Source organism: Nymphaea colorata, chromosome 6, assembly GCF_008831285.2.
Source record: "Nymphaea colorata isolate Beijing-Zhang1983 chromosome 6, ASM883128v2, whole genome shotgun sequence".
Taxonomy (NCBI): domain Eukaryota; kingdom Viridiplantae; phylum Streptophyta; class Magnoliopsida; order Nymphaeales; family Nymphaeaceae; genus Nymphaea; species Nymphaea colorata.
The window spans coordinates 21981358-22053446 of NC_045143.1; the positions used below are offsets into that span (position 1 = coordinate 21981358).

At 37.8% G+C, this 72089-nt stretch overlaps 2 protein-coding genes across 2 annotated transcripts; one reads left to right on the forward strand and one right to left on the reverse strand.

Annotated features, from left to right (window-relative positions):
- Nucleotides 1–5994: 5994 nt before the first annotated feature.
- Nucleotides 5995–25881, forward strand: LOC116255693 (L-type lectin-domain containing receptor kinase SIT2-like). Its single transcript, XM_031631600.2, has 2 exons — nucleotides 5995–8075; nucleotides 25440–25881. Exons 1-2 carry the CDS (start codon nucleotides 6222–6224, stop codon nucleotides 25569–25571), a joined length of 1986 nt encoding a protein of 661 aa, XP_031487460.2. The 5' UTR covers nucleotides 5995–6221; the 3' UTR covers nucleotides 25572–25881.
- A 32015-nt stretch (nucleotides 25882–57896) lies between these two features.
- On the reverse strand, nucleotides 57897–61967 carry LOC116255641 (exopolygalacturonase-like). Its single transcript, XM_031631515.2, has 5 exons — nucleotides 61767–61967; nucleotides 61169–61483; nucleotides 60631–60920; nucleotides 58480–58711; nucleotides 57897–58298 (listed from the first exon to the last, which is right to left on the reverse strand). The coding sequence occupies exons 1-5, from the start codon at nucleotides 61911–61913 to the stop codon at nucleotides 58062–58064; spliced, it is 1221 nt and encodes a 406-aa protein (XP_031487375.1). The 5' UTR covers nucleotides 61914–61967; the 3' UTR covers nucleotides 57897–58061.
- Nucleotides 61968–72089: the final 10122 nt, after the last annotated feature.

Sequence of the window (72089 nt, forward strand, 5' to 3'; positions counted from 1 at the left end):
GGATCGGGTGAGGCTTGATCTCAAAAGTAGGTGCTTGGATCTGGGGTCTCCTAATAGTTGAGGTCTGGTTATATTGTGTGGGCATGAAGTACTCTTTTAGGGGTATGGTTTGGGGTTGTGTGTAGGAGTCTCAACTCCATTATTTCCTTTGTTCTCAACAGCTCCACCATTTTGTCTTTGCTCTGCCATAGTATTTTGATTTCTTCTTTTTCTCAATATCCTTTCTAGCTCTGGTTCAAACAGGTGGAGATGCGGTTGTAACTATCTCCGACCTTGCATCCACAAAGTAAGACCTAGTGTATGACCCACAATTGTTGTGTGAGTCTTCAACAACCCACAAGTCAACCCACTTACAAGGACAAAATGAGAAAAGAAAGTGTCATTTTCCCATTTTGTCCTCAATAAGGGGCAATGTCATTAATTTATAGGGAACTGACCTCCAAATTGAATTGTTGTTATCAATTTAGCCACTTGGGGGTAGCTAATATTACTTAAACTCATTGGTGGGAGGCAGTGGTCCTGAGGGGGTAGGCGCAATGGTTTGGGGTGGGGCTGGTAGGTGGTCAGCCTTCATTTCAAGTGTTAGGGTCGTCAACCTCCTACTGCAAAAGAGGGCTTATCGATGCACAAGTTAAAGCACAATGGCGTAGCACCCCGAAGCACAAAAACATTCCTTGTATCCTTAGGGGACAAGGGAGTGGATGGAATATTCGGCTCTTTGCTGGATTGTGCCCCTTCCACCCCCTTCTCCTCTCACCTGAAAAAGCTTGGAAGGCAGTGTGGCTAGTAAACTGTTCATGCAGCTGGCAACTTGCCTTGTATGGGGATATCGATATGCTTCTAATTTGGAATGTTCTTTCTACATTTGCAAAATATAATTTTCACATGTAGCTGCCAACTAACTCGAAGGCTTTGTGATTGTGGAATCATTTGCGGACATTCAAAACAACATTCATGTCATCAAAAGTGAGGCGGGATTGTGTTATCTTCTATAAGTAAATTTACCAAAGCACTGCACCTAAAGATTTGGCAATGATAAAATTAACGACACCTAATTAACTTTTTGGTATTGTTAAAAAATCGTGCCTATATTTTTCACCCTTAATCAAAAATAGTTTTCCATGGAAAATTATTTCTGATGGACATCAATTAAACCTTTACAGTTTGTGAGGTATCAGGTTTATTAGATAAAATGACTAAATGCCCTCAATGTGAACAAAATTTCAATTGACGTTGACCTCCTTGGTTTTACATATTAGCGTTAATACATGATTAATTATGCCAAATTAGTTAGTTTTTTATTAGTATCAGAATCGGTTAGCTGAATGCCTTTTTTCATTTATGAAAGGAAATTATCCAGGTGGAACCTTAGTCTATTGATCTCAAAGATAATTATAAATCATGTGTTATTTTCAGAGGGCATAATCATAAGTTTGCAGTAATAGGTTTATTAGTAGACTTTAGAAAATTAAACTTACACTTGAGCTTCTTTATTACCACAGAAAACTTAGGTGTGCCTCGATATTGCTAAATCTTAATTTAGGTGTTTTTTAATTCATATAATTCCTTTTATTTTTGTACTATCTCTCTTTTTGTGGGATGAACAGGAAGAATATTTCATTTTACTGAGAGCTGAAGCCTCCACCCTTACCCCCATCTATCCAGCGTCCAGGCATACTTTCGCTGCCTATTAGTATCCCCTCTTTTTCTTTTTACAGCACATTAAGTTGATGTCTCGAGACCTGCCTACCAACTCCACCCATCGACAGCACCAGCCCCATCCGAGATCAAAGTATGCCTCTCCTAAATGCTGCTCATCTTGCACCAGTGGTTGCCTTAATTGCTAACGACAGGATCTGTGAGAAGGACAAGGAGGCCGATGTGAGGATCGTGACAGTTTAATGAATCACCGCATTTCGAGTGCGTTGTCTGCTTTCGGTGGCGATCTATGCCATTGTGATCTCCATGACCTGTTGCTCTAATAGCTGCTTCAATTTCTAGCTTCTTCAGCTTCTAGATAATTAATTACCATCTTACCCGATACCACCATTTCGTATTTTGGGCTCAAATCATGGCATTTGGCAGTGTTGCATTACTCATTCTTGCTCCCAATTGGGCTTGTCGTAATCTAGAAAATCAAAATAGATCAGCAAACGGGATCCTGAAAATTCTCTTGAAAATCTGTATATGCAAGCTGCTCATGAAGTTTTTGCTGGTTTTACTTTAATGGGATTCTTTCCACACGAGCCCAACGTGTTTGTCTTTGAAATAAGAAGTTAAGGGGCTACTAATTACAATTTAATTAAGCAGGGTTGTAAACTTTGTATTATTTGTGAAAATGATGTAAAATATTTTATGGTTATTTGAAGGAAAAATTAGAGCAAATCACCGGTGAGTAGCGCCAGTAATTTTTGTAGGCACTGGAGTGATGAAACGGAAAGATGAATAGTGAGCCAAAGCCAAAAAAAAGAAAAAGAAAAGGGGCCGCTGACAACGTTGAGCCTTGTGTCATCAGTCAGTGTAGTACTAGGAAACTGCGGTTAAAGAATACAGGCACACCAATGGCCCGGCCGGGTATCCGGTTCGGAAATTTGGGTTTCATGCCCAAGTTTAGGCACAATGCAGTTTTTTGGTAAGTAAAAGGAGTATTTCATATTAATATTAATATGCATGTTCAGTTAAGAATATAGGCGCATCAGGAGACCCCACTTTTTTTTTTTGGGTAAGTTATACATCTATCTTACCCTATGTCCAAGAAAAAAAGCCAAAACTTTCACCCAACTCCTCATCCTCTTTACATGCCAAAGCCGAAGAGAATGGTAGTAGTGAATTAGTGTTTCATTGTTTCCACATATTCTTTCTTGTAAACATTGTGTATTGCTTTGAAATATGTTCCGACATTTGTTCTTCAGTTAACACAATTAATTATTAAAAGACTGGATGTTAAGTTAATTCCCTATAGACGTCTAGATTCAGTCTGAATGTGTGGGAAACCTTACGGTTGTAAAGGATCAATATTTCAATAATTTGACATTAATGTTTACCTACCCCTAGCTTTGAATTGAATTAAAAAAATAAGAAAGTAAAAGACAAAGAAAGTAAGGGGAAGAAACAACGAAGCAGTTCATCACCCCAGTTTTCACATGGTCTTTGAAATTTTCAACACGATTTCCAGCAACTTGGTAAAAAATTAATAGATGGGTCCTTTGGGCCGGTATCTCAAATCATAACAATTGGTTACCTTTTGACACTAGCAATGTCATATATTCAAGCTCCCCACCATCCCGAGCTTTTAAATTTCCTTCTTGTTGAAAATTTCGTACTTGAACGCTCATAATAATCATGGTTCATCAAGGAGATGAATCCGGACGGCATGGTTGGCTTAAAAGGTCAAGCTGGTTATGTGCAGGTCCTGTACATAAAAAATTGTGTATGAAAATATATATACAAAGGAAAGCAACCGCACAAAGACAACAAAACAAGATTAAAAGCCTAAAAAAGACAAATTTTTTTAGAAATTCTCAAAATGCACCAGCTCTTCCATGTCGGTCTAAAAATTTTTTTGCTACGCTATGCCGAAGTTTCACCACCTTAGAATTGGGATCAGTTTCAGCCGTCGGCTCACACATGGTTTAGAAATTACTCAAAGAACTAATCAACTGTCATATGGAATCCAAAGCTTTACAAAAATGTTATTTTAAATGTACGAGAAAACATGATCTGAGTGTCTTTTCTGATCAATAACCTACAGAATGAATCACGTTTATGTGATCAAATGTTTAACAAAGCAACTAAAAGATTGACGTTAATCAGTCTCATGCATTATATATCTATTATCGAAGACTAGCCGGCCGATTTATTAATGTTCAATCCTACCTACAAGAAAATTCATATAAGCAGTTAGAAAGATAAGAAATATGCAGTTTGGTCTTTAATTTAATCAAATCTCAACTGATTAGATTCCCGATCGAGCAGGGAACTACATATATCTTTTAACTAGCATAATTTTTTATGTTTTAAATGTACCAAATTTGACCACAAATTGCATAGTTAGGTTTGAGATTTACTTAATTTTATAACACTTGATTTAAATTAGGCATGCAGATCGGACTTATCTTCCTTTTTATATGAGTAGATATAAAAATTTAACAACTTGATGTAACACAAGAGCCGATCAATAGTGACTGTCATAATTGTAAGAGGAGACACAACCTAAAAGAGTGCCAACTCAAGCTGTCGGATGTAATGTTCTTTTATATGTGGCTTGACTATAAACTACCCATTTGTCCACAGAGGGAAATGGCGCAATTGATGTGTAAGGACAAAAGCTACGCAGGATATGTGATAATCATATTCACATAGTGAAGGTGGTAATGTATATACATCTTTCATCGTAGTTTTTGGGAACTAAAGAACATCCAACAATATTACACTCGCTTCGATGTGCGACATTAATTAATATTACATAAAAGATGAAGGGGGTGTTTGGATGATATCCCAAAAAATCAGGTTTTGATCCTGCTTTTGCCTTCAAAACTGGGTTTTTAGATTGTTTGGGTGTTATCAAAACTGGGATTGAATAAAACCCAAGTTTGACAAAACTTAAAAAACTTAATTTTTATAAAACCAAGTTTTTACAAACAAAACTAGGTTAGATGACGGTGTCAAGGTGTCAAAATAAGATTTCAAAAAAAGAGAAACTAAAAGTTATAAAAGCCATTCAAGCCCAAACAACTTAAACAGTCCCAACTTCTTTAGAAGAAAACCCCAACTGAGTCTCGACCAACTTTACCAGAACAGCGCTATGGGGAAAGCTCAGTTTGTGGGGCGTGGAATTGGAAATTAACTTGGTAGGAGTCTTATAACGCCGCTTCTTATCACCTACACATTCATCTTAAAACTATTCGTAGACCTGGTTTTTTGGTCATTCAAGTATATTTTTAATTGCTAACGATAATGTCATCATCTTGATTTATTGCCTACCTGCTCCTTGCCTTTAGAATAGTTACGTACGACCAATAAAGTGGGGATGTGTTAGCATTTAATTAATACAACTTGACTGATCACCTCGTTTCCATTAATAGTGACGTAGTTTTTCTTTTGGCAGCAAGCCTTGATCGTTCATTACCGAGAAGACGGTCGTGATGAAGAATAGATCATGGGACATTAATTGAACTAGTTAAGAAAATCATTTGATTAAAGAGAATAACTTTTCTTAGTTTTTTTATCTTAAAGTGCATATTTTCTTACGGCTCGCCGACACCAGCCCACCAAAAGTGTTTTATGAGAGAAATTCAAAAGTACATTGCTATAACTTCAAAATTATATAGAGCTCCCACATCAGAGTTGGGAAATCCTAGCTCCTCCACTAATTTACTAGTTAATGATTCTTCTATTTTGGATGTGAAGTCATTTTTTTTTTTCCAAAACCAGAAAAAAAAAAAATTAGTTCCCCATGACTGACTTCATTGATTATAAGGCACGTAGGTCATACCAGTAGCGAAGCTAACATGGGACTGGTGTGGGCAGCTGCCCACCCCAGTTTGTGTAAACCTTTATAAAAATTTTATTGTATCTAAGCACCCAATTCATTGCAATAATAACATGAATTAGTGCCTCTTAGCTAAAATTTTCCGACTATTTCCACTTATTCATGCCCTGTACACTCCCTCCCCCGGCCAACTAATTCTGGCACAAGCTTCACTGAATTTTTAGAAACAAATGTAAAGTGTCAAGTTCTTGACCAAGAATAAGCATCAACTTTACATTTCTTTTATTATTCATATCTCTTTTTGTTTGCTGTCCAACTTATATATCTTCTACAAAATGATGAAAACCATGTTTTTACGTGGACATGAAGGTTAACATTACTAACTCTTTAAACCTTGATAGAGGGCATTATTAATGTCCAATGCCACAGCATTATTTCTTAAATATGCGAATTAAAGAAGGACCAAAGTTAAAAAAAGAAGCCCACAAAAAAGGCATGGCGATTAACCCGTTGAGAAAGTTGAATTGCTGGGGTCTTCCATTTCCCCCCACTTGCAGAGGAAGCAACAGTATTGTTTCTTCGTCCACTTGACTTCTCCTCCGCCACCGAACCTTACCGAGTTCCATGGCCGAAGGCCGAAGCCCTTCTTTAATACTTTTTCCTCATTCCCAACGTTGTTCGCAGGTCGACATTAAAGAAGAGAGAGACAAAGAGATAGTCGTCTGCCTCGATGAACCTTCTCCACCTCCTGCTGCTGATTCTGGTCCTTGCCGAAAATGCAGTTTCAGCCTCTGACAGATTCATTTTCAATGGCTTCCAGCTAAAGGAACTCACCATGGATGGATCTGCAACTGTTACCTCCGAGGGCTCACTGTGCCTAAACGTCGACACCAACAGTTCGATGCCAAGTCATGCCTTCTACCCTTCACGGTTCCAAGTCAGAAACGAATCGTTTTCTTCTGCTTCTGCTGCTGATGACGATGCTAGTGGCGAGGTTCTTTCGTTCAGCACCCTTTTTGCCTTCGTCATCAATTCGACGGGCTCAACAGCAGGGGACGGGGGATTCGCCTTCGCCCTCTCTCCTACCCCCGCCATACTCGGCAGCACGGATTACCTTGGCCTCTTCAACAGCTCGAACGTCGACATTAGTTCCACCAACCACATCTTTGCCGTTCATTTTGGAGCAGCGGCTGTAAATTCATCCTCCGTTGCCACCGCCGGAAACCTCGTCCGAATCCACATAAACAGCTCGTCTTTCCTTTCGTCTACTTCTCCTGGTTCTTACTTTGCTGTCGCTTGGATAGACTACCGAAGCGATCTCCAGCAACTGAACGTCAGCGTATCCCCCCTTGCATATCATAACAAACCCGAGAAACCCCTTCTCTCTACCACCTTGAATCTCTCCTCTGTATTCAAGGATTTCATGTACGTCGGTTTCTCTTCTGGAGGGGCCGGAAACGCTTATGGTCGCCAATGCATCCTTGGCTGGAGCTTCAGGATCAATGGAGAAGCCCAATCCCTTGAAATATTCCAACGCCAGCGGTCATCGAAGCGGCATATAAAAATCATGGCCTGCTCCATCGCCACTGCAGCAGTCCTAGTGTCCGTGGTGTCCGCTGCCTGTTACATGTTTTGCAAGAGGAGGAAGAAGAACGAATCAAACGAAATGGAAGGTTGGGAATTGGAGCAACCGCGGAACTTCCCTTACAAGCTACTCTCTAAAGCCACCCATAGATTCAGCAAGTCGGAGCTGCTGGGCAAAGGTGGTTTCGGCAAGGTGTACAAAGGCGTTCTGCCGGGAACTTCCATGGAGATTGCAGTGAAGAGAGTTTCCGACGACGGAAAGCAGGGGCTGAGGGAGTTCATGGCGGAGGTGTCGAGCTTGGGGAGATTGAGACACAGGAACCTTGTCCAGTTGCAGGGGTGGTGCAGGAGAAAAGACGAGCTGCTTCTCGTGTATGATTACATGCCCAACGGGAGTCTCGATAGCTTCCTGTTCAATGATCGCAAGGCCAAGGACTTGGGGTGGGAAGAGAGGTTCAAGATCCTCAAGGGGATCGCCAATGGGCTGCTGTATCTTCACGAGGGGTGGGAGCAGGTGGTGGTGCACAGGGACGTCAAGGCCAGCAACGTCCTTCTGGACGCTGAGATGAACGGCAGGTTGGGTGATTTCGGGCTTGCGAGGTTCTACGAGCACGGCGACAACCCGCAGACGACGCGCGTGGTCGGCACGCTCGGCTACATCGCTCCGGAGATGTCCCGGTCGGGGAAGGCAACGGCCAGCGCCGATGTGTACTCTTACGGCGCGCTGCTTCTGGAGGTGGCCTCAGGGAAGAAGCCCTACGAGATGCTGGCGGCAGATCGGGAAGGAGAGATGTTGCTGGTAGAGTGGGTGCTCAAGAATTGGCAGAGAGGCCAGATCTTGAGCGCCATGGACGCGAGGCTCGAGGGCGGCTTTGTGAGGGAAGAAGCCGAGTTGGTGCTCAAGCTCGGAGTGTTGTGCTCACAGGCGGTGGCTGAAAGGAGACCCACCATGCGTCAAGTGGTTCAGTACCTTGATGGGGATGCGTCCCTCCCCAAGGAGGTCAGCCTAAACGCCATGGCCTTGCATGATGATCTTGGATTCGATCAACTCGTGCTGTCTTATCCTGAATCGGGGGTACTCTCCTATGACTCGAATAATACTTCCGAGCATTGGGTACCTATGTATGAGATCTGATGGGGATCGACCGTCATTTTAACTTGTGCTCATATTACAGTCCAGATTAAATTGCTGCATGCCGTGTTATCACATATAATTTTGTTTATTTTTTTGATGTATACAGGATTAAAGGTAGTCAGCAGATTCACTTTTGTTAATTTGAGTATATGGATTTAGATTCTTTCAATTCGACGCTTTGCCTGGAGGCTTATTGATGGGTTTGGAAGTTGTGTAGTGCTGCAGCCTCGCAGCTAGTTTGGATGTAAAGGAATGGCACAAGATGGAGGGACTGAGGGACTGATTCATTACTTGTGCAATTTTAAATCCTTCCACAATGTGATTACAGGTTGTAAGCTCATGACATGGGTTATTTTTGAAGGAAAGAAATGACATTTTTTATTTATTGAAATGTTTTTTTATTGTGCACTGACTCTCTCTCTCTCAACCTAGTTGATTATGAGGTCCTATGGGTAGAAATGTATAATAAGAAACCTGATCTCAGCCAGCTAGAGTTCAGTGCGAGTCACATATTGCTCGGCTCAACTTGAGTCAAGCTTTATGAGGCGAGCTTGATTCTGTTTTTCTTTATTCAAAATGAAGACCACAAGAAAGGTATTAGAATTAGTCAAGAGTTATCAACATACTATTGAAGATTAAGGAACACATGAGTTGAGATGAGTTTTTAAATGAGTCCAGCATGTGTAACTTAGGTTTTAAGCGGAAGTCGAGCTTAGTTTGAGTCGAGCATGAGTTGGTTCGGACTTGTTATACATCGGTGTTGCCCCATGGGTTCTCAAGGAGGTTTCACTGGTGTCCCGATGATGTGTTATTATTTTGAGGCGTCCCTTAAAAAACTCTGCAATTAATGCAGTGCAGGAGAGTCCAACTAGAATCAATTCTCAAAAGAGTTATAAGATAGAAAGTGAACACGGGATAATGGGCCATACGTATGACAGCATAGATTCGGAAAAATTACATTGAGATTTAAGGACTTCTGCTCCTGAATTTTGAAAATATAATGTTCATTTAAATTCTTGAACTGGAGTTGGGCTTCCACTTTCAATCTGCGTGGACAACACCAACAAAGTTCAGACAACAGAAAACTTGATGAAGAGCATCCATAGACGTTCCTCCTGCGAACTATGTGACAAAGAACAAACAACATTTGATGTCTCTATCGGCAAAAACAAGCGCGGAGCATCATAAATTACGGAGACAGTACAGTACACCCAACATATGTTTACCCTTTAGAAAAAATTACAACATGACACCTAACATTTAATCAAATTACAAATCTCTGCTCAATTTTAAAAAAACTTAATCAATAGGCATTCAAACTGTTTATAGAGATTCCAAAATAACTGCATGCTGCTGAAAAAAACTATTAATTTGTCATGCGAAATTATCAAAATAATATATGTCCAAAGCTGAAACGTACATATATGTATTTATTGGGCATTAAATGTTGAATGTTCACTTGTGATAAATTTGCCCAAAAAAAATTAAACGTTTCCGTATATTGTTTCCTTTTCCTTAACTAGTATATCTTAAGGGCTCGTTTGCTGGTCCTTGATTTTATGTAGATGAACAATCCAAATTATTCAAAAATTTGAATTTGGTTCCGGATCCATCAAACAAAGGATGGATTTTTTGTTCATTGCATCTCATTCTGGCAATATGTTTCCAGAATGCCCGTCCGAAGGGTGGGACGAAAATCTCAGCATTGAAAATTGGCCGTTAAGAGCATCGAGAAGGAGATCCATTGGTTGTTTCCGTCAACAGATTCTCATTCCATCAAATAGGAGAAAGGATTACCTGGAATGAAAATCCCATTCCATATTACACGATGGGAAAATGGAATGTGGGAGAAAAGTTCCCATCAAGCCACCGATTCCTATAATCCGAAGTTTATGGGAACTTCATTCCAGTTCCAAAATTCCAAGGACTAAACTATACCCAAAAGAATTTCCTTCACCTGCTTGCTAGCAATTAAAATTACAATGCTAAACCACTTTGAAAAATTATATAAGTAGCAATTAAATCTGTCATTTGACGACTAGTAGGTAGCCGTTTATGCTTTACGTCGTAATGCTTTTGTCATCGATGTGAGGTAATGCTAGCTCAATTAGAACAAGCGGCTGGGATTCGATATAAAATAATGGCATCAACTACTGAACATATGGGCACACATCTGAGCAGAACAACACATCAAAATTTCTTTATCTTTTTTTATCAAATCCCGTTCTTCCTGATCAGGGAGGGCCAGCAGGGGCATTGGCCCCACCTTCAGTTTTTTATAAAAATCAAAAGTTTATATATATATATATATATATATATATGTATGTATGTATGTATTAAAATTTTTAGTTTCACCTATATACAAAATTTGAAAATTTATATTTTGGTTCTTGTTAAAATTTTAAAACTAAAGTTCGACCCCCTGCAACGAAAAATTCAATACTCCACTCTTGTTCCCTATATATGCCTGCAACACCTTTAGGGCCCTTCTCTTTTTATAACCAGATTTCGCAGCTGATCACCCACCACCGGAACAATAACTACTCCCAATTCCTAGTATCCTAATGGGTAGTGCTTAATAGCTAGCGCAAGTTGACTGACCAGTTGAAATTAATGTTTACTAAATCTTGAATCAGACTTTCTCTTTGAATTGTTCAATAGGCCTCTTCTTCTAGAATCCCCAAAAGCAATGCTCCAGCTTGCAATGTGCCCCACTGAACATTTCTGTGACATTGTCAGAATCCACTAGGCTGCTGTCACACACTGTTGGCTGTTAGTGGAGATGTCAATGGATCATAGATATGATTTTGTTTACTTTTTTGGATATTCGCATGTTTGTATTTGAATTTGGATTTAAATACAAATGGAAAAAAAAAAAAAGTCATAATCTGAATTAGAATACGAAATCGGATTTCATGATCTGAAATCCACTTAGCAGCTACCGGCTACTTTTATGGAGTCTTTGACATGCTGGCCCCTTACACCCTCGGACTTTATTTTCCCTTCATCCAGTTCAAATGTATGCTAATTAAGTGCTTCCATCCAATCCAATGTTTTATTTATAATCGTTGCTACAAATATTGGATTCTAATACGCATATGATCAGGTCTCATATCAATGTAAAAATTATATGGTTGTTCACATCGTTTTACATGTGATGTAAACCATTATGTTTCCGTTTTGAAACTTTATTATTTAAGAATTTACTTATAGATAAATTAAAATTAGTGCTCTGTTGAAATTGATCCATGAATCGAATCGGTGAAGCTGCCAATTTTCTGGATTCAGTCAAATGGATTGTTAATAGCCTAAAATTAGTTGTTATTATTATTATTATTAGAGAAAAAATGAAAAACTATACTAAAACATATGAAAAACGTATCCGCATATGATCAGGAATGGGCCTTCTCATGACATATCATCGCAAGTATATGAACCGATCAAACACCGGTAAGTAGGAAACTATTGCGATGCTTCCTCTACAAGTGGAGAAGTCAACGTTGGTATTGTTATGAGAGAAAAAATGAAAAACCATATTAAAACAAAAAGTATTTTAAATATTGGGAAAATAGTTACTTTTAAGTCGGGCGATCGATTTTATTCGAATCATCCGATTGAAGTCAATTTTGATAACACTAATATAATATCCATTCATCCGTTCTGATTGAAGTAGAAACATGAGTTTCAGAAGAACATGAAATGAAGGTGTATGGCACAAGGGTGTCTTAGAATCGTCGGCGATGTCTCAAGACTCAAATGGTAATTAACTGTTTGGGACATCTTATCTCAATCGCTCACCCCGATTCACCTTATATGGTAATTACTATGGTGTTAGTTTCCTATCTGAACTTCCCTTTTCTCCACATGTATAATGTTTAATGAAAACAAGGGTTGATTTGTGATCAACAAGTTGAAATTTTACACCTGAGGTACACATCTCTCTTTGCCTAATCTGTGGTACAGAACCTGTTATAGAACTAAGAGTCATGCGTACTCAACTAACACTTTTTATCTCCAGAATCTTCAATATTTTTTACATTAATGCTCATTGCCGTTCTAGAATGTTTTCACATATTGAGCCTCCTGTTCATTCAATACATTACCAGCACTTCGATTTATTCACATGCTTAAAAACTTTAATTTGTTCAATTCTTCTCTATGCTACTCCATTAGTAAAGGATTTCCAAGTCATTTGCTGGAAAAGCTGGAAAGCTCATGCTTTTGACAGAGGGGTTGTGCTTTGGGCATGACCTTTACTTCTCAATTACAAGACGTATTGTTATGGATCAAATCAATAGTTGAACAATATGGAGAAAATATATCAAAAGAGCAATTGACATAGCACGTGTGGAAAATTAAATAGTGGCAAGGCTAATGTTCTTCACTCTGTAGTTCTGCTATTGGGATTAGCTACATTGTCGTTATCTTAAGGGCCCGTTTGATTGCCCAGAAAAATTTGGTGGAGGGGTTGAAATATGTACGGGCGGGTGAAATTTCACCTGCCCGACGCAAAAACCATCAAACGGGGTGAAATTTCACCCCGTTTACGATAAAGTGAGTAGGTGAAATTTCACCCGCTCAAAAGTCTGAGCTCACAGCTCGGACTTTCGAGCGGGTGAAATTTCACCCGCTCGACATTTTCCTTCTGAAGGCATTTCACCCGCGCGTCTTCCTCCGCAGTCGACGATCTCCCTCACATTGGAGAATAGCTGCCTGCTCACCGTCACCGCTCTGCCATCGCCGCTCTCACCGCCGCCGCTCCGCCGTCGCCACCCTCACCGTCGCCGCTCTGCCGTCGCTGCTCAACCCTCGCCGCTCCCCTCGGGTTTCGTCTACTTCCCCTCCTTCATCGCTGCCGCTTCCCTCATGTTCCGTTTTAACACTGACTGGTTTTGTCAATGGATCAATTCATGGGTTCGTCTTCTCTCTTGGAGATGTGAGTGTCAAGACTCTTGAGTAGTTAATGGATGTTCAGTCCAACTCGGAAACTTCCCCAGAATCTGCTTCGTTTTGGACAGAGGCTGATGGCGATGAGTTTTTGTTTTTGGGGATCTTCGTTTTCTGGATCAATTAGCAGGAATTTTGTGTAATTCAGTAACTTAATTATTTTGGAAGAAATATGGCGATTGGAGATGAATTGGGTGCTTCCAAGAAGAAATTGAAGAATGGTAACATTGATGTGCCTATCTTCAATGCTGAGAATTTGCAGAACAATATGAAAACTATCTATTACAGGTTCTTTTTTGAATCCCTGCGATTCTGGATGTCCTGTTTTTTTCCTTGAAGCGTGCATATTTGTTTAGATCAATTCATCAATTAGTTTCATAATATGTAGTCAGATCTGGTGTTTTCACGACGTCGTTCACAGATTTGGAGCTGAAAAATGAGAGTCAAGTTGAATGCATTTCGACCCAGGCTAATTCGGTTTTTCCCTTCTTGGCACAGAGGATCTCCTCCGAATGCAATGTCTGCACTTTGTGAAGCCACAGGAGCAGATAAAGCAGGTCATCAAGATCAATGACTACCAGAAGAGTCGGTTCGTTAACTGGTAGTTTCGTCCATGTTCAACACTGCTGCTGGTAAAAAAATTGCGGTTCTCGGCTTTGCATTCAAGAAAGACACAGAGAGACATCAGTTCCTGGGTTAGTGACAGTGCACTGGACGAAAAGCTTGTTGGTGAATTACTTAATTTCCTTAATTTCCTGGGTTAGTGACAGTGCACTGGACGAAAAGCTTGTTGGTTTGTTGGGACCAGAGAGACATCAGTTCTTCGGCGTCCTGAAAAATTGCCTTTTGCTTCTAGAGAGTGGACAATCTTCTGCTGATTCTGATGTTCTTTAGCACTTGAATGTATACAGTGAAGTAAAGGCAATTTTTTCTCTCTGATGTTCAACAGGTTTCAAGTAAACTGCAATTTGATTGACCTTCGTAAACAGAAATTTGATTGACCTTCCTGTAAACTGCAGTACCAATTTCATATTATGTTAGTGTTTGCTGTATTCTCTGCTTTCATGTTGTTGCACCTTAGGTAGCCAACTAGTAACGGTTGCCTGTTAGCAAATAGCTGCGTTTTGAGTAATGGTGTGCTTTGGTTTAATACATTTTTGTCACGTGAAAATCTTCACATCAGAAACAAAAAACTTTGTCATGGCAGTGCCTCTCTTCATATGATTCATTGGCATATAGATATGGTAAAATGCTTTATGGATCACATTTAGCTGTTACTTTTGCAATTATATTTGGTTTGGCTAATGTTATATCATGTGAAGGATTTTGCAAGTTACTGCTTGTTGAACTGAATTAAAGCGCTGGAAGTTGAAAGTCACTTTTTTGCACTCAACTGGGTTTTCATGCTTGATTGCAACCTCAATTCGTTGGTAAATAAATAGGCCATTCCATTGGTTGTGTGTCTAGAATTTGGTTTTAGATGACCAAAAAAATAGACCATGCTTGTCTGCACGGGTTATATAAACAAAGAGGAAATTGAGGAGGAGAAGGAAAAGAAAAACAACTACTACTAACAGTTTTAAAAAAAAATCTCTCAAATTTTGTACCTTGTGCATCAAACAGGGTTAATTTTACCACGTTAAATTCTACCCTGTCATCAAACAGGGCCTCAGATTGGAAGAGGGAGAAATTTCATCATGTAAATTTTTTCAGAAAAATTTACCATGATAAATTTACCACGTTAAATTCTTCCTGTGCATCAAACGGGCCCTAAGGTATTTTTAGAGTTTTTGCTTTTATTTAGTTTTCATTCATTTTTGAAAGAAACATAGCACTATATATATATATATATATATATATATATATATTGCTGATAAACTTATGTCGAGACTCAATGGGGCAGACTCCTTGGATTGGCAGCATGACCCATGTGACCTTTTTTTTTTTGAAATGTTCATTACTGCTACCAATCAGTAACTCTCAATGTTCATGCCTCAAGTGGCGTTATCTGCACCAAAGATTATGTGTTCGTGGGCTTCAAAATTTCTATTATCTACAAGCCTTATGTTACTGCCAACAAAGTTTCTGCTCTCTAGGGAACTATATGAATTCCAGAATCATGATTTTTTCAGATGAAAGAGGTTCCCAATAGGATTATTTTTGCTATCATGCTGGTTTTATCTTAGGGAAAAGCATTCATCAGTATTTCCCATTAGTTCATGAAGTGGTTCATTCAACAACTTTGAGGAGAGAAACTAGTGTTACATGAAGTTTGACAAGATTTCAATAGTATTTCTAATGATTACTATGGAATGCTACTGTTGGTCGGCAAGGAGATCCTTTCAGCAATGGGCATGGTCCTTGTCAGGACGATCCTTTTTGTTTTAGTTGTTACCGAAGTTTTTAAAAGATGATTTCAAGCAGCTATTAAGAAATATTAAATTGAATTTTCAAGCTTAGACGAAAGAGTTGTATACCTGATTCTTTGTAGGTATTGAAAAATTGGTCCATGTAAGTACCAGATAGAGTGCTTGGCTATCAAAAGGCTTACCTGCTGATAAGCATGGAAACAAATGCGTGCCAATTGGGACCCTTAATCAAGTCATAGCGCCTCCATCTATTGTTTGGGCAATCCTATATTGTGAAGGTATGCAGGGATAAACTTGATGCATTCATTAAAAAACTTTACTGTGGAAAAAACCAAATACTCTTTCTCTCTCTCCCTCTCCCTCCTCTTTTGATATCTTTAATGTAAGCATTTCTCTTATGACCCAAAGTCCACTTCTGTTACAGGTCGTCTGCTGATAGAGACCAGACTTACTCTCTCTCTCTCTCTCTCTCCCTCTTCTTTTAATATCTTTAATGTAAGCATTTCTATTATAGCCCAAAGCCCACTTCTGTTACAGGTCGTCTGCTGATAGAGACTAGACTCTACAAGGACGAAGCTTGAAAAAGTTCATTCTGTTATAAGTGGACCTTCTCTCTAGATTCGTCTCTTCCTTGGAAGTTATTGCCCTTGACAAATCTTGTTGTTTCTGATAAGATCTTTGACATTCACACTTTTGTTTCTTTGATGATTATTTTCTTGTTCGGTTGCTTTTCAGTTATTTTCTTTTGTTTAGTTAGTATTGAAGTCTCTCAGTTTGCTACCAATTTGTATACATGCATGTGTGCTATCTCCTTGTCATACACAAGTTCTTTGTTATTCTGACCATGCGTACTCCTCGTGCATGTCTTCTTTTTGTACTATTACTGGTCTTGTGTTTTCATCTTTGTTACATATTTTTAGGTAAAAATCACCAAAAGTTTAGTTAATATCTTTTATGGTTCATTCTGTAATTAAAATTTCTTTTTAAAAATTCACATGAGATGTTACAAGAAAATTTCTCTTTTCCCTTCTTTTGTAATCCCTTGAGGTGATACTTTACATAAAGGGAAATAGTTCATATCCGAAGCTATGGTACCCAAAATCTGGTCTTAAAAGCAGTAAAAGGAATTTAAATTAAAATTCCTTTCATGGGCCCATTTGCAATGGTTTTACTTATTTGGTAAAGTGACAGTTTTCTTAAATAAATGCTTTTTCCTTTCTGACTTCTGTTTCCTGCATTCAATGCAGGGAATGGCCAATGGAAATAGTGGGTGATTGATTACTTGTCCACTAATCAGACCTTTATATTAAATCTACCAACTAGAGCTCTCTCCATAAGTTCATTTGTAGGCCAATGCCAGTGCCCTAAGTGTATCAATTATGAGATTAACCCATTGAAGTAAATGCCAAATTCATTTCATAAAACAAAAAAAAAAATTTGTTTGATCATAAGGAATGACTTGTGAAAAGATGGAGGCATGTCCTCAAAATTGTATGTCATTTTGGAAAAATCTAGTGTTAAATATCAAAGTGACGCATGTGGTGCCTCTAGATGGAGAGAAGATACAAAACAAGAAAATCAAAACAGAGCTCGGCTGTCAAGAATGTGTGCCACCTTTCATTAATACCAAGGCTACAGATAATGTATTTTTCTTCAACAATCGCTTTAGAAATAAGATGACATGAAGGATGAATTAAAGATGGTCTACTAAGACATTATGCTGATTCGTTTGAATGGAGATCTTTTGATGAATTGCATCCATTTTTTGTATTAGATAGTCGCAATATCAGACTGAATTTGGCAAGTGATGGTTTCAACTCATTTTGTATTTGAATACATCATACAATATATGACCTGTCATCAATATTATATATAGTTTCTACCATGGATTTGTATGAAGCAACCATACATGAATTTGTTTTTGTTAATTTCTAAGCCAATTTCTCTAGGAGTAAAGATTGACATTTATTTCCAGCCGTTATTTGATGAACTAAAATTGTTGTGAGAATTTGGTGTAGATACTTATGATGCAAGCAAAAACTAGTTTTTCCAGCTGCATGCATCTTTATTATGAACAACAAATGATTTTCTTACTTATGAAGAATTTTCCTATTGCCAAAGTAGATTATTTTCTTAATTGTGGATTATCACATGTCCTTGTCATGTCTGGACTTGTCTCTGTAAAATTCAAGTTCTCTGCAACAGAAATAAATGTTGTAAGACATAGCACAATAAGAAGCCTAGCCAAGCTAGGGATCTATATATTAACGTACCTAATACCATATAATTTCAATTAACCCTAAAATATTACGAATTATATTATACATTATCAAGTAAAGATCACCTGATTCTAATTGGCCTTTTCTTTCAGTCACTGTGACATTCTTGACTGCCCTTAGTTCCTCTGCAAAAGAACAACTATTGTGAGATCAAAGTCACAATGCAGAGATATAAATAGTTTTATAACTGTGGTCTATGTCTAAACGAGGAGAGATTTTAAACATTCGATTGACATAATTAGGTAAAACATAAGAAGACTAAAATAAAAGTGACAAAATGTAAAAAGGATGAAGAACCTATTTCTGCGAGAAATGGAGAAGTCGCACTAACATAAATAGCTAGAAATGTCAAAGCATAACAAGGAAATGTTTTACCTAGAATGTCCAATTGAAAAGGCCTTCCCTGATGAGCAAGTATAACACCCACCATCAAAATCAATATAAGGAGAGCAATATAAGGCCCCTAGAATTCCAAAAGCACCAGTCACAATAGATAGCCTGAAACCGAGAAGGAGAAATTGAAAAATATTAAAGTATGTTTTCCGCCATTTAAAATGAATGATAAAGAATGTTTTACCATGTTAAAAACTACATAAAGACTTACAGACATAAAAAAAATATGTATTTGTTGATTTATCAGTTTTTGGAATGTAGATCACATGTCTATGCAAAGCAGTAAAAAGACACTCTTGAATGGAGGTCATAATTCAGGCATCATCGGGTTAGATGTTCGAACTGCATGCAGGATAGGCCATCAATGACAGGAAAGTATATTCTAATTGCGAAGGCAAATGTGTAGCATATTGAGCAATATATTCCAAAACAATTGTGGGAAGATGAATAGAACCCAATGTAGCAAAAAGTTGAATTTTAGACAGAATGAAATGTATATTATCAAGTACTGCCAAGAAAACAAAAAACAGATTCAAGTGATAGCAAAACTCTCTCTCTCTCTCTCTCTCTCTCTCTCTCTCTCTATATATATATATATATATATATATATATATATATATATATATGAAGAGAAAGAGATAAAGAGAGAGAGAACCAAGTACCTTCAAACCTCAGAGGTCCAAATCCCACCATCAGATAATATGTGATTTACTTACGTGATGAATCAGAGAGTCGAAGGTCCTGCTCTGCTGGATTGTGGGCCAGGGGAGGGAGGGAGCCAGCGAGAGAGAGGGTTGTGGCTTGTGGGCCAGAGAGGAAGGGAGCAAAAGAAATGGTTGTGGCTTGTGGGCCAGGCCGCCGGAGAGAGGGGAGGGTAGGGCAGAGAGGGAGTGAGCGAGAGAGAAAGGGGCGAAACACTTGTGGGCCAAAGAGGAGGGGGGCCAGCGAGAGAGAAAGGGGAGGGTAGGGTAGTGCAGAGAGGGAATAAGCGAGAGTGAGTGGTCCAGAGAGGAGGGGAGCGAGAGAGAGAGGGGAGGGTAGGGCAAAGAGGGAGTGAGCGAGAGAGAAAGGGACGAAAGAGGGAAAAAGGGTCGGGCGGGCCCAGAGAAGGAGGGAGCGAGCGACAGAGTGTTGTGAAAGCGGGTCGGGCCAAGATGATCCGTGGGTGGAATCAAACTAAAAAAAATTGAGTTTATCAATATAAATTTTTTTTTTTTTTTTTTTTTTTTGGCACCCACCCCCTCCCTCCGCCCCTGACGTAGAATATGAGGACGAGGAGTGTTGAAGGAGCTAGAACCTGTCACACGAATAGTCTTTTTATTTCTAAGACCGTAATTACCACTTTTTTTTGTTGTCTTATTAGTTTAAAACTCAAAAACATAAAAGATTAAATGTTAATTGACTGACTGAAATAAGATTTTTCTTGATCTTGGAAATGATTAAAAGATTCTCAAGAATAAGTTTTTATCGTTCATTTGCTATAATAGTCTTTCCAATGAGTAATATATAATTTTTCTCCATTTCCAACCATTATTTTATTTGTCCCCTAATATTTTGATAGAGAATTTATATTACTTGTGTTAGATGTTACATGAGTAGAAGCACTAGTGTTGGGAAACCATTGTTGATCCTAACTACCAGTTGTTTTCTGACAGCTAATGCTTGTGGGACATGTTGCGACTGAAATGCTTGATTAAACCTGTGCCGGCAATTGAGAGCATTATGGTTCTTGTTGTTGTATATTTGGCATATAGTGCCCTTTTCCTGAGCTGATGGTTCTGATTACCATCTTTATTTTTGTTGTCTAGTTTCATGAACCATCTTAACTAGCTTGCACAAAGCCACATCCTTTGGAATTAAAGTTTTGATTTTTGTCTTCTTTGTTCCTTTGATTTATTTGGTGGTGACTAATAAAAGCAAATTGGGTTCTAAGGGAATTTCCTTCTTTTGGAGAACTGATGCTGGGGTTAGCCCCTGAATTTATTAACAAACAATGAGGAGAGTATATACAACAAAAAATGGGATCAGAGCGATCTTAAACTTTACAAAATATCCTCATACGGCCTCTAATGAGGAGGAGGCTGATGTCAAACTTTGCTGGCAATGGTTTGTCCACCCTCTTAAGCAAATGAAGCACCTCAGGTGCTGGGTCATCTCTAATAAAAACCAGCTCGTTTTGCACTCGACTAACGGAGTCACCCAAAATCTGCTGTACAGAATCGTTTCTCAAGCACTTGCAGCAGCGGCTAATGAAACTTCCGTTGTTACAAATTACTTTAATGATGCCTCCAAGCCTATCGATATCTTGCATTGCTCGTAGGCAATGCAAGAGGAGGCTTCCTTCATCAGTAGCTCTACTTCCATCACTCCAGCAAGAGATGCCAAAAATAAATATGTCCTCATAGTTTCATGATTTTGAAGAAGTGCGACTACCTCAAGATATGAGGGTGTTATTGGTTTCAACATGGTTGTCAGTATGGTTGTTCGGAAGGATTCATAATCTCTTTCGAGACCAGTGAGAAGCCAAAAAACTTTAGTCTCGTCTGCAACAGACTTTCCAATGGCAGCGAGCCCATCAATTTTTTTTTTTTCAATTTTTTTTTAAAACAATGAATGAGTTTTCTTTCTTATGCATTTGAAATTTTTGCATAAGAAACATTTCTCGTTCCTTAGACTTATCAGCAAAATGCAGAGTTAATGTGGTCCACACCTCCATGGTGGTCTTTTGTCCAATGACAATACCCAAGATCTCCTCAACAAGAGTTCTAGTGATCCATCTTCTATGTAGTCGATCTGACTTCCGCCAGGCGAGATAGTCAGGATTAAGTTGTGTGACTGCATAGGTGATGACTGATATTCTCCATCTAGAAAACCAGTCATGGCTCTCAATTAGCCCCTTCATCTGCATTTGCCATAGCAGAAAATTATTTTGATTGAGCTTGATTGGCACGAAGTTAGCTACATTCATTCAGATTATACAGGTAAGGATATTTGTTTGGAGCAGATGCTGAGCTTTGAGAAGGATTGTTCTGCGCCATGTGGTTATCCGGCTGTGATCCCATGAACAAAAAAGAGATTCAAGAAAATGAACACATGGTATAACGTGGTTCGGTGTAAACTCACACCTAAGTCCACGGAAAGGACAACTACTGTTCTTGATTACGATAGGCCTGGACCTCCCTTTTATTTGTAATAGAATTACAAGCACCATCAAAATCATTTCCTGAATTACAGAGATTGTTTTGATCTTTATAAGAGGAAACAATATTTAATTTACAATTATTATTTCCTTAATTGATGTGCCTCCCTGTTTGACAACTGCATCTTTATTTGTTGTGTTGTCGATAATCTTAGTAACTGCTTGGCCGGCTGTTGTTTGTTTATTACTACCGCCATTATCTTGGCCAGATGGTGCTTCCTTATGAATACCACCATTATCGCATTTACCATCATTACCACCGGTATTGTCTTTAGGGTCGGAGGATCTCCACGATGAGTAGGGTTGACCAAGGTAATGGAGGAGTGCTAGGGAGATCAGGCGTGTAAAAAGTGTGTGCTTTTTAAGGGTTTGGCTAGACTTAGGAACGGTTCCCTAATTGGTCCTATATTACACTTTTGTCCTAGTGAAATAACACTTTGAGAAGCAAGCCAAGACGTCTCTTTTTTTCTGTAATGCTTTAGTGATCCACAAGTTGAAAAAAAACTTGCCACGTCTTATATTTTGTTTTTTTTTTTTGAACACTTCTTACAGAAGGAAGCAGCATTGAAAAGTTTGCAAACAGAAAAGAGGGATTCGCTCTCAAAAGAAAAAAACAAGGAACAAAATTCAAGGCTGGCGGAATAGGGTTGAATGTTTGTGTTGCTCAACTGACCCGAGACTTGCTTTTAGACTACCGGTTGTGCCAAACCAATCAATTGCAATGATGTCAATATGTGCTGGCGAACATTCACTTTGACGGTAGCCAGGTTAAAAGAAGTCGCTGAGGCCTCCTTTTTCTTTTTCCATGTGTACAGGGCGCTAGTGAGTGGAACCGTTCCTCCCGGGCCGGGCTCAGGCCCGATAGGGCGGCCCGGCCCGACTCCCGCCCTCGGGTGGTCGGGTGGCCTCCGGCGCTCGCTCCCCTCCCTCTATCTTCCCGTCTCTCTCTCCCCCTTCTCCATCTCCCTCTCTGCTCCCTCTCCCTCTCTGCCTCCGTCCCCCCGCTCGCTCCCCTCCCTCTCCGCTCCCCCTCTCCCTCTCTGCTCCCTCTCCCTCTCCGCCTCCGTCCCCGGCTCGCTCCCCTCCCTCTCCGCTCCCCCTCTCCCTCTCCCTTCCTATCTCCATCTCTGCTCCCTCTCCCTCTCCGCCTCCGTCCCCTGCTCGCTCCCCCTCCCTTCCATCTCCCTATCCCTCTCCTCTCTGGTTCCCTCTCCCTGTCTGCTCCTCCCTGTCCACTCCCCCTCTCTTGCTCTCCCTTCCTGTCTCGTCTCCCTCTTCGCGGCGGGCCGGGCCTGAGGGCTGGGGCCGGGCCCGGGCTTCAGGCCCGATGAGCCGACCCGGCCCGACCCGGCCAGATGCCCACCCGCCATGGTGGATCGTTATTTTTTTTTTCCTAATGGGGGACTCTTTCCCCAAAATACTGAAATGAAAAACAGGCATCTATTTGGGAAGCTGTAATAAAAAAATAAATTAAATAATTACTAACGTATTCTTGAGTTGGTAAAAGGCACTAGTGGAGTTAAAAATTTTTTTGACAGGAGCACTTATTCAAAATATTTAATTTTTTCTCACACCAGCCACCATGTGGCTAAGACAGAGTTGGTAATGATCTTTTTCTAAGGATTTTGTAAAGAGGCCTTTAGTAACACTTTTTTATAATGCACCAGATGAGTTACTGAAAACCTTTACAAAAACAAACAATGCATTAACAATTATTTTATTTTTTTGTATTGCGATGAAGTGTGATTGCATGACTGACCATGCTTTGGTGTGCACACTCTCAAGTCAGCTGACGGAGAGACTCCAATTTTTTGTTGGAATGTCAATCGCATACCTTTAGTTGTCGGTCGAAACACGTCGTTCAGCATAGGTGAAGTGTGATTTTGTGCATCATTGAGGCCAATGAAGTGTGATCCCGAATGCAACACTGTTTTCCGATGCTTTTTCCTTTGAGATGCAACAGACTATCATTTTTTGGTATAAAAGTGTTAGTTTTTTTTCAGGTATAATACGGGGAAGTTGTTTTTTTTTTTTTCTAAAAAACTATCAACAAATTTTAACAAAGTTAAAAAAAAACTGTAAATAAGATGTAAAAACAAAATTCTTAAAAGCATGAAAGAAGAGAAAAAAGTACAAAAAAGGAAAAACATGAAACAAATAAAAAATGCAAAAGAAAGGGGGAATAAAACTTGAATAGAATGTGTGTTGTTTATTTTGACGTTTTTGCTTGAAACGTGTTTTGTCATGTCTTAGATGCTAACTCGTTTTTAACATTTTTTCACATTCTTTTCAAATATCATGGTGAATGGTTCCTTGTAGGTGCAATATACAACTCAAACAGTGTACATGACGCTTAAACAGGTGGCCTTATTTGTGCTCATGAGTCGAAAAAAGTGTGAAAGAAAGCAACTGACAGCACAGCCTCGCACACCAAAACCTTACTGTTGGATGTTTTGGAAAAATGTTAAAAGAGGGATTGCATGCCCAAGTCCAACTGAAGCTGATGAAGTGTGGTTGTAGTTTCTCAAGACGGCAGATGGAATGGAGGAACTCTAATTGTTTGCTCCAATGTAAAAGAAGAGGTGTCTATAACAAGTAGGAAATTGAAGTCGTCCCCTTTTAGTGCAGACACAGAAAACATGTAGTTTTGGATAATGGAAGACGGCTTCAGAATTTTTGTAATGGGATATCATTTTCCTGTGTGACAGATACCTCTTTTAAGTTTGAAGCTGATTTGGTACCTGGGTCAACATTAGTGCATAACGTCTTAGGTAGAACCTGATTGGAAAGGTAGTGGACAGTATTTTAAGGCATAAGTAAATTGGTTAAGGCATAAGTCAATTGGTTGGCCGCGAATCTAGATTCCATTATCTAATTCCGAAAATTAAGTCACCATGTGCTTTGCATATAACCAGGCTTTAATACTTTTGCTTCCTTCCCATTGTTCCCAATTCGACATTAAACAAGAGAGAGACACCAGAGAAGCCGAATCCCTTAAAACTCTCACGTCTGCGGCCGCCCAAAGGCCTCCTCCATCACCACTGCAATGGCCGCAGCCCTATTATCGACGTTGGCCGCTACTTATTACAAGTTTTGCAAGAGGAGGAAGAAGAACGATACGAACGAAATAGAAAGTTGGGAGTTGGAGCAACCACAGAAATTCCCTTACAAGGTGCTCTCTAAAGCCACTCATGGATTCCAGTCGGAGCTGGTGGGTAAAGGTGGTTTCGGCAAGGTGTACAAAGGCGTCCTGCCAGGAACTTCCATGGAAGTCGCAGTGAAGAGAGTCTCCGACAACGGAAAGCAGGGGCTGAGGGAGTTCATGGCGGAGGTGTCGAGCTTGGGGAGATTGAGACACAGGAACCTTGTCCAATTGCTGGGGTGGTGCAGGAGAAAAGACGAGCTGCTTCTCGTGTATGATTACATGCCCAACGGGAGTCTCGATAGTTACCTGTTCAATGACCGGAAGGCCAAGGAGTTGGGTTGGCCAGAGAGGTTCAAGATCCTCAAGGGGATCGCCAACGGGCTGCTGTATCTTCACGAGGGGTGGGAGCAGGTGGTGGTGCACAGGGACGTCAAGGCCAGCAACGTCCTCCTGGACGCCGAGATGAATGGCAGGTTGGGCGATTTCGGGCTTGCGAGATTCTACGAGCACGGCGACGACCCGCAAACGACGCACGTGGTCGGCACGATCGGCTACATCGCTCCGGAGATGTACCGGGCGGGGAAGGCGTCGGCCAGCGGCGACGTGTACTCTTACGGCGCGCTGCTGCTGGAGGTGGCTTCGGGGCATAAGCCTCACAAGATTCTGGCCTCCGAGAGGGATGGAGAGATGTTGCTGTTCGAGTGGGTGCTCAAGAATTGGCAGAGCGGCCATATCTTGGCGGCCATGGACGCTAGGCTCGATGGCGGCTTTGTGAGGGAAGAAGCGGAGTTGGTGCTCAAGCTCGGAGTGTTGTGCTCACAGGCGGTGGCTGATAGGAGACCCACCATGCGTAAAGTGGTTCAGTACCTTGATAGGGATGCGTCCATCCCCAAGGAGGTGAGCCTGACCACCATGGCCTTGCAAGATTATCTTGGATTCGATCAGCTCGAGCTGTCTTACCCTGAATCGGGAATACGGTCCTACGATTCGAATACTTCCGAGTGTGTGGTGCCAATGTATGAGATCTGATGGGGATCGATCATCGCATTAATTTGCCTGATAACATGGTCCAGGTTACATTGCTGCATGCCGTATTATGGTATATAGTTTTTTGTTCTTCTTCTTTTTTTTATGCATACTGGATTGGAGGTAGAAGGCAGACTCACTTCTGTTAGTTTGAGTATGTGGATTTCGCTTCTTTCAAGTTGACACTTGGCTGGAGGCTTATTGCTCGGTTTCGTAGCTGTGTAGCGCTGCGGCCTTGCTGGAGGGTTGGATGTAAAGGAATGGCACAAGATGGAAGGACTGATACATAGCTTGTGACTACAGGTTGTGATCTCATGACGAAGGGTAATGCTTGAAGGAAAAGAATGAACTTTTTCTATTGAAAAGATTTCTTGGTTGTGTTCTCTCTCTCTCAATCTAGTTGATCATGAGGTCATATTGAGTTATACCAGCTTGAGCTTGTTTGAGTAACGTATTGCTGGGCTCGAACTCGACTCTAGTTTTATGAGGTGAGTTCGAGCTCTACTCACTAAACCAAGTCCATACTCGACCTTGACACATTAAATAGGGATGCCAATATATCCAATTTCAATCTGATATCCAATCGATCCAAATCCAAAAAAATCGAATATGGACAAAAAATTAATATCCAATTACGAAATCGGATCAGATTCTGATTTAATAAATGGCATCCAATCGGATTCGAATCGGTTCATCTTTAGACAAATATTCAATATCTTATGCTATTAAATTTTGAAAATTGGCAAAATTTGGGTCAAAATTCGGATTCAGATTCAAATATAAATATAAAAATCAGATTCGGATTGTAAAATCAAATTTCATATTCAGAATATGACTTTTCTTTATTTGAATTTAAATATGAATATGTGAATATCTGAAAAGGTGGATATGTTGACATCCCAAACAGTAAAGCTTACATCAATTGTTTTATATATTTTTTTCTTTAAAAGAAAATGAAAACCACCAAAAAGGCATTAGAATTCGTAAAAAAAAGTTTCCAACAAATCTGGAAGCTAGTTGATTTTAAACGAGTTGAGTTCATGTAATCATAACTCGAGTTTTAATTCAATCTCCAGCTCAGCTCGTTTATTAAACAAGTCTAGCTCAAGACGAACTTACACAAGGAAGTTCAAATTAAGGTTTAGTTGGTTTGACTCATTGTAATTGTGAGTACCTAGCTACTTATGAGTGTGCACGTTCCATGGATTCTCAATAAGTCTTCACCGGTGTGCCGATGATGTGTAGTTATTTTATGAGGCGTCTCCTAAAATATGCAACTAATGCACTGCGCAGCAAAGTCCTACTAGAATCAATTCACAAATGGCTATAAGATAGAAGTGAACATACATAATAATGGGCCATACATAAGATAGCACAGATACGGAAAAAGCACGTTGAGATAAGAAAATTGGGACTCACGCTCGTGAATTTTGAAAATAACATGTTCATACTATTTGTGCTTTATGTCGTAATGCTTTCGTAATCAATGCGAGGTAATGCTAGTTTAATTAAAACAAGCGGCTGTGATGTGTTATAAAATAATGACATCAACTATCGAATCTCTGACTATCCCTCCGTATTTTTCAGAAATGGAACAGAACTGATCACTAACGAACCTCTGCACATCAAAACTACTTCCAATTCCTAATGGGTAGTGCATTATAGCTAGCCAAGTTGACTGACCAAGTTGAAATTAATGTCTACTAAATTCATGAATGAGAGGCTTTTTTTTTTTTAATTGATCAATGGGCCTCTTCTTCTAGAATCCCCAAAATCAATGCTCCAGGATGCAATGTGCCAAATTGAAAATTTCTGTCAGAACCCACTTAGCAGCTCTTGCAACAGCTGGCTGCTGGTAGGCATGCCAAACGGATTGAATCAAATTTTAATCGAATATACTGTCAGCTACATCCTTTTTTTTTTTTTTGGATATTCAAATGTTGGGGTTTGAATTCAAATACAAATGTGAAAGAAGAAAAGTAATGTCTAAATCCAAGGATGAAATCTGATTTCACAATCCAAATTTGATGTCTCAGATTTTTATATTCACATCTGAATCCCAATTTTGAACTAAATCTGGACAATTTTCAAAATTTAAGGCATTGGGTATAGGATATTTGTTTAAAACTTAATACAATACAAATCGAATCTATATATGACTGGATATTTATGGATATCTGCATCCAAATTCATTATTATTATTATTATTAGAGAAAAAATGAAAAACTATATAAAAAAAAAAGTAAAAGCGCTAGTGAATGGTGAATGGAGCCATCTATTCGAATCAGCCGATTCAATTTCGACAACACTCATTTAACATCAATCCATTCTGATTGCTCGAAGCAACGCAAGAACATGAGTTTCAAATGAATGTGAAATAAAGGTGTATGGCACATGGGCGTGCTTGAATGGTCGGGCACGATGTCTCAAATCGTAATTAATTTTTGGGACGTCACACAATTCGCTTTAAGTGGAGTGTGACAGGACAGAGTGTCTCGAACAACCTCCCTCATGCCTTTCTTGCCTTGGCCTTTCTCATGACATATCATCGCATGGATATGAACCGATCAAACACCAGTAGGTAGGGCTTGCGTATAAACGCGGTTCACCTTCTAAACAATTACTATAAAGTGAACCCCTTCCTGAAAATGAGTTTATTCAAAAAAAAAAAAAAAAAAAAAAAACTAAATTTGCTCGTGCATTTGACAGTTTAGAGGGCAAGGGAAGAGTCTTTTCTTAATAAAATTGCAAGCTTGGATGGTCAAGGAAGCATCTTCATATGACTTGATTAGCCGTGAAATGTACGCGTGGTTCTGTCTCTCCACAAGAATATGCATATAATAATGAATTCATGTGACTACTTAATTAGAGTACTAAATCAATAACATTCTTTAAACCCAACTTGAATATTTAATTTGAAACAAAGCCATAAGCCCTAGCCTTTGATACCCAGCTGCCAAGTTTCTTCAGGCAAAGCCATTAATGTGAACGAGGGTGGAGGTAGGTGTGGACAACCTTTGAGCAATTGCCTATACTGAGCCACAAAAAATTGTTATTTTTATATTGATGTTTCGATACAATTTCTCTCATTTACATATTGATGCATTTTAAACATTTAAAATTTATTACTCGTGCCCCTTCAAAAATTTCTGGCTCGACCCCTGAATGTGAGTGCAATTCTTTTGAGGCCAATGCTATTAGAATTATTGACTGATTACTTATAACTGTTAAAGATAATTAGAGATAGCCTATTCTTGGAATGGAAAAAATTGAGTGGAAAAATGCCACATGCTGAATCGAAGAAAACGTAATCAAAGGATCTTTGATTATTTTAGATACCAAATCCATGGATCTGATATACCATGCTTTTGTTAATGTGACAAAAGATCCATAGAAAAATCCATGATTTATCAAACTAAGAATCTAACATCTGACCTAATATCTACACTTAAGATCCTTATTTTAAGTACTTCTTCGCATTGAAAAAAAAAAGTCAGATTTAAGATCAGAGAAGGGAAGGTCTGATCTTGAATCTACTGTCTTTTAAATCCCGAGGATCTCAAAAATGAGGCAGTCAAACTGTCCCTCAACGAATTTGGAAGGGAGAAGAAATTCTCAATAGATATATCCATAAAATTAGTCAATCAACCTGCATTTTCTTCAACAAATACACAATCATCAATAATCCGCCTTGATCACTACATGTTCTTCAATTGACGGTGAAGCTATGAAGCTGGTAATTATACGCACCAACCCCTCACACAAGCAAAATGACCAGACTGCTCCTAGTCTGCCAAGACATTCATTTCTTAAATGAAAATGGCAAAAACCCAAAATCCCTTGGATACACATGCGTTGCGCGTAGTGCATGGGCTGGTACACATGCAACGCTAATCCAGTGAAGCTGACAGTTTGATATTGGTAAACTTTTCAGATCCAGACTAATTTATAGAGAATTAAGTAAACTAACTTTGGCCTATTTACAGCAAAATGCCTAGCAAAGTTCAAACATTCCATTCAACTGTTTAGCTAGCTGGATAGCTAGGTTATGAAGAAAAACCAGAAACAGTCTTTTAACTTTGTTCCGTTTTTCTTTGTTTTTTTTGTCCGTACAAAAAGTTTTCCTCTCCTATTAACTAGGGACATTTTTATCGTTACTTGTATTGACGTAGGAAAATTTCGTGCACTGTGGGGGCGTACATAACCCACTTGAGTGGCTTTAGTGCTCTGCCCTTCACCACTCATTCATGCCAGCTACTCTCGGACCTTTGCTAACGCGCGACTAGCAATAAAGTTGCAGGAGACTTTTTAAGATGATTGTCTAATCAAAATACTATTCATGGAGAAGGCCCAAGGTTTTCTAAATGCTTTTCTTTATAAATCTTCCGTATTGAAACAAGCCACTAATAATCTGATGTTGTCCATTACAGATTAGATCAGGGTAGAACTGCTGCCACCGGATATCAGAAGGAGATATTTTCATGCCAAGCCGTAAACAAGGAAAACAAAAGATAATTAGATGGAAACTTAAGAACCAAACTAATGGGAAAAGAAAAAGAAGACTTGGAAATTAAGGGGGAAAAACGTGGAACTCATATTGATTCAGATCGGGACCGACTATTGCAATTCATAATCTGCCTGTTTATATGTGAGAAAAATAAAAATGTGAACACAGTTTTTTTTTCCAAAATTCTAAAATTAGTTTTTCTTTAACACATATATGTAAATTTGTCTAATGTAAAAAAAAAAATTAATATTCTTCTTAATCAAGTAAATTAACTAAGAAAGAAAAATTCTTCCTCATATGGATCTTGTGGATCCATATTGTGGGTGCTCATTCAGCTCCTACGTCATTCTTTCCAAGTTAGAAAAAGGACTTGTCTAGCACAAGTTTAGGACTTTTTATTTGTTCAAATTGCACTCAACTAAAGATTCAATTTACTTAAGAGATTCAAACATTCCATGTGAAAGATTGAATCTGAAAAGGATTTGTACGGGTGAAATTGTGTGCCACTAGAGGTAACGGTCACATTCTCCACCTATATAAGCATCACTGCAAATAGCATAAAAAAAATGAGCTATCATGGTGCTTTTGTCATCAATGGTATGAAGTTCTAAGTAAGTGGTAATTGTCACCAATTAATATAAAGCTATGTTATAGAGTCTATGATAGCCGTAGCTTTCTATAAAGGGTGTTTGATAGCTTCATATTTGAAATCCTTATAATTTGAGAAACGTGGATTTGTGGTCAAACCCCCCTTGTAACAACCCAAAAATCTAGTCCAGTATTGAAGATTATGAGAGATCTTGAAGGGCTTATAAGAAAATTGTTAAGAAGTTAATTGTCCTAGTTCTTAGCTTTTGTCGAGCTAAAACTGAAACTGCTAGGAGGAAGATTGGGATCTGTCGGACCAGCAGTCTGAGCCCAAGCGTGGATTAGATTGTTATAGTGGTACCAAAGCACCATTCAACACTCAGACTAGGCTACCACACGTGCGGACGGGTGTGCATTAAGGAGGTAGACTGTGACACCCCAAAAGTTTAGTCTCGTATTAGATATTGTAAGAGATCTTCAAGGGCTTATAAAAGAGGTTATTAAAGTAGTTGGTTGTTATTGTCTTTAGTCTTTTTGTGGTTGAAACCAAAACTATTAGGGGGTAGGTTGGCATCCACCTGATGCCTAAGCTTGGAAGAGGGTTGGGTCATTACAGTGGTATCAAAGCACGGTTCAACACTCAGACCTCTAGCAGGTTTGGCTCTAGCCTAAAAAAAACTAGGAATCATGACAACTAACTACTTAACAACCTCTCCTATAAACTGTTGAAGAACTCTCATAATTTCAATATGGGACTAGTTACAATCTACCCCCTTAAGGCACATGTGTTAATGTATGTGGGACCCAGGACTGAATGTTGAACCATGCTCTGATACCACTATAATGATCTGACCCACTCTCAGGCTTAGGCCTTTGGTTTGGTGGATCTCAACCTGCCCCCTAGCAGTTTTGGTTCTAGCCTTAAAAATGCTACAAACAAGGACAACCAACTACTTTAACAATCCCTTTTATAAGTCCTTAAAGATCTCTCATAATTTTCAATACGAGACTAAACTTTTGGTGTCTTACACCCCCCACCTTTGTGAACTTAAATCCGACCTTTTCTCAATGCAAAGAAATGAAATAAGGATCTTAAGTGTGAAACAATCACCCCCTAATGGTTATCATATTTAAGCTGGATATTAAAATGTATAGATATTAAAAATGTTCAAGAAGATGCAGATTAGTTTATACTATTTGGATGCCATTAAGGAGGATAATTAAACAGAAATTTAAGAACCAAACTAATGGGAAAAAAAAAAGAAGACTTGGAAATTAAGGGGAAAAAGTGTGGAACTCATATTGATTCAGATCGGGACTGACTATTGCAATTCATAATAGGCATGTTTATATATCAAAAAAATAAAAATGTGAACATATTTTTTTTTTCAAAATTCTAAAAATAGTTTTTTTTAAACACATATATGTAAATTTGTCTAATGTAAAAAATTTAACTTAATAATCTTCACAATCAAATGAATTAACAAAAGATGGAAACATCTTCCTAATATGTATCTTGTGGATCCATATTGTGGGGGCTCATTCAGCTCGTACGTCAGTCTTTCCAAGTTGCAAAAAGGAGCGGCCTAGCACAAGTATAGCACCTTTTCTTTTGTTCAAATTTCACTTAACTAAAGATGCCATTTACTTGAGGGATTAAAACATTCCTTGTGGACGATTGAATCTGAAAAGGACTTGTACAGGTGAAAGTGTTCGCCACTGGAGGTAACAGTCACATTCTCCACATATATAAGCACCATTGCAAATAGCACCAAAAAATGAGCTGTGATGGTGCTTTTGTCATTGGTATGAAGTTCTAAGTAAGTGGTAATTGTCACCAATTAATGTAAACCTATGTTATAGAGTTTATGATAGCCGTAGCTTTCTATACGGGGTTGTTTGATAACCTCATATTTGGAATCCTTTGGAGTTGAGAACGGTTGATTTAATTTCAAACCCCCTTGTAACGACCCAAAAATCTAGGCCAATATTGAAGACTATGAGAGATTTTCAATGGCTTATAAGACAGTTGTTAAGTAGTTAATTGTCCTAGTTTTTAGCCTTTGTCAAGCTAGAACCGAAACTGCTAGGAGGAAGATTAGGATCCGTCAGACCTAGGGTTTGAGCCCCAGAGTGGGTAAGATTGTTATAGTGGTATCAAACAAACAGCCCCTAATGGTGATCATACTTAAGCTGGATATTAAGATGTAGAGATATTAGAAATATTCAAGAAGATGTAGAGATATTAGAAATATTCAAGAAGATGTAGATTAATTTACCCTGTTTGGATGCCATTAAAGAAGTCCCATTAAATCAAAATTCCTCAAGAAACTATGTAAAAAGAAAAGGTTGCTACCAAGGTCTTTGTTATTCAGTAAGTTAGTGAGATGCTCTAACACTACAGTTTGACTAAATCTCAAGGGCTATGGGCTTTGATCATTCCTTGTATCATGCAAAACATTAAGATTGATCATGCAATGTTAAATCTTTCTACCAGTGCCAACATTCTTCTAGGTGTTTCACTAAGACACAGTTAGTCTAATAGAACTTAGCAGGCCCTATGACACTTCAACTGGTTGATTGTTTGTTCAATAAAAACACAATAGAGTAGTCATGAAGATATGATAGTAAAGGTGGATGAGTTTTATTTTCCAACCCAATCTCTAATCCAAGATATGGATGGGTGGATGTGCAATGATAGACCATGACCATCGTAGGCAAACCATTCTTAGCAACGACAAATGTGTGCATTCACAGCTAGATCAGAGCCATAGATCTATCATTTGACAACAAAAATGTACGATTGAATGTTTTAAATGCAGTAATGGGCCTAATAGGTGATCAGGCATGTTTCAAGATGTTTTTGATCAAGGATATCCTTGAGAAGACATTGATAGAGTTCATGACATCCGATGCAGCATCAATATGTAGATGAAATGAAGATATCTTACCCTAGTTGGTGGATAGACCTACACCTTTCCCCATGAATTGGCACTGGAGCTTGAGCTTAAACCTTTTCTTAGTGCATTGACATGTGCATTGAGAAGACATTGATAGAGTTCATGACATCCGATGCAGCATCAATATGTAGATGAAATGAAGATATCTTACCCTAGTTGGTGGATAGACATACACCTTTCCCCATGAATTGGCACTGGAGCTTGAGCTTAAACCTTTTCTTAGTGCATTGAAATGTGCATTCAGGAAGCTTGCTTCTCATTATATCATCAAATCTCTTTACGGAGCAAGAGACAGACTTTTGGAGATGCGTAGAGGATCTCAGCTGGATTCATCCCTCTTTGTATGCACCAGATTCACAAAGAAGGATCATAAGTTTGTGAGTGACATGCAGTGAAGGATGAAGTGCAACATCGAGAAAGTTAAAGAAGGAGGCCATCACATATATTGGATTGTGATAATCTATCTTGTATGTTTCAGATAGCTAGTAGTTAAGACTTGTTCAAGTCCTTAATAAAGTCAAGGCATGTTTTTGTTTATGAACAAGCAAGGAGTTGAGATTCTGATGTGTACCACCACAGGTTAGAGGGGTTTACATCAATTATAGGATGTTGAATTTAGTAATAAAAATTGATTACTTTCCACCTTTTTTATTGATAAGATCCCTAAGAAAGTAGCTGAATTGAGTTATTTTTATTGCTTAAATAGTTATTCTGGCTTATCTAAGTGGCAATTCATCCTTATGACAAAGAAAAGACTATATTTACTTGTCCTTTTGTCACCTTTTGGTATTCAAGTGTATGATATTTGGCTTTTGTATTACTCTAATAACCTTTGTGTGATCTATGATGTCAGTCTTCACTAGCATGTTAGCTGATGTCATGTATGCATTTATGAATGATTCTTCAGTTTATGGATTTTGATTTGTTCGATTATCTTTGGAACCTATCATGTACTGCTTTCTATAGGTGTAAAGAGACATCTTGTGCATAAAAAATAATGTTTGTCCACATTGCATCTAAGTGTTTCATAGAAGCTGATTGTGAGAAAGTGGAAACAATTTTGCAATTGTCTCTACCACCTATTATTAAGCAAGTGTGGTTATTTCTAGGTCATGTAGGCTTTTATTAATAGTTCATTTAGCATTTTAGCAAGATTATGAAGGAAGCCCTTCATTTTTTTATGAATCCAATCTCCAAAGTGACTGAATCATTGAAGAGTGCCCTCACTTCTGCTTCCATATTTCATTCACCATGCTGGTCACTATCATTTTAAATCTTGTGTGACACATCCAATTATCCAATATGTGCCATTCTGGTGTAACATGTGGATACAAAGCTATATATGATACGTTTTGTGAGTTATCCGTTATTTGTAATGCACAATTGAACTATGCACCAATAGAGGAGGAGTTGCTTGCCGTAGTATTTGGCTTAGAAAGTTTTCACTTCTGCTCATGGGATTCTCAAGGATCTAAATCATACAAACATTGGGTTACCTTTCGAGTAAAAAGCATGCTAAACCCGACTCATTAGTTGATTATGTTGCTACTTTATTTTGATCTCAAGAGTGAAAGTAAAGTATAGTGGCAAACCATCTTTCCATACTAGTCACAAAGCCATCAATTGTCGATTAGCAACTCATTCCATAATAAACAAATTATGCAATGGAAATATCCACTAGTTTTTACGTACCAATATAGTGATTTTTTAGTGATGAAAACCTTCTTGCATATTGGTTTAACAACGATAGACAAATCATGCTGCTAGAACGTTGTACTTGCAATAGAGAAGATGGTAGAGCCATTCATCATGAAAGACTACAAGGTTGTAAGTCATCCATTATCAGATCACTAAAATCGCCACAAGAAATTCACCAAAGTGGATCAAAACAATGATTTGTAACATGAAAATTGTATGCTGTAAGCTTATCTCCATCATTAAATCAAATGAAATGGTTAGGACACCATTGTATGTACGTCATATTCATTGTTCATGCGTCCAATTTAACTAGTTGGTTATCCTTTTATTTTTCCAAATGGTACTAGACTGTGATGCTTTGTCCTATATTATGTGATTTTCGAGGGGATAACAAGATGAATATATAATAGCAAAAGGCAGTTTGAGTGACACATTTATAAAGACTTAGTATTAGAGAGTTGTCATAAATGTTTGTGTGCATGTAGCTTTAGTCTTGTTGTTTTCAGGCTGGTGAACTTTTATGTCTCATTTTATACCAACGTGTGCTAATGTATAGCCTCGAACAATTGAACAATTTAAATTGTTTCTATTTTGATGTTTTGTAGTTTGATTTGATACTGTTGACTTTAACATACTGACATTTAACACTGATGGTGTTTTTGTTAGATGAATCAATTCAATGGATGTTTTGCGCATTTGTCTTGCTTTAACATGATATTGTTATCAAATGTATTGATTTTGAAGTAACATGTCCTGTTATAAATTCGCAATGGTATTGATATAACAGTTTTCTTATATTATGAAATAAATTAAACAATATAATATGTTCTTAGCATGTGTTTTATATAATATAACTAGACGCAAGTTTACATTTTTTGCAACATTTTAAAACAAACAACATTACCTTGTTATCAAACAATTGATAGAACAAAGAAGACAGATAGAATGAACCACACAAACACTAGATGAAACAAATAAAATAGCTAGAACAAAAAAAAAGTTAGATAAAATGAATCAAATGACCAAAATAAGCAATAGAAGAGAAACCTTGTATAAGCAATAACAAATATAGGTCTTTAATGCAGATAGCATTTACATGGGTTCTTAAGGAAGTTTTGATGCTCCATATTCATCAGCTGAGAGACTAGCCATAATACTTATGACTAAGTTATCACCATCTACAAGCTTGCTGGGCAACATAAGTTGGTGAGCTATGCCTTTTGCTTTTATGTAAGTAAATAGTAATGGAATTGCTCCCCTTCTTTATGGTTTTGAGTTGAAATTTTAACTATTGTATCCTGGCCCTAGTGTCATGACCCAAGTTTTGGACGCCATTTTTTTTGTATATAATAGCAAAAGAAAACATTGAGTCTTACTATAAACAAACTTGAGTAATAACCAAAACACAAACAATTCAAACACCAACAAAACATCTAACACTATTTTAGGAGACCCTTTTTAATCCTACACACAGACACTTAGACTACAACTGGAATATCTACAAAGCCTAGACTCAACACAGTATCTAGATTGCCAATGCCGGTCCATCACAAAGACTGAGGATGTCAATCCTGTAGCCCATGATATCTCAAGAACTACCTACAGAGATAGAAAGAAGGGTCATATTTTCTCTGAGTATGGTAATATCCAGCCATGAATGAAATATGGTATGACAAAATAAATATGTAAGTATGTTAAACAAATTCATATGAGGACTTTATGGTCAATATCCATAAATTATCAATTCATAATGCACTTTAGAGTTATATCTTATTAGCATGAACAGGGTGTACATGACCTCTATATATTTGTCGAATTATAACGGTGATACATTAACAATGATCATGGTCATCATGACGAGCAAACAACAAAAAACCATAGAGGTAAACTCACAGGTAGCACAAAACATGTCTTCACCAGGCAATCCAAAAAGAACGAGGATAACCTACAGTGAAGCCTCTGGAGATATCTCAGATCACCGCTACAGTAGCAGGGTCCAACCACTGACATTATTTGAAGTGGTGGACCGGCCCCTCTAGGCACCTGGGTTGAGGGACCAGGAGACGCCTTGCTCTCCAAACAAAAGTTTAACAAAACTCTGGGCCCTCATACCGCCCAATACCTATGCGCCGTCCAGTGCAGATGGAGGAGCATGCAACCACCATGACCTCTTGTTATGCCACTATCTCCCAAGATAAAACCAACCATTGGACCCGCTTGCACACCTATATGTCATAGTTGAAGCAAAATTAATACTTTCCTCAATATATCTACCTACAGGATTATGATTATGAATCACGTTTCAGAGTTTAACATAAAGCACACCTTGTGCACAAATCCCAATGCCCTACCGATCTAATCTACTACATGCCTAAAAGGCGCATCTGCATAAGGGCAATCACGAGTCATCACAAGGGCCCATGTCAATGTCATCGGTCTATCTATATTTATATTTATCGTAACCATGCCCTATATATATATATATATATATATATATATATATATATATATATATATATATATACCTATTTATCCATATCTATATTTATGGCTGAACCACACTATGGCTTTATGCTTAACCATCCAACTATTGTCCCTTAACAATCTGTTCATACTGAAGTACATGATTATTTGCATTTAAGCACATGAGGGTTAACCTATGTTTATAAATAGATTCAGTCTCAGGCCCATGTGGCACTCCTATTACACCCCATAATAATAGATTGACTATTCTGGAGCTTGGTGGTATCAGCCGGGAATCTTAACCCAATCTTAAGAAGTTTAATTGCATACTTCAATTAGTTTCGATTTGTTTTATTCTCACTTTCCGCCCTGTAGATTTCTGATTCAGATCCTATTTCTAAGTTCCCTATTTCTTGTTAGCTTTGCAATTGAATGAATTTCTGTATTAAGCAAAATGATGATTCCTTTGATAAAATTCATAAGCTAACCTTAATAAGAAGGGTAATTCTAGCTCTTTGGATTTGTTCCACTTATTCCTCTGGTTAATTCATAGATAACATGGGAATCTTGCTGTTCTTTAATCAAATCTTCAGATTCACCAAATGAACTTTTTTTTTTCAACCTTTCTAATCATGTGCAGATACTCATTGTCAGTAAGGGACAAATGAGTATCTCAGAATCCCATCACCCAGATCAGATTGGGTTCTGTTATGTGTTATTGTATAAACCTATCAAAGTATAAGAGTTGCATGCTTCTATCATGGTCAAATTGCTCCTACAGGCTACATGTCTAGTATTAATTATTACAATATTTAGTAACATTCATAGAGTACCAAGTAGTCTCATATTATGCAGAGCTGGCTTCAACAGTACTATGATTTGCATAGGTCTAGTGTATTGTAAATATAAGACTGCCTCCCTCCTTTTTTTTATGGGTTTTGTCTTGAATTATTCATTAACATAATGCATGAGATCTTTAAAAGGATAGGACATAAACATCACGCAGCTATACTTATGCAATTTTCTTATTATCACCAGTCCCATTCATGAAGGAACTTGCCACAATTGTTATTCATGTCATTTCAACATGCGGGAATGTTTGTATTCAGTCCAGCTACTAAAAGACACATTTCAGTATATAATTACACAGACATATGGCCATATATATGTATATAGTAAATATCTATACACACACATGCATACCAATACATATATGCATATATATGCAGAGTTTACTTTTAAGCAATACGAGTTATAGAAATATCAGTCTATGCACTTCTGAAATTGAGGTGTCATCACATCACATCACCCATTCATTCACCATCTGTCATAAGGCTGATCATGCAACATGCTTCCTTATTAAATATGATTATATTATAAATTCCAGGAGCAACTCTATAATCAGGTTCAACCTTTCATTTTAATGTAATGCATACTACTATTTCCAATCTGACAGCCTACTTCTTACTCTAGGCCTACTTGTATACACATTACATATTTATCTTTATACATTTATATTCCAAAAGCATAACATACATGAACTACATGTTGCATACACGTCTGAATATTCTCATACCTTATTGCTCTAAGTTGTAGTCAATTTGGTCTGGTAGTAGGGTTGTCGTTCCAAGGCAGTCTAGTAGGGTTCCCTTGCAAAATATGCAATTATATATATAATTTCAGATCACAACTTGCCCCACCAAGTAGAATTCTCCATGCTTTATATATATATATATATAAACTATATAACACTTACCAGGGTCGCTCTAACAGCCCCTTGTTTTATATATATATATATATATATATATATATATATATATATATATATATATATATATATATATATATATATATATATATATATACTTATAAAAGAAACTATATAACACTTACTAGGGTCGCTCTAACAGCCCCTTGTTTTGCCTGGCAGCACCCTAGCTTCTTAGATCCTCTAAGGCGTTGATGACAGGCATGTAAAGCAGTCCCCTTAGCTCTTGATCTTCACTCCAAGATATAGGAAAACAAGAATTAGCTTCCACTCTACCCCAATTTCTGGTTGCTAGGACCTATCCTCTATAGTTGTAGCAAATAGGAACCTAAAATGATGTAGTATGAAGTTAAATAATTTTCTGAGAATGGCTTCTCAGCTACCCTTATTCTTCCTTAATTTGTCATTTAACATCTTCAGTTACTATCTCTAGTCATGCATATATTAATTAGCCCCTTTATTTTTTCATAACTGCACCTCTTTATGACAGTTGACAGTTTCAACTAGACTTAATAATGATTTAAATCTACCATTTATAGCCTATACCCATATTAATGTTTTGGCAATAATTAAGAAAAAGGAAAAACGATGGACCTTACATCCTTTCCTCCTTAAAAAAAATTTGTCCTCGAAATTTGAGCATATCTTGTTGGAATAATCGAGGTAACTCTTTCTCATGTCTTCTTCTAGCTCCCACGTACATTCTTTGATTCCATGATGCTGCCATTCCACTGCAACTAGTGTGACGGTCTTCCTTTGCAACACATGTTCCTTTCGGTCTATGATCTGAAGTGGCTTTTCTTCTGTTGTCCTATCTTTTGCAAATCTACTTTTTCGTAGTTTATCAGATTTGAGGGATCAGGTATATACTTCCTTAGCATTGACATATGAAACACTGGATGAACATGACTATATTGTGGGGGAAATGCAATTCGATAAGCAACCTCTCCAACTTTTTCTAGAATCTCGAATGAACCAATATATCTTGGCTCACTTTTCCCTTCTTTTCGAATCAAAAAACACTTTTGGTGGGTGATATCTTCACAAATATGTGATCTCCTACTTCAAAAACAAGCTCCCTTCGTTGTTGGTCAACATAATTCTTTTGTTAACTTTGAGCAGCCAAAAGTTTCTTTCTAATCATTTGACCTCGTCAGTGTAGTGTTGGATTACTAAGAGATCTTCAATCTTGTTGTCTCCCATCTCAGTCCAACATGATAGTGATCTACAAGGTCAGCCATAGAGAGCTTCAAATGGAGCCATTCCAATGCTAGAGTGATAGCTTTTGTTGTAAGAAAATTTCGTCAACTTTAAATGTTTATCCCATTTGCCCTTCTATTCCAAAACACAAGCTCTTAACATATCCTCAAGAGTCTGGATGGTTCCCTTGGATTACCCATCTGTTTGCGGATGAAATGTTGTACTTAATTTTAATTTGGTTCCAAAGGCTTCTTGTAACCTTCCCCAAAACTTGGATGTGAATCTCGGATCTTTGTCGAAGATGATTGATTTAGGGATTCCTTGAAGTCCCACAATTTCTTTAACATACAAATCAGCCAGACTTTCAAGTGATTGTGAAATCTTGATGGGAAGGAAATGTGCACATTTACTTAGGCGGTTCACCACTGTCCAAATAGCATCGTGTTGTCATTGAGTATGTAGTAACCCCACTATAAATTCCATGGTGATGTCTTCCCATTTCCATTGAGGAATATCCATTTTTTGCATTAAGCCACCTGTTTCTGATGTTCCATTTTAACCTGTTAACACAACAAGCACTATGAGACGAACTCGGCAAACTCTTTCTTCATTCCTAGCCACCAAAAGTTTCTCTTTATATTTTGATACATTTTTGTGCTTCATGGATGTATGGTGTATTTTGTTTTGTGTGCCTCTTCTAGCAACTTGTTTTTCACTTTTGGATCATTTGGAACTCATAATCTACTGTTAAACCATACAGATCCATCATCATCTTCATAATAATGATTTTCATCTTTTTGACACTCAAGCACCAACTTTGCATATTCGAGGTTCTATTTTTGCTTCTCAATAATTTTCTCAATGAACTTATCTCTAATTAACGCAACACACTTCACCTTTCCATTATCATCTTGCAATAGATGTCATTGTGCCAGATCTTCCACTAATTTTCGTGTTTGCATTAACAGTCCACCAGCTTTAGTAGGGGCCTTTCTGCTAAGTGCATCAACTACCACATTGGCCTTTCTTGGATGATATTTTATCTCAAAGTCATAATCTTTAAGATATTCCAGCCATCTCCTCTGTCTTAGATTCAATTCTATCTGTGAGAATAAATACTTTAGAGATTTGTAGTTGGAAAATACTTCAAACTACACACCGTAGAGGTAATGCCTTCATATTTTTAGTGCAAATACCACAGCTCCTAATTCCAGATCATGCGTTGGATAGTTTTTCTCGTGTGATTTTAGTTACCTAGAGACATATGCTATGACTCTATCTTTTTGCATAAGTACTACACCATAACATGTTCCTAACGCATCAGTATATACCACAAACCCCTTTCTTCCGTTTGGTGACGTTAGAATTGGGCCGTTTGTCAAATTGTCCTTCAATATTTGAAAACTCTTGTGAGAATCTTTTGTCTATGTAAACTTGACTCCCTTTTATAGCAGTTTAGTCATTGGGGTTGTAATTTTTGAGAAATCCTTCATGAACTTGTTGTAGTAACCTGTCAAACCAAGGAAACTTTTGATTTCAGTTACATTGGTTGGCGCATTCCATTGTTGTACAACTTTTATTTTGGCCAGATCAACTAACACACCCTCGTTAGAGATTATATGTCCCAAGAAAGTTACTTTGTCTAGCCAAAACTCGCACTTGGAGTATTTGATGTAGAGTTGATTTTGTCTCAATATTTTTAACACTAGCTCGAGATGTACCGCATGTGATGCTTCACACTCTGAGTACACTAGCATGTTGTCAATGAACACTATGATGAATCGGTCTAAGTACTCATGAAGTATTTGATTCATGAGATCCATAAATGTTGCTGGTGCATTTGTGAGTCCGAAAAGCATCACTTGAAACTCATAATGCCCATAGCGTGTGCAAAATGTTGTTTTGAGAATGTCTTCTTCCTTAATCCGTAATTGATGATATCCAGATTTCAAGTCTATCTTGGAAAACACCTTTGCATCCTTTAATTAATTAAGCAGATCTTAGATTCTAGGTAATTGATATTTGTTTTTTATTGTAAGATGATTCAACATTCGGTAATCAATACATGACCACATTGACTCATCTTTCTTCTTTACAAAAAGGACGAGTGCTCCCCATGGTGATACACTTGGACAGATGAATCCCTTGCTAGCTAAGTCTTAAATCTATTTCTTTAATTCTTTCAGTTCTGCTGGTGCCATTCTATATGGAGCCTTACAAATGGGTGCAGTACTCGATATCAACTCAATACCAAACTCTACCTCTCTTACTGGAGCCAATCCAGGTAAATCTTTAGAGAACACATCTACGAAGTTCTTCACCATAGGCACCTCATTGATGGCTGTTAATTGTTGGTTTGTTGTGTTCATACTAACCAAGTAGGTAGTACACCCATTTTTCATATATCTCCTCGCCTTAATTATTGAGACAATTAACTTTCTTTCGTCTTGAGATGTTTTTACCCTAAATTCTATCTTTTGAGCATTTTTCCAAATGAATCTTCAATTTCTTCCTTCTATAATCTTTAGTCGCATAATGATGGTATAACCAATCCATTCCTAGGATTACATCATACCCCATCATATTTATTACCACAAATTGTTCTAATAATAAATGTCCATGTATCTATATTTTGACATTTTTCAAATATATTTTGCATGTATCTTTGCTTCACATAGGTGTAGTAACTAATAATTCATATGACATGTTCATTTCTTCTATCTTTAAGAGTTCAGCAAATCTCTTAGAAATAAATGAATATGATGCCCCAGAATCAAAGAGAATATGTGCCCAATGAGAATGTATTAGGAGTGTACCTTCAATCAAGCCAGTGGATCTCATATCCTCTACTGTGGTCGCATAAACTCTCCTAGGTACTTTCTTCTCTGCTGGCTGATTGGCTGCACCATGCTTTTGTTCGGCTTCTTTCTTCTTTGGGCATTCCTGAATAAAATGGCCCTTCATCCCGCAATAGACATGTCCCAACATCCTTGTAACATGGTCTTGCCTAGATGTTGGCAATGACACTTGGGGCACTCCTCATCCTTCTTGGATGATGATGGTTTTTGTTTATTGAACTTGTCTCCTTGCTTCATCCTGTCACTGTGCTTCCTCTTGAAAATGTTCGGCTTTGACTTACGCCCTTTTTCGTTGAAGGGAAAGTGAGGGATGGAAAGGAAAGGGAGGGAAAGAGAATGGGAAAGGAATGGAATGCAAATGAAAGAAAATAAAAAAGGTGATTATAAAGCTTGTTTGGATAGAAAGGAAAAGAAAAAAAAAGAAAGGCTAAAATCATGTTTGTTTGGACTATATAAAGGAAAGAAAATGATAGAATTTATAATACCTTACAATAATACCCCTAACATTCAAAATGTTTAAAAAATAGAGAGGTTTCTAAAAGAAAAGACACGATCAAAATGTTATCCATCATTGGCTTGCTCATTTGTTTATACATTCCCCTTTTTTTTATGATGGAGTTTGTGGTTTACTTTGTTAGTAGTTTACGTCTCCATCCTTTGGCATTAAAAAACTTGTGGTTGAAAGCAAGTGAAATGGCATGGTTAATTTCTTGGAGAAGCAAGATTAAGCCAACAATAAGTACAAAACTCTCCATATATAGGGGATTGACGAAGCTTTCTTCTCAAAATTAACATTGTGTTTCACGAATACCTCATCTAATTATAAAATTAGACATTTCATTCTATAGTAATAAATCTAATAAAAATTTAGATCAATAAAACAAAATGTTGATAAAGATAATAATTGTCTAAAGTCAAAAAAATCACAAAGCAAAATAAAAAATAACATTCATGTCTTACATAACTCCAGCTCTGCTAAGCATCCTAAGTAAATCATTCTTTCGCTTAAAAAAAGGACAAGCAAAAAATGTTTTCATCCTCTTTTCATCATGAGTAAGATGAAGATATGCTTCGGTTTGCAACTCTTCTTCAAGACCAATGACTTCAAATGCTGGAAATATGTCTTCTTTAGAATATTTATTTGACTGTCTCAGCTCTGGTACGACATTACTTTTTTCAATTGCATTAGCAACTCTCTCAAATGCATCTTTCATTATTTCAATCTCTTTTAAATCATCTTCATTTGCACTTCTTCTCATTTTACGTTTTGACAATGAACCTGTGTTGGGCTCAACTTGGACTTCACATTCGTCTCCTAGGTTGATAAATGGTTCTAATACTACTTGATTATGAGAAACCATTTCGTCAATAAGCTGGATTGTATCGCGAGTACTCTCACATGCTGAAGTCGTTCGACTGTGCTTTTCTTTTGCTGTCATCGATCCTTCCCCTGTTGCTCTATCATTACCAAATAAAATTACTAGCTTCTCATAGTTCGAAACAAGTGTCGTCATCCACTTTTTTGCCACTGAATTTGCCTATAAAAAACACACAAGAAAAGATATCAATGTCAAAGAAACTCATATTAACATAAAAAATTGATTATAAAAAAATAATATTAAATTGCTAAAAATAAAATTAGGTACCTCTATTAGTGGCTTCCATATTTTGGGTTCAGCAGTCCATATATTTGTCCTTGAATCAATGCTAAATACACTGAAACCACTTTTAAAGATGTCATAACAGCTACTAAAATTAGACTTCAACGTTTTCATTCGATTTTTCATGTGATCTTTGGTGAGCATTTTACCCAACTTATCGTTTAGCTCTGTTACAACATTATCATATGCAGTTGTAGTAAAAGTGTCATTCACTCTATTGCCTATTATTTGTTGAAGCAGTAATGCATCAATGAGCGCATCATCCATAGATTGGCTCCCTTGTATCTTATCAGCCTTTCCTCCATCTGTATATATTTGACCCTTCTTCATTTTCATTAGTTAAATGCAAAGTAAAACAAGTTTAGGAAAGACATTCATAATGATAAGAATAAATCACATGTAATAATAAGAGATCAAGTAATTAAATTCAATGAAGGTCTACAATGACAAATAATATAAGAAAAAAAATCAACACACAATTATTCAATTATTGAAGTTTGAAGTTGATAGTTCTGCCACATAGTTGAAGAGATGTTTTGTCGTGTGAATTCTCCAACCCTATACTCTTCATCTACATCAACTTAAACAGAATAATTTTCACTAGGTTGATTCATAAGTTCTGCATCAACATCTTCAATAATGCTAGCATTTGGATCGACACCCATGAGAAAGTTGTGTAATATACAACATGCTAAAATGATCTCTGACTTTGTATTGCATGAATAGACTGGTCTGTCGAACTAGCTATAATCGGGAATCTTTTTTTCAAGACACCAAATGATCTTTCAATGACATTTCGCAAAGAAGCAAAGCATGCCAAAGATTAAACAACTCTTTTGCATTCTGCGGGCCTCACTTGGAGTATTCTTTCAAGTGATATCTCACACCCCTAAAGGGTGTGATAAGTCCACCCTTTAATGGAAAACCATCATTGACAAGATAATATTTACCTAAAAAAATGAACACAATCACATGTGAAGTTCATATTTCATAAAATTATTAAATTATACATGCTTTTAATTACAATTACCTTCAGAAAATTTTAGTTTGTCTTTTCTCGTTAATGCATTTTTTATGATTCTCGAATCAGAAGCAATTCCTTCCCAACCTGCTAATAAATAGGTAAATTTCATAAACATGCAACCAACACATTTTGCATTAGCCAGTCTTTTCTACCACGGTATCTTGGTGCATCCTCTAAAGATACTTTAACACGAACGTATGTTCCATCAATTGCACCAACACAATTCTGAAATGCAATTCAATGTTAATGCAATATTGACATATTATAAAGCATAAAAACTAAATTAATTGATTTATCATTTGAAAGTATGCATGAAATCTATTATTGTTTAAGATTTCATTTGGCATAGTTGATCCGTCAGATTGTTGAATGAATTTGTATTCTAATAGAATAATTGAACTTCGTACTTTGTAAAAATATTGAGAAATTGTCTCTATTGAACGATAGAACCAAAACTGAACTGACGATGCCTATATGTGTTAGACAACATCATGAGAAAGAGAGAAACTTGCTCTTTTACTTTACAATGTCTTGTACTGCATAGTCCACCGTCATGTTGAAGAATATCACATAACTCTTTGAAATCTGATGTTCCTATGCATGTTATATTGCGGCATTGTACATCATCATCTAATTTATATATAATTTGATCTCTAATTTTTTGTCTTTTTTCATAAGATAGTCCAATTGATCGATGCACAAGTTGTTATCAACGTTGTCTTCGACATATGAAATAATAAAAAATATAACATAAAAACAGAATGACTTGTTGTTGTTGGCGTCGTCTTATGCCTTCGAATATGCGACAAGCTGCAAAACCAAAAACAATCTTTTTATGAAGATGATGCTCTTAATGCTGGTATCTGCTTCACATAATCATGTTTTAGACCAAAGGTTCATATGTCACGAGGAGCTTATATGGTTCAGAAAAAGGCAGCTTCAAATTTAGGTCAAGAAAAGCTAGGATTCAATACTACCTATAGGGGTTTAGAAAATTTGGCCCACTAGGAGTAGTGTCATGCAAGATCTCCATGAATGGATGGTGAAATGGATGAAGAATGTTGTCTGGTCCTCTTCCATAGCCCAGTTTCTAAATATCTATGCAATTTAAATACTAGGAAAGACAATGGAGAAGACCCGAAAAAGGCCTAAGCAAGAGCCTACTTAGTCATATTCCACAGAAACTGTGGGCAAAAGGAGAAAGAAGGAAGAAGGAAAAAGAGGAAAAGAGGGGGAAATGAAGGTTCTGAAATTCCTAAGCACAATTTTGACTATATAGCCAAATATCAGCTGGTAGGAATCTAACAAGTCTCAGCTTAACTATCAGCAAAGGAAAAGGAGAGGGGAGAAGTTATTGCATTCGGCTTTTGTTAAATCTGGCTGATGAACTCATATGAGTCCTGCTAGGACCGTCAATTGGAAACAAAATAAGAAATGGTTCAAAATGAAGACGGACAATGATTGGTGGATTTAAGATTGTTGTCACCCATAACAATGCAAATGTGTGCGTAGATAGATAGATAGGGAGAGAGAGAGAGAGAGAGAGAGAGAGAAATTGTATAAGTGTGGCCTAAAGAAAAAGCTTGTCCCCTTTGTCATATTAACTGATCATGTGCAACATCAGTAGGGAGAAATGTTAAATTTAATTTAGAGAACAAAAAAAATCTACTGGAGTGATAATGTAGAAAGCCACAAAACCGAGGGCCTTTTTCTTTCTGAGTGAAGGAAAAGATTCATGCACATTTTTTTCCCAAAAAAAAAAAAAGAAATTGCAGATCGGGTTACATGCTGTTGTGGATTCCTAATACAGAAGGATACCAAAACCACAAATTTCATGGTTGGCACCATCGTCCACAAACTCATAAGCCTGCCAAAATCATATATTTAGTCCATATATGTTGTGTGATGAACCATGTGATTTGACCTCACTTCATTCAGCATCAGATGTCAATTTTTTTACTTTCGATACCCTGCATCCACCACTCACAGCAGGTACACCTCAACTGTCAAACTTTTAATGTCGTTCAACTTAATGGCCAGAGGATGACAGCTTTTGTTGGTCACTGCGTTGTTTAAGTTGTTCACTCTATGACTGCATGCAATTAGTTTACTATGTAAAGTTCTCTCTCTCTCTCTCTCTCTCTCTCTCTCTCTCTAACATGCAAGCGGGCTAAAGTTAGCAAGACAGGAACAAGTGCAAAGCTGTCAAGGAGGTTACTGGGAAAAATTCACCCTCATATACAACAGTTACTAGAGCTATAGTTTAATTTTCAAAAATGGAGCTAGTGATTGAGGAAAATATAGAAGGTAGAATAAAAAGGATGAAGGCCGTGAGGTAACTATAGCAATAACCAATGGCAGGAAGAGTCACCAACTATTTCAGATGAAATACCTCCATTTTTTGATAAAATGGCATAATACTAAGACCAGCACTTCAATATTTCCTAGCAATCTAGTTCACTAGGATGCTTGCAACTGATGAGGAAGCCACTGAAGGATAGCTTGTCTTGAAGAATGAAAATCAGATCATATTCCAGACTAAGAAAATTCATCTCAAATGAAGATGTGATTGAGAAGTGTGTTCTATAACTTAAATTGAGTGAAGTATTTGCCGCTAAGTGTTGCACGAATTGCCAAACTATATATGATTCAACAAACTTAAAGAATATCAATGTCATGCTTCTGGCTTATCATGAATGAGGCGCTGAACAGAAGCATTTTCTACACAGGCTTGGACGTGTATGCACAATGCAGAACTAGCAACAGTAAAAGCAGTAAACAAGTTTTCAAAAACTATTTGGATTACAAGATTGCTATGACACAAGGAAACATTATAAATACAATATTGATGGAGAATGGGCATGTTGCTCTTCTAGGCAATATGAAGAATCAATAACATGAAATGTTGCCTATTCTGAGCATTTACCAACATGATAAGCCTTGGTGGATTCAGCAAGGAAGCACTTGATACCAATTAACTGCTTAAGTAGGTTTCACACGCCCCGTAAGGATATTTTCAACCTTCAGATGTCACAACATGAATATTTCCAATAAAAACTGCACATAAACACACCCGTCATCTCTTGCATTATGTGCTTATTACGAATAACAACAACGTAAACACACATGCTCAAGATTCATGATCAACCTCTTCAAAGATGAACCAACCAAAACCACAAGTAGATGACGGTGGGAAGGAAAATAGAAGTTCACTTACAATAATGTGACGAAGTGGGCAGCAACCAAAATCAGAAAAAGGCAGCAACTGAAAACGGAGAAAGGCAGCAACAAAAAACTCACCTTGTTTCAGATGGAGTTGGAACAAGGTGTCGCAGCACTCCTCAGATGGCATTGGAACAAGGTGTCGCAGTTGGTGTGCCCTGTTTCTCTTGGAGGGAAGGAGGCGCAGCAGGTGTGGACTATTTCTCGTGGAGGGGAAGGAGGCAACAGTTCGTGCTTTTTGATAAAAAAGAAAAAACTCGTGGGTGGAGGGGTATTGTGAATAGAAAGGGAGGCAATGGTTCATGCTCTTTCCTTTCCTTCACAATCCTTCCAATTTTGGAGGGATTGGATTTACACTACACTTTCCTTTCCTTTCCCTCCCTTTCTTTTCCCTCCCTTTGCAGCCAAACAAACTTTTTAGTTTCCCTCCCTTTCCTTCCTTTCCAATTAATCAACCAAACAAAGGATTGATTGATCAATCCCTCCCTTTCTCTCCAACCAAATAGGGCGTTAGGCTGGAGATATTCATTCCTCTTGCCTGTCCCATGAGTCTTGTTTCAGTCTTCTTCAAAGTATGTGGCTATGTCAATTGCATTGTCTAGATCTCTTGGGCGACTACCCATTACCTTGCTCCTCAACTGGTCTTTGAGTCCTCTAATAAATTTATTTGCTCTGTCAACATCTGAAGTATACACATGTGGGCAGTACTTCTCCAAGTGCTTGTATTTGACCACGTACTCGTGTAAGCTCATACTTCTCTGTTGAAGATACAAAAATTCTTGCATGCACTTTTCCCGTGTGAAGGCTAGTATGAAAGCATGTGTGAACGGCTCTTTGAATTCCTCTCAAGTTGCTTCGTGATTAGCAAACTTCACCTCATGCTGTGTCTGCCACTGTTCTTCAACATCTTCATTCAACATAAAGGTTCCAAATTGAACGTTTTTGTTGTCGGGCATATCCAGGGTAATAAAATTTTTCTCAAATTCTTTTATCCATTCCTCTACATCATCAGTTGTGCCCTTCTCATGAAATTTTGGCGGATCAAAATTTCTAAATTATTTATGAGTTACGATTCTTGCATCATAATTCATTGTTCTATTCGTATCTGTAATGTTTCCACCTGAAGGAGCAATCTGCACCAGGTAATATATTAATGCAGTAATCATATGCAAGATGTTCATAATGAACTCCTATTGTTGTTGGATGCTTCCATATGGTGTCTCAGATCCAGTAGGATGAGTTCCAACATTTTAACTCCTGGTGTTGCGAGGGCCTCTGCCTCTTCCTCGAGTACTTCCTTCTCTAGCGTGTGCCATTTGAACTACACTATAAGGAGGAAACAAAACATAACTATTGTGTTATAACAAAATCATACTTTTAGGACTACTACAAAACTTTAAAACTCAATCAAAAACATCCTTCCATAACAGGCTTCGATGACTTTTCCTCTACTTGTGATCAACATTGGCATTGGACATGAACTCTAGACACTGTACTCTGATGTCAATCTTGTCACAACCAAAGTTTTAACACCATTTTTTTATATATAATAGCAGAAGCAAACATTGAATCTTACTATAAGCAAATTTGAGTAATGACCAAAACACTAACAAATTAAACACCAACAAAACATCCAACACTGTTTTAAGAGACACCATTTTTAATCCTACACAAAGACACTTATACTCAAACAACTAGAATATCCACAAAGCCCAGACTCGACGAAGTGTCTAAATCACCAATGTCGGTCCATCACAAAGACTGAGGATGTCAATCTTGTAACCCACGATCTCTCAAGAACTATTTGTAGAGATAGAAAGAAGGATCAGATTTTCTCTGAGTATGGCAACATCCAGCCATAAATAGAATATGGTCCGGCAAAATAAGTATATAATTATGTTAAACAAATTCAGATGAGGACTTTATGGTTGACAACCAAAAGTCATCAATTCATAATACACCTTAGAGTTATAACTTATTAGCATGAACTGTATATGATCTCCATATGTTTGTAGAATTACAACGGTAATCCATTAACAATGATCATGGTCATCATGACGAGCAAACAACAAAAAACCCTGCGGGTACAACTCACAGGTAGCACAAAACATGTCTTCGCCAGGTGATCCAAACAGATCGAGGGTAACTTGTAATGAAGCCTCATGAGATATCCCAGATAGTTGCTGCAGCAGTAGGGTCCAACCAGCGGCATTACCAGAAGTGGTGGACCGGCCCCTCTAGGCACCCGGGTTGAGGGACCAGGAGACACCTTGCTCTCCAAACAAAAGTTTAACAAAACCCCGGACCTTTGTGCCGCACAATACCCTATGGGCCGTCCAGTAAAAATGGAGGAGTGTTTAACCACCATGACCTCATGTTATGCCACTACCTCCCAAGATAAAACAACTACTGGACCTGCTTGCAGTCCCATATGTCATTGTTGAAGCAAAACTGATACTTTCCTCAATATATCTACCTATGCTATTATGATTATGAATCATGTTTTGGACTTTACCATAAAGCACAACTTGGGAACAAATCCCAATGCTCTAGGTCTAGTCTACTACATGCCTAAAAGGCATCTGCATAAGGGCACAAATCATCACAAGGTCCCATGTCAATGTCATCGGTATGTCTATATTTATATTTATCATAACCACGCCCTTATGAATGCATTTGCATATATATAATATATATATATATATATATATATATATATATATATATATATATATATATATATATATATATATATATATTACCTTTATGTGTACATATGTACTTGTAACTATGTATATGTTTACCAGTATATAAACATATCAATATAATTTCTATTGTTCATAACTCAGCTCTTAGACTGAATTCCTTTATGTAATCACAATTTAATTACATGTATGTTTATATATATATATATATATATATATATATATATATATATATATCACAATATAGCTTTATGCTTAGCCGCCCAACTGTTGTCCCTTAACAATCTGTTTATACTAAAGTACATGACTATTTGCATTTAAGCATATGAGGGTTCAAATCATTAGTCTCAGTCCTAGGCCCATGCAGCAGTCCTACTACACCCTATAATAATAGCTTGTCTATTCTGGAGCTTGGTGGTTTCAGCCAAGAATCTCAACCCAATCTTAAGAAGTTTAATTGCAGACTTCAATTAATTTCAATTTGTTTTATTCTCACTTTCTGCCACGTAGATTTCTAATTCAGATCCTATTTCTGAGTTCCCTATTTCTTGTTAGCTTCGCTCATTGAATGAATTTCTATATTAAGCAAAATGATGATTCCTTTGATTACATTCATAAGCTAACCTTAATAAAAAGGGTGATTCTAGCTCTTTGGATTCATTTGACTTATTTCTTCTGGTTAATTCGTAGATAACAAGGGAATCTTATTGTTCTATAATCAAATCTGCAGTTCACCAGATGATCATTTTTTTTCAACCTTTCTATTCATGTGCAGCTACTCATTGTTGCTCAACATGTCAAGGGACAAATGAGTATTTGAAAATCCCATCATCCAGATCAGATTGAGTTCTATTATGTGTTATTGCATAAACCTATCAAAGTATAAGAGCTGCATGCTTCTATCATGGTCAAATAGCTCTCACATGTCTAGTATTAATAATTACAAAATTTAGTAACATTCATAGAGTACCAAGTAGTCCCACATTATGCAAAGCTGGCTTCAATAGTACTATGATTTGCATAGGTCTAGTGTAATGTAAATATAAGACCGTCTCTCACTTTCTTTTTTTGTGTTTTGTCATGAATTATATATTAATATAATGCATGAGACCTTTAAAAGGGCAGGACAGAAACATAATAACTAAGAAATAGTTTTGATCTATCCTGCTCATACTATTTCACGCAACATTATTTCTGCAGTTTTCTTATTATCACCAGGCCCATTCATGAAGGAACTTGCCACAGTTGTTATTCATGTCATTTCAACATGCAGGAATGTTTATATTCAGTCCAGCTACTGAAACACACATTCCACTATATAATTACACAACTACATATGTCTATATATATGTATATACTGAATATCTGTACACACACATGGGTACCAATACATATATGCATATATATATACGCAGACCTTCGATAAGAACATGAATTTTCCCTGCTGAGTTTACTTTTAAGCGACACAAGCTATAGAAATATCAGTCTATGCACTTCCAGAATTGAGGTATCATCACATCACATCACCCATTCGTTCACCATTTGTCATAAGGCTCATCATGCAACATGCTTCCTTAATAAATCTGATTAAATTCTAAATTCCAGGAGCAACTCTATAATCAGGTTCAACCTTTCATTTTAATGTAATGCATACTACTATTTTCAATCTGACAGCCTACTTCTTACTCTAGGCTTACTCATATACACATTACATATTTACTTTTATACATCTATATTTCATAAGCGTAACATACATGAACTACATGCTGCATACACATATGAATATTCTCATACCTTATTGCTCTAAGTTGCAGTCAATTTGGTCCGCTAGTAGGCTTATCGTTCCAAGGCAGTCTAGTAGGATTCCCTTGCAAAATATGCATTTACATATATACTTTCAGATCACAGCTTGCCCCACCAAGTAGAATTCTCCATGCTTTATATATATACACCTATATATATAGATTACTTATAAAAGAAACCATATAACATTTACCAGGGTCACTCTAACTGTACAGCCCCTTGTTTTGACTGGCAGCACCCTAGCTTCTTAGATCCTCCAAGGCGCGGATCGCAGGCATGTAAACCAGTCCCCTTTATCTCTTGATCTTCAACCCAAGATACAAAAAAACAAGAATTAGCTCCCACTCTACCCAAATTTCTGGTTGTTGGGACCTTTCCTCTATGGCTGTAGCAAATAGGAACCTAAAATGTTGCAGTATGGAGTTAAATAAGGCCAATACATGGCCAACAACACCTCCTTACAAATTTTCTAAGAATGGCTTCTCAGCTGCCCTCGTTCTTCCTTAATTTCTCATTTAACATCTTCAGTTACTACCTCCTACCATGCATATATTAATTAGCCCCTTTATTTTTTCATAATTGCACCTCTTTATGACATAGTTGACAGTTTCAACTAGACTTAATAATTATTTAAATCTACCATTTATGGCCTATACCCATAATAAAGTTTTTGCAATAATTAAGAAAAAGGCCTTATCCTAGAGTGTTGTGTACATGTGTTTGATAGCATTCCAAGTGTAATAAGATGTGCCATGTCCCACGGCCTAGCTATGGATGGTAACCATCAATGACAAGAGTATCCAACTAAGTAAAAGTTGGTCTGCATTGTCCTAAGGTTATTGTGGGTCGACCATGAAGATCTACGTCTATGGTCACCAAAATTGTTCTATCTCTCACTCCTTATTTACTCCAATGGAGAGGTTTTGATGTATAGAATTGGTGTTTTGGTTACAACTATTGATACCATGATTTTTGGTGTACATGCTTATTTTAGTCATTGTCATTTGGATTACATTCATGATCAAACTTTGCCTTATCAATTTGGGCAAGATTACACTTTCCAAGATTTTCGTGACCTATACGACCTTCTAGTTTCTTGACATTGGCTTGCTGTTAATGCATGTGGGGCCATGACCATTCTCTTCTAGCGCTCACCAGCTCCAAAACTGATCTCTTTCTCTCTCTTTTTTATTTTGAATTGCTAAAGGTTTCTTGTTATATTCTAGTGTATGTGGATGACATTCTTGTTACAAGCAGTGATCTAGAGATGGTTGACAAAGTGGCCAAGATGCTAGGAGAGGGATTGCTCTCACGGATCTAAGATGGTTATATTACTTCCTTGGAGTTGAAGGGTCATCCTATCTCAATAGAAACATACCATGGAAATTCTTAAGTGTGTTAATTTGCATAACTGCAAGCTAGGCAAGCCCCAATGCCAATGTCATCCACAGACATGTTGTATATGTGAGATAGCACCGATCTTGATGATCCTGGACACTATAGAAGCATTGGTAGCAATGGCACCCTGCAATACTTGACCTTGAGCCAACCAGCCAACCAGACAGTATACATGGCTCGCTAGTGTGTGGTCAAGTGCATTGTGTATTTTTGAGAGCATGATATCATTGTCCCTATTGTCACCAACCAACACTATATTTGTTGTCATATTCTAATTTTAGATGTCAGATCCAGATTTGTCTTTATCGCTAACATAACTGCACACACACACACACACAGATGTGTGTGTTTGTGTGAGTGAGAGATGTAGATATGTGGTTTGGCAATAGAGACTATCTATATCCAAGGGGCAGAGCCAAGAATTTTAACAGGGGCCGAAATAGAAATTTTCAAAATTTTTATATATATTAAACTAATTATTTTTAGATTTACATATAAATTTTTAAAGTTTTTAAAATCTGAGGAGGGGCCAAGGCCCCTGCCGCCCCACCCTCCCTATATCCACGGGAAGGAGATTAAGATTTCATTGATCATCAACGTCAAGATACCCAGCAGTTTTATGGTCTCTCGTTTTACAATTATCAGTTACCTTTGATTCTTCAAATTAATGCAATAAACATAATGATAAACATAACTAGAGACATTTCCAGCAATATCATCAGCCTACCCATTCAATCACTTAACTTTTTTATTATTGATATGCATGACTTTAGGATCATAATCACTCGTTAAGGGATAATTCATGACAGATATGGAAGTAGTGCCTTTCACACTAGATCGTTTGGAGAGCTTGATATCATTGTCAATATTGTTGCCAATCACTACTAGATTTGTTGCTATATTCTGTTCTGGATCTCATATCCAAATTTGTTAATGATCACAAAAGATTCCCCTTCACAAGTTCAAGAAGCTATCAATATCTTTAGAAGCAGTTTCCTTTAAGAATATTAGCGAGTGTTGCTTAGCAAATCACGAGTGGTTCAATGCATGCCCCTTCATATTTATCATGTCACCTTCGATAGGCATACTGTTGGAGATCTTCCGTATACCACATTATCTAGACCAGACATTGCCTTCTCCATTAGTAAGGCATGTTATTTTATGCATTAGCCAATGGATGAACATTGGACTCACACGCACACATATCTCTCTATATATAAAGAGAGATAGAGAGAGAAGCTCAAATCCTCCGGCCGCATCAATCCATCTGGATCTCTCACATGCAGCCCAATGCAAATGCATCGGGCTGTGTGTGTAAGACATCTGGATGGATAGATGGCCAAAAGAAACTATTAACCCCACACACACATAGATATATATATGTTTTGGATTATGTATAATTGATCATTAGGCACCCTCGAGAGTTAGGCCATACTTAGAGTATATCAATGATTTGATTTTCATTGTTTTCCAAGGAGTCACCAGGCAGGTGAACATACATGCTGATCTTGGAGCCAGTCCAAGAACAGGGCAATTCTGGGAGAGACAGAGGCTTATGCCATTTCTTTGGCCCTGCATTTTCTGTCTAGATGGTGTTTTTCTATACATGTACATATGCATCAACGTCTGTAAGAGACGGTGTAAATTTATGATATAATTTTGTTCCTTTGGTATGAACCATCTTATTATACATTAATGGACACACACGGTACTTCGTAATATGGAATAATTTATCTGTTTAGGATAGATTGAACCATGCACCAATTACACATGCATTTTCATACATTTTTTGTAGGATTGGTCGAGCCCTCCACTAATAACTTAGGTACAAAAAAAAAAAATCCACAACTGCATTAGACTTCCATTTTACGTCTTCCATTACATACATATTTGTATGAATGCTGTCACGACATTTGTTGGTATCAGAGCATTGGACGTGCAAAACATATATTGAGATACATCAAGGTAACTATTGACTAAGGTATGCATTTCTCAAAGTTTAGTTCTTTGCAGTTGTCAGCCTTCTCACACGCAGATTGGGCAAGCTATCCGTATGACATAAAATCCCCAAGTGAATAGCCGATATGTCGTGCATCAATTAAGCAGCAAACAGTTGTCCAGTCTTCAACAGAAGCAAAGTATAAAGCTCTTGCTGAGCCACATCTGAATTGCTATGGATAAAAATGTTATTGAAGAAGCTTCAAATCTAAGACCATTAAAACCCAATTTTATGGTGTGACAATCTAGAAGCCACATTCTTAGCAGCGAATTCAGTCTCATGCACGAACGAAGCATGTGAAAATAGACTCACTTCGTCATGGAGGGGAATCACGCAGAATGACTTTGAAGCGGTCAAGTTTGTTAGCAGCCATAAACATCAATATGAGGCTAGGACACGGGGTATATATATATATATATATATATATACAGAGAGGGAGAGAGAGAGAGAGAGAGAGAGAGAGAGACCTAAGTCTTATGTCATGAAAAGAGTGATATTTAAAATTAGAAAATAATACAAAAAAACCCAATAGTTGGTTGATGGGATAAGGGGGAAAAAGAAACAAACTTCCACTCCCATTTTCCTGATCACTGTGCTCTTGCATCTTTTGCAAGGGGCTGAAAATCACAAGCTTGGCCGTCAACTTTTTATGACGCAAGGAACAGGAACTAGCAAGCCACTGTAGGAGGGATTTACATGAGCACAAGCAGAAGTTGTAGCCCCTTCATCGCCTATGTAGGTAATGTTAATGTTCTGAAGCTTGATACCTTCACAAGGAAACCCTGCACTGCACTGCAGATTCACTGCCACAGGCGAAGTCGATGTCCCCATGATGTTGCTGAACGTGATGTCACTAAGCTTAACACGCGATGGTTCCTGCAAAGAATAAACATTAGCTTCCTATTAACAGCATATGTACAATTTGGCTTTTATTAGGGAATTCTACTATTCTAAATGTTTTTTTACTTTTTCCCTACTTGACTGGAAAATTGATCTCATTTCATCAATATTCCATATACTTCTTTTGAAACATGAAATTAACTATGAAAAGACTTACAGAGTCATCGCAGGAAGTTTTGAAGGGGCAGTACTTTTGATCGATGATGATCGGGTTGGCAACATTTTCAACTATAATGTGGACGAAGGTAATATTTCTTGCAGAGATGGTGACAGGAGATGCTTGCCATGACTTGATTCTTACACCGTTCAAGGTATTGGTTAGGTTGCACCCAGTTACCACCAACCCGTTAACATCCTTCTCGTATGCATACCTGCCCAAGCTTCCCACGCTGCACGCAATACCCATCAGATCAGTGGCAGAGCCAGGATTACCTGGCCTAGGGGAAATTGACTTAGCAATAAAGTTTGGTGTGGACACCCTATGTAAGCTTTGGATGGTGTGCATATACAGGACATTGAGAGAGAGAGAGAGAGAGAGAGAGAGAGAAAGGAAGAGAAGACAAGAACTGAACCATTTGGCATCTATAACGATAACCCTTATCCCAGGATCAACACTCCTCAATATCATAGCAACCTTCAAGATTTGAAGCTATAGAGATTGATTAATCTCTAGCCCAATAAAGTTTAAATAGATATGTTCCTTGGTATGACAGTGGGAGATAGAGATGGAAAGGGAGAGGGTGGGAGAAAAAATATGGTGCACGGACTCAAATGGAGTACACAGTTGAAAATAGAGGGGACACAAAGGACATGTAACTTTTATGCATGTCTCTCTTAAGAATAGTACAATGGACAAAGGACAATCGGATATGTTGGACTATCTCTTATTCATATGCACGCACATACAAAGAGAGAGGTGTGGACATGATCCGTTGGCATCCTGGACCAGCCAAGTCCCATGAAAAAAAAAATGTTTTCAATTGCCAACCACTGATTTTTGGGATCAACCACCATTGTGCCAAATGCACGTAGACGATGTTCGAACATGTATTTTCAATTATGAGCAAAAACATATAATTCTGAAGTAAGAAACCCCATGAGTCCTGAATAGAGGCAAAACCGGCTTTTGCCATTTGAATGACAGCTTCAAATTGGATTTTGAAGGCAAAACCATGTTTTTACCTCCTAAACGCAGGTTTAGGTGTGTCCAAATGATGTCATATTTGAATTTGTTGGAAACTTATTTCTGACAAAATTTATTTTCTACAAAGGACGGGCCAGGTTTTCCCATTTTATGCCCTCCCCAAACTTTTGTCTAGTCGCCCAAACATGCAAATTAAGTTTTTAAAAGCTACTCGATAAGTTATCTTTCACAAAACCTGATTTTCTCAAAACATAATACTTTGTGTGTGTTATCCAAATGCTACCTCTCATTATTTGTGTAGCAGGTTGCTGTGAAATATATATGTTAATTAGACCAAATAAGATCAACAACACCAGTTTGTCCTGTTTCCAAACAGGAGTGGACGAGACTCAACCACATCACCGCACGTTGACAGCCGCATACAAAGCCAAGAAAAATTTATGCAGAAGGCGTACCTGTCAACTTTTGTAAAAATATTTAGGAGTCATAAGTCGCTTTCCAACATTAATTTTCATGTACTTGTTTTAATATTTTACAAGTAATGACGGCCCCTTGCTTGGTAGACAAGGCTACGTACCAATACCATCCTTTGAATCCAATACAAGCCCGCAAGCTTCTTACTCTTTAAGGATAGCAAAGGACTCCCTGCTGCATGTCGTCCTTTTTAACCAAGGAAGGATGACAGTCATTGACTAGTAACGAAGGGCCGACATCATGAATTTCCTATGCTACGGAACAAAGACTCAAAAGGAATGGATCTCACAATTGAATGAGCATGGTTTCAATCTAAAAGCAAATTCAAGGACAAAAGAAATAGAAAGAAAAGTTATATCTGCCTCATGAATTCTCATATTCTAAGAACATAAATATAGCAGAGTAGTTAGTTATCAGTCTACATGCAACTTTGAAAATATGAGTTTCTTTTGTAAATGAGTGAGTTAGAGTTTGGCTCAAAAAATTGAGACAAGAAGCTTCCCTTCTTTCCCATACTGATCAACTTGTCAATCACAAGTTCTCATGTGAATGGTTCTGCTTCGAACAAACAGAGTCAGTGACCCAGTAAGACTCTTCGTTTAGCAGCTAGCCTTAGTTAATTCTGCCTCACCCACATTCGCCTCCTCATCCTCAAGAAACTAAGAATTATCATACCTATTGAGCACATACCTGATTCCATGTCCAGGGCCACAATTGATGTTGCTGATATACACATCGGTATTGCCTTGTCCAACAGAAACGCAGTCATCCCCAGTTGCAAAGCTGCTGTCCAAGATCTTCACACCAGTGCAGCCCTCAAGGTGGATGCCATCTGTGTTGGGGCTGTCCTTCGGTGCAGTAGCCTTAATATTGTGGACTTTGAAGTTGTTGTTGTTCAATAGAGCTATGTGAAAGAACTTGGGGTTCAGTGATGTTATTCCCTCAACTTCAGTGTTGTTCAGGTAGGCAAATTTGAGGGACTATACGCAGATGAACATACCAACAGATAATGTAAATCAGTTACATCAAATCAGAACCAGCAGAACACTTAATTGCCCATCATGGTAACACAAAAACCAGTTTCAAAAACCTTGCTTTGATGCTAAAGTCAGATATTTTGCCTTTTCGACAGTTTTAGCTTGAAAACAAGCTTTGAAGCTGAACTATGGTTTCTGTGTCATCCAATGATACCATTGATCAAATTATCGAAGGCCCCAAAAAAACTTACCACTGGTAGTACTTTGCACTGTGAGCTGAAAGGGCATTGATCCAGTGGCCAAGCTGCTTCTCCTTGCCCATCAAAGGTTCCACTTCCAGTTAACTTGAGGTTGCTGATGTGAGAAAAAAGTATCCACTCATCGCCCTCGTATAAACTAAGATTTGTTGATGCCAGGATTGCTCCATCAACTCGAACTGTAAAAACACCTGTATTACTGCATGGTCCCTCAAACTGAAGAGGCCCCACCAAGTATTTCCTACTGGAAATCACAAGAGTTGGACTCCCAGCTGACCGACAAGCTGCATTCCAAGCTCTCAAAATTGCCTAGAAAATAATAACGAATCCATGAGTAACAAAAATAGCACAAGGCCACAGCATGTACATTGACTATTGAATAGCGTAAGATATTATATGGAATGAAACAACTACATTGTGGATTTTTGGAGACGATGTACTTGAAATTCTTATAAGGTGAGAATTCGTCTCCACTATACGGTTTTATCTGTCTGTTCAGCTGTTAAAATTTTCTTGGCAATCAATGCATGCTTCACGGACATGGAAAGGAAGCTACAAAGGAAAAAACAAAAGCGTAGAAATGTCAATTGACCTGGCTGTCATCGCTTTGGCCATCTCCTTTGGCACCATAGTTGTCCACATTGTAAGTTCCAGAGCTCGTCGTTTGTCCTTCAATGGCTGGGAATACAGAAAGAGTAAATGTAGAAAGCAGAAAGATAAAGATAGAGATGAAACTCATTGCAACCACAGAAGGGAAGAGAAAAACAATCGTATCTCCTTCTCTGCTTTGGTGCACAATGCTCAATAGAAGGAGACGACTTGGGGTATTTATAGGTTGGGCTCTGGGGAATTGGATTGAACTGGACGCCACGGAAGCAGGGCCACGTAATTCGGATGGCCAATTGGGTACATACATTACTTGGTCTGTATCGAACCCGTGCGCAAAGCTGCCCACAAATGTGACCAAATGTCGTGTGATATTCCTTAGGCTTACGTTGCGGCTATTTTTGTGTTGCCAAGTAATATTCTACTACATCTTTTATTATTGAGATCAACATTTTGATACAAGTAGTTCTCATATTGCAATGTCATTTTCCGATGATAAGGGAAACCGTTCATTCTTTCTTTTTCTGAAGTGTCTGAGATTCTGACCTCTCGACCCAGGAGGGGTTTATGTTTCTTTAATCTTCTCGACCACACTAAACTTCAGCTTCTGCCGTTCTTCCTTTTTCAGTCAGAGGCACGAACGATCTCAACAACATGGAAGATGAGTTAAGAGCGGCATAGAATCGCCAATATTCCATATTACAGCAGAATATGGAAATGTAAATGAATTCATACCAGAACAGAGCAGAGAAGCGGAGCTCTTTAATTTGCAGAGAGCCGAATGACATGAAAACTTTTCTCCATAGCATATTAAACACCACTCCAATCCCTTCAGAAATTAGGCTTCACCATGAGTTGCTTTCTTTTCTATTGACAACTGCACTGCAGTTAAGACAACTACACCTACAGGACATGCCATGCACTGAAGAATGCCTCTTTTACCTGACAAATTTCTGCACTCCAAAATTCATTAACTGATACTATTGCTACATTTCTTTTCTTTGTCAGCAACCTAGAGTTAGGCAGACCTACCAGAGTATGCCAAGAGACAGACTGTAAATTGTTCTCCTTGGACCTTCAGGTCTTGTATGCACCCCACTAGCCAGGTGGGCAGTGCCATTGCTTACCCATTGCTACTTATTTTGGCGTTTTTTCTTTATATCGGTGAAGTAATAAGATGCATTGCCAGTTATGCTCACAAGTATACCATACATATTCATCTTTTCATTGCTCACTAGAATTTGCCTATTCTTCATTAGTGGCCATTTAATTGGTGCGACAGTTTCTGCAAGTTGAAGGAGGTGGGTAGTTGAACATTGCCGGCAACTTGTCCACAGTTAAAGACGGGAGAGAGGACAAGTAGGCACAATCTTTGCGAGGTCTGGTCCAAGAAGAGACCAACTATGCCCTGTGGTCTGAAATTTTGGAGATTATAAGCACAGAATGTCAGATCCAAGATTGTAAGGCGAATCCAAACCTATCCATTTCAACTGTAGACCCTAGATTTAAGGATCGTGTGTAATCCCCCCTTTTATGTCATCGTCACGAAAAACAAGCCTTTTTCGAAAAAACAGATGTTTTATAAAATGCGGGAAATAAATCAGCTGTTCAAAGCTTAAAAAAAAAAAACCAGTTTTTTTTAAACGCCGAAACGAAAAAAACACACTTTTTCGTGTTTTTTCTCTTTTTTTTTCATATTTCACTAATGCCAAACTGCTTTTTTTTTTTATTTGTTGCTTATTTATTTTTTGTGGATGTTCATCTTATTAGTTTCTCACTTATATAATTTTTGCTTAATTGTTAAGATTTTCTTTAATTCTTTAAATTTTACCGTACTTCGTACTTTTTCCGTTTCTTTCCTGTTTTTTCTCAAGCTCGCCATGTTCTATCCTAAAAAACCTCGATGCCATTTAAAATGGGAGAACGATTTTGTTGACTATGTATACTGAAATCTCTCATGATCTGGTGAAGGAAAGATAAAGATAAAGATAACGAGAGAGAGGTGGACGTAGGGTAGTCTGGCCAATCCATGCACTGTAATCGTGTGTTTATCGTTTTCTCTTGTCCTCCTGTCACTCGTTTCTCGTTGCTTTCACAGGTGAACATCACTCTTTCTCACATCATTTATTCGTGTCATCTCACATCAATATATACTCGAGATACAAGGACCACGATTAGCCTTGCCTTCATTAGAAATTTTGCTATATTACAATTAGATTGGCAAGTTTACAACTTGCCAAATTTATCGATGGTGTCATTGTTGTCTGTAATAGAACTCAATCGCCACATGGAGTGAAAACGATAGAGAGATAGAGAAGACGAGCAATTATGTGGTTTCTGCCATCGTCTATGGGAAGAAGGGCCTCTCAAACTATATTCTCAACCAGTAAGCATCACCAGATACATAGCAGATTTACAAGGAGATATCCTTCCATATTTATCACTTATATGCATTATCATTTTAGATATGCTTCCCTGAGAGTAAACAAGATCCTAGGTGATGAACCTTCGTTAGATAAGGCAAGATGTAGTCATCCCAACTGTTTCAAAGTCTGTTTGGTATCTTTCAAATATTTTATGGCAGATTTATCATAAATTTCAGAGGATTTTTAGTGCCAAATGTTTCAATTTTTTTTCCTCAGTTTCGATCCATTTTTCCTCCGATTCGTTTACCCAATCCCATTTGGGATTCTTTTTAGATGTGATTGTGAATTTTTGACCCAAGCACAGGACCAATCTAACGTTTTGGATCCAAATTCAGGTCCGGGTCCATCCCAGAACCCATGTAAAGAAATTTAGAGCCAAATTTAAGAAACACAGTTTCAAACTGCAATCTCGACGCGCCTTGAGCCCCTGATCCAAGATGCAGATTCAAACCTCAACTCTAGATCCGAAACTGAGTCTTGGATCCAAATCTGGATATAAACCCAAGCTATATATCCAAAATTGAGACATAGATCCAGATCCAGAACCAAAACTCTTATATATATCCAAAACCGATCTCTAAATCCAGATCCATATCCAATAAATAGATCCAAAATCTGAATCTTAGATCCAAATATGGACCCAAATCTTTGCATTAGATCCAAAATCAGCCCAAATCTGAACCTGGGTTCAAATGCAAGTCCTACGTCTGAAACCTCGCCCATAGGCCCAAATCAGGTCCAAATCCAAATTTTAAATCCAAATACCCAAAATCGAGCTTGAAACTTAATGTCTAGCCTCGTATCTCAAATTCATGAGCTCGGGCACGCAGGTGAGCTTTCACCACACCATACCATTCAACCCAAATTCGCTTTGGAAGTCTGAACCGGATCCAAAACCAATAATTTGGGCCTAAATCCATATATAAATGCAATAATATGAGTCCTTGGGGGCATGACTCATCAGGATCTGGACATCTTCCTGCCCTAGAAAATCCAAATGGGACCCAAAACGAGCCCGAGAACACCAAAAACCTGTAGCAATGCACATTGTGAAAAGACCATTTTGCCCTCAACAAAATAGAAAACAAAGAAAAAAAATCATTTTTCCCAGGCTGAGACAGGGGGCGGGGCCACCTCAGGTGGCACGCGCCAAAGCCACCCTCATTGGCTCAAAAGTAAGCCAATGAGGGGGCATTTAGCTCCCCCTGGCCTGAGAAGCGCACCCAGTGTTCTACTGAGTACTCCGGCTGGGAGGACTCGCGCAATGCATTGCATGGCTATGCGTGTCACCAGTCACCGCCATGCACGCTGCTGTGCACCTAGGGAAGACCAGTCACCAAGAGAAAGTCGTGTGCACTGTGCGCAGGGTACGCAGTAAAGAAGGGAAGGCATTTTGGTAATTTATTAAAAAAAATGTTCTCTCAAGTCTTTTTACTTTTTTTATTTTAAATTTTGTGCTTATAAAAAATTTTCTTTTTCAGTATGAACTAAGTATATTTTAATTTTCTTTTTCAGTATGAACTAATAATCATACTGGCGACAAAAATTCGTGCACTAGTATGACTTGCAAAAAGAGGTTCAACCAGGCACTCCAGCCAATTCTGACTGGTCAACGCCTAGTTTTTAAAAATTCAAAAATTTTGAGAAATTCAAAGAAATTGAAATGTGGGTTCAGAGAAGGCATCCACAAAGATAACATAATATTTGTATCGATCAAAGCTAACAGTAAACTGCAAGACCCCAAACATCAAAATATATTAAATCGAGAGGTTCAAAGACACTTTCATGAGCAACACCGAATGCAAACTTACGATTTTTGCCTTGTTGATAAGGAACACAAACTTTATTCAAGATCAACTTCAGAGAAGAAGAAGGTAAAGGTAAATCAAATCTACTAATTTGTTTGACAACTTTGAATGTTGGATGCCAAGACCATTGATGCCATTGTTCAGCTGTATTTTGAACTTCTTTGGTGACCCGATCAAGTTATAAGTGATCCCACATTCTAATTCAATTCTTGTTTTCTGAAAAAAAAGTTGGGATGAAATTCAAAGTGCATTCTATTGTCTTTGGCAAACTTGTTTGGAGACAGAAGGGTCTTTGTGGCATTTGGAGCATGCAGAATATCTTTCGGAGAAGCTTGAGTATTAAAAAGCTGAAAAACTGAATTACTAAACATAAGAGAAGGGACAAACATGTGCCTCCTGCAGTATTAATCATGTTGTTGCCTTGGTGAGGTGCATGATAGAGAGATTGTTGAGGTCGTTAGTCACATAATGAGTGACTCCTGAATCAGGATAACGACTCCCATCGTCACCCTCATGAGAGAACATATGGAAAGCTTGAGCCGATCCTTGTCCAAAACCCTGCGTCTGATTACGTCTGGGGTTACTTAGAATTTGATAGCAAGTTCTAACAGGGTGGCTGACCTTATTGCAAAACTTATAATTGGTGACCATGCATGTTCTTGTTGTTTTGTTGACCGCCTTTGTTCCCTTTAAAGCAACCTCTATTATTGTTAAACCACATATTTTGATTCAAATTCTGATTTTGCCAAGAGATATATTGCTATTATGTAACACGACACTAGCAGAGAAGCGGCTATCAAGGTTCTGGCCTTTAGCCTCAGTAGAGTCCATTTGAGCTCCTTGAATAAGAAGCAGAGACTTACAAGTTCAATGAGTTACATAGGATCACATCTAATAGCGATCGTGGTTTTGATGGCAGCATAATTCTGCAGAATTAAATCATATTGACTGGTTTTGAGGCCATAGCGAGCTGATGTGCAAGAGATTTGGCCTTTCAAAAGTACTAAACCCTTTCTTTATGAATTGGAGTTGGCCTTTCAATTGAAGCACATGTGCTCTAGTATGAGCAGCATTAATATCTTTCAAAGAATTCCAAACTTCATCCAAGGAATTTAAACCAATGATTCGAGAATCAATAGGTTCAGTAAGGGAACTCATAATCCACCCTAAAAGCAACTGGTCCTGCTATACCCAAGAGGCATACTCTGGGTTGAATTATGTAGTTTTGGCATCCGTGGTAATTTTAATTTTTCGGATGTTCATCATCACTTTCGACAAATCTCAACTGGCATATTATGTAGCAATATTTACAGTTGACCTTGCCTTGCATTAGTAGCTTAATGGGTTAGGCATATATGAGAATCATATGTGTGAATTTTCTTTTCAGCTCATCAACCATCAAATTTAAATGGTAATGGTTGGCAATGATACATCAAATTACTTGATTATAGTCTCTCTCAGATTCAGCCATTATACTCATGATAGTGAAGATGCATTTGGTCCACCACATCAGCAGATTCCAATGACATACAATAGACGACGAGAAAAAAAAAATTGAACAATGCTAGAAAAGATATAGAAAAAGTCTAGCACCACTAGAAGTCAGTTATCCATGCAAGAAAGCACTACGGTAATCTGGTTAGCAAACTTCCATCCTTGAATTATGGTAGTAGATAGGAGAACTCTGTTACGTCTTGTTAACTTATAGCCTATTGTAATAAGCTAGCCTTTAGTTCTCTTAGAGGGTGTTTGATCATTGTCCTTTTGGATAGAACGGATAGGATGTCATGTCTACCGCGGTCTTGTTTTGTCTGTTCTGTTATTGGTGTTTTTTGTCTATCGTTTGATGGGTTTAAGAACAGAATACCATGTCCTTTCTTTCCAGCATTTGTTTTTCTTGTCTGTCCTGTTTGTCAAGTATGGTGTTTGTTTTCCTAGTTGTTTGTCTTGTTTGTTCTATTTGTTTTGACGAGTGTTTGTTTTTCTTGTTGCCTATTTTGTTTATCTTGTCCATTCTATCCAGGGTTTGTTTTTCTTGATGTCTAGACACTTTGTGCATCTTATATATTCTGTCTGATGTTTGATTTATGCTTTGTCCTTTCTATATGTTCGGTCCAGTGTTTGCATTACGTACAGTCTATTCTATCCATTATGTCCGTTGTTTGATAAGCAGAATGCTATGTTTGTTTGTTTTGCATGTTTGGTCCATCGTTTCTAAAGTCTAGATACATCATAAAAACTTACAACTCAAAAAAATCATGCATCTTTTTTATGTTCAACAGACGTATTATAAAATTCATAACAAAACTTATTAAAACAAAACTAACGCATTCAATAACTTCATCCTGTTAAAGCAAATACTACGTGAGAACACTAAAATAGGAAAATCAATTTCTTAACTCAAACAAAAACATTATCAGTGTTGGATGTTCAAAGGTTGAAATAAACCCAGAGAAAATAAAAAAGTTGACGACTATAAGTTGGCATACATCGACATAGAAATGTTCACACATGTTCATAACCCAAACAATATGATTATTCCTACTACAAACACAAGCAACTGTGGCAACTCTATTAAGCAGATGACAAGGCAGAGGCATTATCATCTAGCTCACTACAACTGCTAACTCCTTCCCTGCCATTTTGAATTCAATACATAATCTAGTTATTGCTGAAGACAATATCCCTACTCAAATTTTGGAGTTGCTCTTACCTCCGATGCATGGAGCTGTGCAATAGTATACTATCTTCTTCTTGCTAGGGGCATGAGGTTTGCTGTCTTTCTTTTGGGTTTGTTGATGTAAATCCTTTGTTACACCCATTTTGTAGTTCCGAGTGTTGTGTAGCTCCTGCTGTGTCTTTATGATCCTATATACAGCTAATTTTTTTTATCAATAAATAGCATAGCGCAGGAGGCTCTCTCCCAGCAGCCTTGCGTCGGAACTAATTCACTCCCTTATTTGTATACATGGCTTCCATGATCAGTAAAGAAGTATCTGGTTGACACCCTTATCTAACCCAGTTTTGTGGAAACTTGGTTTCAGGAAGATCTAGTTTTTAATTGACACACCCACAACCTAGCCTTGATGAATAACTTGAGGAGGGTCAAGTTTTTCACTCCTTTTTAGATTTTTGTCAAAACTGAGTTTTCTCAAGCTCGGTTTTGACAGATCCAAATACTTCAAAAGCCTAGATTTGGAGGCAAGCAAAACCTGGTTTGGGGGTATTGATGATCAAAAAAGCTATTGGTAACCAAGCTAGGTTGAATTTATGGAAATTTGATTTTTGATAAAAGGCGTAACACGTCGGGGGCTTATTAGCCAATATAAAAAGATGAAGGAATATTTTTAATATTTACCTAAACTTTTGGTAAATATTTTATAATTTTGCGACATGCCTATGCTTTTTGGTAAAAAAATCACACACCAGGTATGGAGAGTTCGTTAAACACAAGCTGCTTGTGTGTTGGGACCTTAACATGTCCTGGTGCTCAAAAATCACAAAAATGACTTTGGTCATTTTTTGTTGAAGACGTAAATAAAACCCCTTACAAGGACAAAACGGGAAATGAAAAGTTGGTAAACAATTTTGTCCTCCTCATAGGGATCATTTATGAGAGAGGCATGCTCAATTCCCCAACATGCACCATAGAAACATTAATTATTCTCTTTTTAACCTGCAAAAGCGCTAATCATTCAAGTGAGCAAGAGGCCAACAACCAACCATTTGGAAAAGAGCCTGAAGACTCCTTCATTCCCTCCTGTCTCAAAGTTTGGGTTTGCTTTAAGCTCAATTTACAGCAACTGGCACAGCACTAGCGCCCACATCATGATAATTGGGACAGGGGGCAGTGCCCATGAGAATCAAACTGTTTTAACACACTTCCAACCTGATCAGCTACCTGAGTCTCTTGAAGCACTAAAAACCACCATTGGGAAGGGAGACTATGTGCATGCAGTTATTTAATCAACTAGGGATTCAGAAATTTTAGCATATGTCATGTTAAAATAGACTCAAAATAGTTCCAAGTTTGCATATGTCATGTTTAACTTAGACAGGAAATCCTCTCAAGTTTGTTGAGGGACGTACTATTTGGTTGGTCCGATTGGTGGACTAGTGGAAGTCTGGTCATCAATTTTATTCCTGTAGGTGTTACATTTTTGGATTGAAAATGGTAGATGTATGATACTCTAGTTGGTAGGTGTTTCACTCCCTACTACGAAATTTTTTAAAATTTACATATAAATTTTTTTCAAACTTTTTTTTGGGGGGAGGGGGGTGCAAGGGAAAAAGGAAGAGGGGCTTCGGCCTCTTTGAAATCATCATGGTAATCTCAAAATGATGAAATGCACAGCAAAGAGTTTGAAAATCAATTAGGGTCTGGCTACCGTATTCAGCTTTTGGGAACTGCTTATGCACAATAATTGATGGATTTTGCCAAAGACATCTTATGGTTTTTCGCTATGTTTTCCACCGTTGGAGTTTCACATCAGTGTGGAGCCTGCACTCAACAGACCCATGTTCTTCAGTGTGGTACGGCCATTAAAACGGAAAATGACATTTTTGGAGTGTCATTAGACGAGGGGACGCCAAATGCATAAATTAATTTGTGCATTTCTATATGATTTTTGGGACATGTATCTTAAATTTCTGGCAAGTTAAGATCCTCTCCGGCTTTATATTTTCTCTCTCGCTTTGCTATTTTCTCGGTTGAACTAATGACATGGACGGGCAGGTTCACACTAAATTAGCAGATTTCATTTGCCACAAAGTTCAAACTGTTTTAAATTTTTATATCTTCGTCATCTCCTCCATTAGCTATGTTTTAAATTTATATATATATATATATATATATATATATATATATATATATATATATTAACTGTGTTTGAATAACAGTCTTAAAAGGCTGCCATTTTTTGTAATAATTAAGTTTTCTGAAAATCAACTTTTTTTTAATAATTTTTGTAACTTGGTTTATATGTAGGTGACAAGACCAAAACAACAATTTCTATGGAAACCACAGAGAAGGGGAAGTCAGGTTATTCACACTCTTTTGAAACTAGTTGTTTTGCCAATACTGGGCACACTCTTACTCATCAAACACACTTTAAATGTCCTTTTGAAAACAAAACAATACTTTACCTTCTTTGTCCAAACCTAACATTTTACCTCCGAAAAGACATTTAAGAGTGTCATCCAATCACGCCCTTAAGGTATTTACCTTCCTTTTCGGTTAGGGGTTAGGGGTGGAGCCAAGGGAGGCCAGCATGGGGCGGGGCCCAACCCCTGAGTGAATTTGAATTTGAATTTAAATTTGAATTTGAATTTGAATCAGTCTGAATCTAATTGACATTGACATGTCCATCCCTACTTAAAATGTTTCCGTTTTTTTTTTTAAGTGAATGTAAACTACTACCTTCGCATAGACCTGAAAATTATCCTGCATTCACAAATGATTTGATGAGCTTTTCTGTCTTAAATCAGACCTGAACAAGTCTTCTTCCTTCCTCCTATCAGCTCTGAGAGGTGCAGTGTAACTGTAGAGACTGATAGGAGCCCAATCATCTTTTCGATCCTCATAGGCACCACTCTTTTGATTTTGCAGGAGCATGATGGTCTACTTAATGGGTGTACCACAGCTCCGCCCAAGTCGCCCTTTTTCAGGCAGCTTCTACTTACTCAAATCTTCTTCGCTCTTTCCGTCTTGAATCAGGGCAAAAGTCCAAGTCAAAGACGAGAAAAGCTCATCTCAGCCCCAACTTCATAAAGTGCTTCAAAGTTTAGCCTAAGAAATTCTTTTTATGTAACTGATCATATAATTGGTCACTTTCCTAAGAAATCGGTTCATAGGTCTGTCCCCATGGCAGCTTTTCTCAAGCGCAGGAATTGTACACTTAATTTATCGTGTGCCATCAGACATATGAGAGTTTTCTACTCATTGTTGGAACTCTATTTCAACGGCAGACCACGTGAGTCAGCCTATATAATCGGCCTTACAAAAACTATTAAAATAAAATTTTAATTAAAATAAACTTAATAATATGGCGGCCTATATGGGATTGGATCGGTTGT

Bases quoted from the DNA above. Each gene is read 5' to 3' on its own strand.
- LOC116255693 (XM_031631600.2), top strand. From the start codon at position 6,222: ATGAACCTTCTCCACCTCCTGCTGCTGATTCTGGTCCTTGCCGAAAAT. The intron at 8,076-25,439 runs GTCAGCCTAAAC...ATCCCCAAGGAG, and splicing joins ATGCGTCCCTCCCCAAGGAG to GTGAGCCTGACCACCATGGC.
- LOC116255641 (XM_031631515.2), bottom strand. From the start codon at position 61,913: ATGAGTTTCATCTCTATCTTTATCTTTCTGCTTTCTACATTTACTCTT. The intron at 60,921-61,168 runs GTAAGTTTTTTT...ATCTGCGTATAG, and splicing joins AGTGCAAAGTACTACCAGTG to TCCCTCAAATTTGCCTACCT. The intron at 58,299-58,479 runs GTAAGTCTTTTC...TATTCTTTGCAG, and splicing joins AAACTTCCTGCGATGACTCT to GAACCATCGCGTGTTAAGCT.